General features: G+C 50.6%; 2 protein-coding genes across 6 annotated transcripts in view; one reads left to right on the forward strand and one right to left on the reverse strand.

Annotated features, from left to right (window-relative positions):
• Positions 1-6,197: 6,197 nt before the first annotated feature.
• On the forward strand, positions 6,198-45,509 carry SLC16A2 (solute carrier family 16 member 2). The gene is made up of 6 exons (XM_058814135.1): positions 6,198-6,564; positions 35,872-36,016; positions 39,903-40,365; positions 40,767-40,910; positions 41,730-41,958; positions 43,177-45,509. Exons 1-6 carry the CDS (start codon positions 6,198-6,200, stop codon positions 43,395-43,397), a joined length of 1,569 nt encoding a protein of 522 aa, XP_058670118.1. The 3' UTR covers positions 43,398-45,509.
• Positions 45,510-61,252: 15,743 nt separating this feature from the next.
• Positions 61,253-70,182, reverse strand: part of RLIM (ring finger protein, LIM domain interacting) — a 13,066-nt gene continuing 4,136 nt past the window's right edge. For 3 of the 5 annotated variants that reach the window (XM_058813920.1, XM_058813923.1, XM_058813921.1), the window contains exons 2-4: positions 64,840-65,028; positions 63,934-64,017; positions 61,253-63,103 (exon numbers count right to left, since the gene is read on the reverse strand). In XM_058813920.1, the coding sequence (XP_058669903.1) occupies positions 61,569-63,103; positions 63,934-64,017; positions 64,840-65,008 (1,788 nt within the window). In that variant the 5' untranslated portion in view covers positions 65,009-65,028 and the 3' untranslated portion in view covers positions 61,253-61,568. Of the gene's footprint in view, positions 63,104-63,933; positions 64,018-64,839; positions 65,029-67,912; positions 68,148-70,182 lie in introns of those variants that run through there. The other 2 variants (XM_058813922.1, XM_058813924.1) reach the window with 2 other exon arrangements.

Below are 70,182 nucleotides of genomic sequence, written 5' to 3' on the forward strand. Positions count from 1 at the left end.
GGAGCAGCTCCGGAGCTCTCGGTGCTGCCAGGAGAGCTCAGCCCATCACAAACCCCCAAGGTGCCAGGAGCAAACCCAAAGGGGGGCACAGCTGCCCCGGCCTCAGCCCCTGGAGCCCCCAGAGCAGCTCCTGCATTCGTGGTGCTCTCAGGCACACACACCCCAGCTTGGGGGGCACAGGCAGCGTGCCCAGGGTGCCCCATTAGCTTGGGAGGGTGAGGGGAGGGTGCAGACAGCAGCACACACAGAGCTGAGCACCTCCAGCACCCCCAGCCCAGGCCCAGCCTCAGCCCAGGCTCTTCCCAGCTCTGTGCACAGCACACGTGGGGTTTCACCTGAGTTTTTCCTGTGTGTCAGACCAGCAGTGTCCTCTGCTCCAGCTGCACCAAAGCTTCCCTGCTCCCTGAGCCGCTCCCCTGGAGGTGTCTGGGCTGGCTTTGTCCCTTTGTGTGGGACAGGAGCCTGCAGAGCTCCTGGCCATGCAGCTCCCAGAGATGTTCCAGGCTTGCCATGAGCCACCTTTGTGCCATGATCGGATCACCCTCTAAAGTGAAGACCCGATGGGGGATTCACCCTTTTCCAAGGGAATTCATTCCATTACTGGATAAATGATGCAAATATTAGTTAATAACAGTAAATTAATGAACCATAGGGAAAACTTACCCTGGGGGCACATCCACAACTTTTTTGCCAGTGATTCCCTGAACTCCTCAGAGTTTTGAGCAGCTTGGGGTCAATGATGGCTCCCACATCAGTGACAGGCACAGCAGGGCCAGGGGAGCTCCCGGCCCCAAAGCCCAGCACCCTCCATCCCCATCCCAGCCAGCTCAGCAAGCCAAGGCCGTGCAGCTGGAGTGGGATGCCAGGAGGCTGCTGTGAAAAATGCATGTATTTTATGATTGGCTTCTCACAAATATTAAAATGAATATTATATGTGTTGTGTTAGAAAGTGATGCTGTATTACTTCTCTTAAGTAGTGTGTTAAATATAGTTTTGGGTTATAAAAAATGTTAAAATAGAAACTATGCTATGTAAGTGTCGTGGGTTGACAGCCTTTATCCCAATATCGTGTGTTGTGTCTGGCAGCTGTGCCTTTTCTCTCTTCCCCCCCCCCCGGCCGTCTTGCTGCGGCGGGGCGGGGAAGAGAGGGGGGAGTGTTTGACCAGGCCTTTTTGCTTTTGGCTTTTGCTGCTTGGCTTGGCTAGCCGCTTTGCTTGCTTGCTTTCTGCTTTTTTTGTGCTGTTTTTTTTCCTTTTCTCTTGCTCCCTCTTTCTTACCCTCCCCTGAAGATACTGGACCGGCTCCGGACGTGACCTGAAGACGTCCAGGACACCCGAAGCTTGCAGAGAAGCGCCGCGCCCTCTCAACACACAGTCTGTTTTTTCTGTTTTCTTTTCTTTTCTTGTGTTGGGGAGTGTTCTTTTGTTACTTGTAAATAAATAGGTTTTGTTTTCCACTTTGCTCCTCCGAGAAATTCCTTCCCGAACCCGGTGTTGGGGGAGGGGTGGTTGGAGGTTTGTTTTGTTTTTGGGGGGCTCCCTTTTGGAGATTTCCCCTAATTTGTCCTAAACCAGGACAGTAAGATACTTTTTTAAAGAAAGGACTTGCAGTGAGATAGCAGCCACAGGACACCTGAATCTTTCAGAGAAAGAGAATTTATTGCTCCATTATCAGAAGAAATGAACTTCTTCCTGCCTTAAAGGCGCTGTTAGGATTCGGAGGAAGAAGCTGATGATGACCAGACAGAATCCTGTGTTTGAATGGAATTTATGCATCATGTATGAGGTGTATGAATATGCAACAGGTTATTGTTTTTAAGGGTTAATCCTTTGTTAATGTGGGTCCTTTATCGAGCTTGTGCTGCCCAGAAAGAGGAACCCGGACCATCCATAACTCTTTGTCTCTATTGCCTCATATTGTCTTAATTCAAATTGTCCAAATTATTATTACTATAACTGCATGACTATTTTTATAACCATTTTATTACTATTAAACTTTTAAATTTTTAAAAAACAAGCGATTGGCGTTTTTCACAGCTGCCAAAGCTCTTTGTTTGGGGTTGTGGCCCCCCAGCCGGCCCAGGAGGAGGTGCTGGGTGCCGAGGCACACGCTGCTGCCTCCCGCGAGGGCTGAGGTAATCCTGGGTAATTCCTGACTTCCATGGAAATGCCTCCGGGCCGAGATGATTATCGCTGTAATTAGCCTCTCTGATTTTTCTTGGTGTTCTATAAAATATTAATTTACAGCTGGATCCTTGCCGCCTTTGTGTGCCGGCTGGAGCTGTTGCCATCAGCAGAGCAGCTCTGGCACCTCGTGCCGAGGTCCCGTGGGGTTACGTGGGGCAGTGGTTGGGGCTGGTGGGGCTGGGCAGGAACTTCCACTTCCCCACAGGAACGTGCCCTTGGAGCTCCTGTTTCAAAGGGAATATGGAAAACCGGTGAGGCACGCTCAGAAAATGCCCTCCACACCTCTGCAGCTGGTGAGTAGGGAGCTGAGTGGCTCCAGAAGCCCTTTAGTACAACATAGACCCACCGTGGTCCTCTGTTTGGGTCAGAAACAGTGGGTTTGCTCAGCTGCATGAAAAATCAGGTAGGGCAGCAGAGTCTGGGCAGCACCACGTTCCCCACCCAGCCTGGAGCCACTGGAGTGGACATGGTTCTGTGATTTCCACTGACAAAATGAAGCCAAATGTGGGGTTTGGTGGCATGTGGTTCCCTGAAAACCCACTGCTCACACCAGCACTTCCAAGTTGCCTCATTTTTCAGCCAAACTAAGTAGAATCTACTTCAATCTCACCAAAAAGGTGGAAAATGCCACCTGTGATATTGTTGATCCCAAACTTTGGGAAGGTCAGGCAGAGGAAGGATGTTACAGTGTGCTGGTCCCTGCCTTCTCCCTGGGACAAGCCTTAGGCTCCAGACTCTGCATTTCAGCATCCCTGCCAGGGAAGGAGTTCTGCCACATCCCTAGGGCTGCCCTGAGCTCCTTTTGCCTCTGGCACAGTCTCTGCCAGGCCAGATGCAGCAGCTGTCTTAGCTACAGCCCCAATGTAAAGAAAGGAGCAGTGCTAATGACAGGAAGGGGCTGTGCCCAGCATGTGAATGTCTCTGCAGAGAGCTGCTCGCCACTAGAGATGTTTGCCCAGAGCTTTTGGCCCTGCAGCAGATGCTGCCAGTGAGGTTTTGTCCTCAGGACAGCCCTACATGTTCCTGATGCTTTGAGAGGCTGCCTAGAGCAGAGTTAAAGGAATAAAGTAGGGATTCATTAAAAGGCCTTCACAGGATACACCTTGGGCAATGCAAGAGCCTGACTATGGCTACACCCAAGCTGGATGAGGCTCACGAGTTCTCACACTTTTATCAGTTTTGGTCCATTTCCATATTGGGGTTAATTGTCCAATTCCAGCTCCAGGTGATGCAGTCCCATCCTCCCAGTTTGCTCTCCTCAGTTCTCCGCTGTTTGCACTTTCTGGGCCTGGAGCTGCAGTGGTGTCCTTGGTTTTGGGGCTGGAAAGGGATTGTTTTGTCTGACTGAGCTGTGAGGAGAACTTGCTGACACTTTATATGGAGTTCAGGGTTATGAACTAATGCAGTACAGAATCTGGGAAATATGAAAGCGGAAACTTCAGGCATCATCCCCATGTCACTAAAACCAAGCCAGGTTGCAAAGCCACTGGGGATTTGTGTTCTCCACAAAAGGCCACATCCTCTCACAGCACTTCCCAAGCTGTTTGCACAGATATTTCCATTCCTCCTCCCCTTCTGCACAAGCAGGCACACATTGAGCAGAGCAGCAGCCAATCCCTCTGGCAGGGCTCTGGCACCAGGGTTGGAGCCAGGCACACACTGCTCATCAGCTGTGCCATGAGGAGCTCCCTGCCAGCTCTCCAGGGATGCCAGATGTGCATCTGGAGAGCCTGGAGGTGCTGCTGCCATCCCCTGCATCCCTCACCAAGCTGGCAGCTCAGGGCTTTGAGGGAAACCATGTGGCACACTCAGAAGGGTGTTTTAGCATGGAGTTCAACCAGGGAAGAGCAGCTTTATCTGGTTTTCCTCAGTGTTTCTTTCATCTTGTGGTTATGAAGCTGCAGAGCCTCTGGGTGGGATGCTCTGTGTTCTTACACAGGCAGAGCTGCTCCTGCTTGGATTTCCCAGAGCTTCCCAGGCTGCATCTCCCTCCTTGATGAAACCTCCATCATCTCACCCAGCCCAGACTTTTAACCCCACTTTTTCAGCCCCTTCTGTGATTTTACTCCTCAGTCTCACTGCTCCAGTCCAGCCCAGTGATGCCTGGGCCAAAAAATTCTCTGTCCAGCCACCATGCTGCCAACATCCAGTGGAGATGCTGCTCCCTGGGTTTTGTGTCTGGCTCGAGGTCCAAGGAGTATTAACCTCCTGTTTCCGCCTCTGAGAGCCTTCTGCAGGTCCAGAGGGAAGAAATCTCCATAACATTGTGTTTTCTATGGCAAAGGGCTCTCCCACCTCTCTCACTGCTGTTTTTAATCCAGCCTTGCTTTGCTGCTGTGGAGAATTAACATTTTGGGGAGCAGCTTCCCTGTCCAGCACCCGGGCCCCCTAATTTCTCGGCTTACAGGGGCTTAACAAAATAAAACCAGCAGGCCAGGAACCTGAGCAGGCTTTCTGGTGATGTGGAAATTAAAATTTAGCTGCTCGTTGCGTCGGCAGAGGGCAGTGGAAGATGCTTCCAAACATGCCAAGCCTCCCCCGGCCGCGCTGCGGAGATGGGGATCCGGGGAGGAGACTCCACGGGAGAGGAAGGGAAATCAGAATGCAGTTCCTCCAGCAGTGGGGCTGCCCTGGGCTCGGGCAGCCCACCGGCCGCGGGGATTTGGGCTCCTCCATCGGAGGGAAGGCGAGGGAAAGGAGGAGAGCGCGCATCCCTCCCGCCCAGCTCTCGCCATCGCTGCTCCGAGCCGCTGCTCCTCATCCTCTGCCCGGGAGGAAGCGGATGGCGATGGAGCTGGCAGTGATTTGCCGGCGGGAGCAGGCGGGAAGGCCGAGCACAGGTTTTTTCTGGCTGTAGCCGTGTCCCAGAGGGGTTCTCCGAGCCCGGCGAGCCGCTCGCGTACACAAAACCCTTCCCAAGCCTCAGCCCCTGGCCGGGCGCTGCTCTCCGGCTTCGGGAGAGGCAGGAGATGGTGCGGCCCTGCCGCCGCCTCCCTGCCGGCTCCGCACCCTGCCCTGTAATTAATATCCCTGGAGGTAAAGAAAGAGCAGCGCGAGGCTGGGATGTATTATTTTACTCTGATAGGAATCTGACACTGACACAGCCATTAGGGGAAAGAAAGAATAATAACTCAGACTTGGCATATATGAAAGTGTAAATACCTTCAGCGTGTGAAAAGACAGGCTTTAATATATTGGTGGGTTTGTAATTATTTATTGAAACAAGGGGAAAGGCAGAGCTTGGTGCAAAACAAGGCAGAGGCAAGGGAACAGCTCCCGAAATCACTGGGGTTGGGTGGCTGCGGCTCTTCCTCCTGGAGAAAGCGGCGTGGGGTGACCCGGGGCCCTGGGGACAGCCTCGCAGCCGGGGGGATCTCGGCGGCTCCCCGGCAAGAACCCGGGTCGGTGTCACACAAACGCTCCCCGAACTTTTCGGGGTCGGGCACGCCAAAACCCCCCAGAGCCGCCCGGCGTGGAGGGAAAGGCGTCCCCTGGCCGGTGTTTGCCACCTGCTCGGGCGGCTCCGGGGGCTCCGCTGCGGGCCAGAGGGAGCGGCAGCATCCCCGCCGTGCCGGGAGAGCCCCGGGATGTCCCGCATGGGGGCACCGTGCGGGGCCGGGGGGCGCCGGCGGCTCCCCCACCGCTCCGCACCGCTCCGCACCGCTCCGCACCGCTGCCCGGCGCCCCCCAGCCTCCTCGGGCCCCGCGGGGGCGGCGCTGGCGGGGGCCCGCCCCGGGCCGGGCCCGCCGCAGGATGCGGCGCTGGCGGGGGCGGGCGGCGCTCGGCGGGCGATGCGGGGCCGCGGCCGGGCCCGGGGCCGCCTTTGAGCGCCGCGGGGGGACGGGAGGGGGGCGCGGGCGGGCGGGCGGCCCCCGCCGCAGGTAGGGACGCGGGGGCCGAGCGGCGCGATGGAGGAGGAGGAGGAGGATGGAGGCGGCGGAGGGGAGGCGGGGAGTGAGGCTGCGGCAGGAGGGGGCGGGCGGGGGGGCCGGCCGGGGGGGGCGGCGGGCATGTGGGACCGGCTGCGGGGCAGTCGGGCGGCGGGCGGCGGCCGGAGCGCGGCCGCGATGGCGCAACGCGACGAGAAGGTGCCGGCGGCGGCGGCGGGCGAGAGCGAGCCCGGGGCCGGGGCCGGGGCTGCTGGGGCCGGGGATGGGGCCGGAGCTGGGGCCGGGGCCGCGGCCGAGCGGGGACAGAGCGGGGCCGCCGCGCCCTTCCAGCCCCCCGAGGGCGGCTTCGGCTGGGTGGTGGTCTTCGCCGCCGCCTGGTGCAACGGCTCCATCTTCGGCATCCACAACTCCTTCGGGATCCTCTACATGATGCTGCAGAGCGACCTGGGCGAAGGGGAGAAGGATCCGGCGCTAGAGTTTAAAACAGGTATGGGCTCCGCGGCCCCTTCCCGGCCGGGCAGTGCGTGCGGGGGTGCCCGAGCGGAGCGGGGACGCCCCAGCCGAGCGGGGAAAGGTGCGGCGGCGCGGCCGGAGCTGGAAGCTCCTTCTCGGCTGTGTGGAACCTCGATTGCTCCCTGCCCCCTCTATCCTCGTAGCCGTGGCTATATTTATCTCCGACAGCATCATGTGTTTCTAAGCTCCGATGTACTCAATTAAAAGTAATTCGGCTGAAAACACGCCCTTAGCTTGTCCTGCCGGTGTGTCTTGGGGTAAAGCAGAGCAGCGCTGGTGAATCAGCTGCTGGGTGTGCGCCACCCCCTCTAGTTTTCTTTATTATTGTTCCATTTTTATGGGTTTTTCAAGCCTCCTTGTTGGCCGGGGTGGCTCCGGGAGAGCATCTGCCCGGCTGCCGCGCTCCCCCGAGCCGTGTCCATTCAGTGTCACGGCCGGCACCGGGCAGGGCTGGCAGCGCCACCTGCGCGGTCACTCCGAGGGCAGCGCGGGGGCTCCAGCGCTGCACATCCCTGAAAAGCAGGATCCATGGGCTGCGCCCAGCTGGGTGTTTTGGTAGGACCGACAGGCCCGGCCACGGTGCAGATTGGGTAGGGTTAATACGGGAAAAAGGGATGTTCCTTGCTGCCAAGACCCTGCTGTTGAAGTAGGCTTGGCAGAGGGACACCAGGCTGCCGGCGTGGTGGTCCCAGCTGGACACCCGTGTAGGGAGGCCCAGCCTTGTCCAGGTCCTGCTGTCCCCTTGGATGATCACATCCATCCTTGTGATGGACACGTGTGGCCCTCCTTGCTTATCTGCCAGGTGGAGACGGGCACTGGATGCTGAGGGGACCTGCCTGTGGTGCTGCCCTGGCCCTGGGTGGGACAGGAGCAGGAGCGTGCTGGGGAGCGCTGGGTGCCAGGGCTGTGTGAGCACCTCAGAGCCCGTTTGGGGACCAGCGCTGCCCGCGCTCCCTCCCTGGGCTGGCGCACGGCCGGCGAGCGCGGCAGGGAGCGCGCCAGGATGAAATTCATTACGGGATCCACCACGTGTAGAGTCCCAAATTAACTCCCTGGTACTCTTACCAGGGAAACGATGGGACCGTGTAATTACGGGCGCTAACGGAGTGCCACAGCGAGCTGCGGACGTGTGGCCAGCTGTAATTAGGGTGATTGATGGGCTGGGAGTGTGTGTGTGTTGTGTGTGTGTGCATGTGATGCCCAGGAAGCTCATAGTGTAGCTCTGTGTTTCCTGCTGCCTGTGATTGTATCTAGAAAGCCTAAGGCAGGGCTCTAGAGGTAGAAGCGGTAACAAAAGAAATTAAATACTGCAAGTTCTGGTGGTTTAAAGGCTCTGTGCCCAAGACATAGGTTGTAGGAGTCAGCATCTGCCTCTTGCTCCTGCCATCTATTTATTTAAGGCTATGACCGCACAGAGGCCTCGAAACAGAAAGGCGTGTGGGTGTGCGAGGTGAACCCAGGCTGGGTAATTAAATTGCCTGGCTGACGAATATCTGCATTTGGTCTGGGCGCTTAATGAAGAGGCCATTAATGACTGAGGTCGTGGTGGTGCCGTGGTGGATCCATGTGCGGCACCTCCGGGGCTGCAGCTGCTGGGGCTGGGGCTGAGGGCAGCGGGGTGCAGCCCAGAGCCCCCTCCAGCCCTTCCTCCCTCGCTCCCAGCCCTCCCCGCTCTGCATTGCATAATTTCCCCGCGGCGCTCGTTTGCGTGCAAACATAATCAGGAAAATATCGTAGCTCCTTTCCAAGCGCTAAGTGATGTGGCCTTCCTGAAAAGACCGGTGCTGTCTGTTTGTCCTGCAGCGTCGCTCTGGGCCCGCCAGCTGCAGGCAGCAGCCGGACCCCAGGGCTACCCTCATCCCCATCCAACAGGGAGCAGGTTGGGAGGATGAGGAGCCGCTCTCCGCTCCAGCAGCACATCCAGTATGGCTGTGGGCACGGCTCAGCCTTTTGTCTGCGCTCTCAAACCTCCTCCAGCTCTCAGGGAGGTGGGTTTCTATCAAACAGGGGGTTTGGAGGCAAAATGGGGAAAAATGCTGTCAGCTGGTCAGGCATCCCTTTAAAAATAGGGTTCTGTTTATGCTGAACGGGTGCTAGTCGGCACTAAACAATAGCCGCCCCGGCTATAATTATCAAGGTTTATTTCTTGTTTGCATTGGTCACGTTTTCTCGCGTTTGATCTTGAGAAACGCAGGATCCATGGAGTTCAGGTCTGGGGTCAGGCTTTGAAAACAAACCCCGTGGCAGCAATGCATCGAATGCATAGGCTGCTGTCTTTAAAGAAATATACTGTGCTGCCTATGTCAACAAGCACGGCGGGCTGGGGCGGGCGGTGCTGCGCCCACCGCGTGCCCCTGCCCGCGGGACGCCAGAGGGGCCTCGGCGAGGCGAGAGCTCTGTGCTCTGCCTTTGTTTTCTTGAGGGGGGAGCAGAGGAATGCTGGGACCGGAATAAAATAAATAATATACATGTGAGCACTCGGCCAGGGGAAAAAAAATGCAGCTTTGCTGGAGAGGTGTTGAGTGATGCTTGAGGGTGTTTGTGGAAGACGAGTGAGCGGTGACGTTTGCCTCCGGTTGTGCAGGGCTCGTTCTGGTGCTTTGGATCCATGGATCTGTGGCTGTCCCAGTGCTGGTCCCAAAGTGGGGGCTGACACTGAGCCAAGGGCCAGATGAGACAGCCCAGCACCCTCATCTTCCTCAGCTCCAGAGTGGCAGCACAGTCCTGGTGAGCATTGGCTGGGTGTGAACCTTCTCAGTATCTGCTCTGCCTCTGCTGGGATGTGCCACAGCCTTGGAAAGGGGACCACAAAGTGACCTTGTCCCTGAGCAGGGCTTGCCCCAGCCAAGGAGCCACCTGAGGGTCCTAGAGGGAGCTCCAGCTATCTGGGCAGAGCCAGGAGGGTGACATTTCTTGGTGCTTCTTGTTCCTCCAAGCACATCCTTGGTGCTTCTTAATCCTCCAAACACATTCTTGGTGCTTCTCATTCCTCCAAACACATCCTTGGTGCTTCTTGTTCCTCCAAGCACATCCTTGTGCCATACCCGAGGTCTGGAAAGCCCCAGTGGATCAGCCTGCAGAGGCACACAGATTTTGTTTTTTTTTTTTTTAAAGGTATATTTATCTTTTTCTTCTCCCCTCCTCTGCTTTGTGTCAATATCCCAGGTATAGATTAACTCTCTTTGCTTAATATTTAATGTTTTGGGGCCTGGAAATGGAACTGAAAGCTTTTGGAGAGATGGCCTGAGGAGCTGGTTGGGTTTGGCTGCAGCTCCTCTGAGTGAATCTCTGTGTCCATCAGCATCCTCTGATCTGTGTGCAAGAACTTAGGGAACAGCTTCCCCCCTTTATCCCTGTTCCAGACAGGGAGCAGGGGCTGCTGGAGCTCCCTGTGCTTAGGGAAGCTGGAATGGAGAATGGACCACAGCCCCTGAGTGACCAGATCCTGAGGCCAAGGCAGGGCTGATGTCACCTTTATTCCTGAATCCCCAGCTCTTTTGCTGGGGGATTTTTCTGTGCTGGTTTCTCATCCTTAGGACAGGTGAGCACAGGTGGAAAAGGCCGGTTTTACTCCATGAAGGTTTGGTAAGAAAGAACAAGGGGAGGTGTTTTTTTGAAAATAAAGCATTGCAGTGCTAACAGTCGTATGAAAGAGGGGGAGGAGAAGCCCTGCACTCCTCTCTGGGCTGAAGAAGATTCTGTGGGTGGGTGAGTGTGGCTGGAGCTTTAGGTGCTGGGAACAGAAATCCCAATTCTGTAAATTGCAGAGTGCTTTGGGTTGGAAGGGACCTTAAAAATCACAACATTCCAACCTCTTTCCATGGGCAGGGACACCTTCCACTGTCCCAGGCTGCTCCAAGCCCCAGTGTCCAGCCTGGCCTTGGGCACTGCCAGGGATCCAGGGGCAGCCACAGCTGCTCTGGGCACCCTGTGCCAGGGCCTGCCCACCCTGCCAGGGAACAATTCCTCATGCCCAATATCCCATCCATCCCTGCCCTCTGGCAATGGGAGCCATTCCCTGTGTCCTGTCTCTGTCCAGCTCCCTTGAAGCCCCTTTAGAGAAGGGGCAGAATCTCCTCCCTCAAGCTGCTGGCCACATTGCTTTGATTGCAAGAGGTAATCCTTGGCAATGATCCCATCTAAATCGGGATGATGCGGTCATTGTCCATTTGGCCTTTTGGAGGCTCCCATCTCCTGAAGGTGACACTGTGGTTGTCACCTTCTTACCCAAACCTGCAGGATTTGGAGCTGTTACCAATTACCAGGGTGCTGTTCTGGCCCCATTTCTCAGCTTTGTTGGCCAAGGGTGCTGTGGAGCTCAGCATTCCTGGGGCCTTTCCCGTGTCCATCCGGGCTCCCAACCCTCCTCTCACCCCACGGAGGGATGCACTGACATGAGCAATATTTATGTAGCCCAGATGGGGATGTAAATCCAGTAAAAGAGATAAAAAAGACATTTTTATTACCTTGCCCTGCAAGGTGGGGAGTACAAAGGGCAGCACAGATTTGCTGGGGGTTTCCCATGGTGGGATGCCAGCACCAGGCTGTGCCCCAGCCTCTGTTTTGGGAGCTGGAGTTTGTGACTGCAGGGAAGCAGGGGGGAGTTTCGGAGGAACTGGGGTTTTGCCTGAGCTGATTGCAAGGTGCTGTGTGAGATAAAGCAGCCTGAAAAGCAAACAAAGCCCAGTCATGTTGTTAAACCTGGTTCTTGGGGCTGTCGGGAGCGATTAAGGTTATTAGGAGGCCGGAGTGCTGTTTCTAAGGGAGGTTCTTGTTTTTCAAGACTGCAGGAGCCCTCTCAGCCAGCACATTTGCCATTTTAGTGGTTTTTAATTTACTTTTAAGTGTCCTCCACCAGCCAGCCAAGAAGATGTGAGGCTGTGTTTCCTGGTGGCCATTGTCCTCGGGTGGTGGCAGCTGCTGTGACCTGGCTGTGGCCCATGGAGAAGTGGGACATGGAGCTGTGCAGTTGGCTTGGAGTTTTTCGTCCTTTTAGTTGCAACTAAATGAGCAAAACCACCTCCACTTTGTGGGGTTTGGACCATAGGTTAAATTTTGAAGGTGCTGAGTTGCAAACCCATCACTGAGGCAGGGCTGGGAGCAGGAGGAGGATGAGGAGGAGGAGGAGGGATTGGAGGGTGAAGAGGTTCACAGGGCAGTTCACGGGGCTGGGATGGATGTGGTGGTACCAAGTGACAATGGGGTGTGATGCAGAGCGAGGCAAAGGAACCACTTAATTTCCTGTTTTGGGGAGAAATCCACAAGTTTGACAAGTCACCCTTTAATTTCCTTATAACCCCTCAGCAGCTGGAAGCTGCCCATCAGCCAGGATGATTCTCATCCATCTTAAACCAGACCTAACCAAACTCCAGAGCTGGGAGGTGCTGCTGACCTCTCTGGCAGTGCCCAGGGGCTGGCTGGGCATGGCTCAGGTGGGCATTGTCCTGGTGACAGCCCCTCTGGCTCTCTCCCTGCTTATCCAGAGTCTCCAGACACGTCTGTCCCAGGGATGAGGCAGCACTGTCAATCACCCCATCCCACCAGTATCAGTCTTCCAAAAGATCTGGTGGTGTGATGGGGACCACGAGGATCAGTGGATGTGGAGCTGAATTCCCTGTTTGGGGAAGGAGGAATCACCTGGGTTTGGGGAAGGAGCAATCACCTGGGTTTGGGGAAGGAGGAATCACCTGGGTTTCACCTCCCAGGGCTGATTTTTGTTCCCCATGGTGTGCACAGGGGAAATTTCCTGGGGGGCAGCAATCCAGCCCTGCTCCTCTGTGCTGACAGGGAGGTGACCCCAGTGGGACAGTGGCACTGCTGCTGTGCCTGGCAGGATTTGGCACCACCTGGATACGAGCCCAGAGCAGCCTCTTGCTGCTTTATCCCACTCACTCCTGGGGACCTCAGCCACTGTGGCACATGCCATGGCCAGATGAGGCGACACGTGGCTGTTGGGGACATCAGCAGTGTTTGAGTTGATGCCACGGGCACTTCCAAAGCTGTGCCCCCTCTCTGGAATCAAATGAGGCTCTACAATCAGGGAATAGTTTCGAAAAGGCTGCTAAGACCACTGAGTCCAACCCTACTGGTGTTCTGCCCACTGCTGGCTGCTGGCTGGGTGCCGTAGGGAATTTTCTGGCACGTCCCCAAACACCTCGTTCTCTCCCACTCACTTTTTTGGAATGATCACCCTTCAGGGGCTTCTTATGAGCGGGTCAGAGCATGGAGGAGGTGCCAGAATTTCCCAGCTGAGACAGAGGCCACACACCCACACCTTGCAGCCGGTGCTTTCCCTGAGGAATCACTTTTCCCCGGATCTCCACAACCTCGAGCCTGTGCATCCCATGGCATCACCATGGCAACGGGCAGCAGGAGGACTGGACACCAGTGCAGCACGTGTGCCAATGTGCTGTGCAGGGATTTGTTGGGTTTCCCTTCCTCTTCCTCGAAGGATAGATTATCCCCTATTGCCAGGGAAGGAGATGCTGCCCTTTGGCGTGCAGCCCTGCGGACAAAGGGCTGGTGGGGAGGCGTGTGCCAGGCCGGCCGTGCCCGGGAGCCGTGTCCGTCTGTCCCGCCGGGCGGTGCCGTGCCCGGAGCGCTCGCTTCTGCCTTGGGGCGCATCCAGCCCGAGACAGTTGGGGCGGTTGCAAAACCCACATGACGTGCGCTGGGAATTGCTGCAACACGCTCGCAGGCCGAGCCATCCCAGCCTCTCCCGGCACCTCGCACAACAGGTCCTGCCAGCTCGGGGCCGCGGCGCTGCCCGCACACCCTGCCCTGCACACCCTGCCGTGCCCTGCCCGCACACCCTGCCCGCACAGCCTGCCCTGCCCGCACAGCCTGCCCTGCACACCCTGCCCCGCACACCCTGCCCTGCACACCCTGCCGTGCCCTGCCCGCACACCCTGCCGTGCCCGCACACCCTGCCCTGCACACCCTGCCGTGCCCTGCCCGCACACCCTGCCGTGCCCGCACACCCTGCCCTGCACACCCTGCCGTGCCCTGCCCGCACACCCTGCCGTGCCCTGCCCGCGTGCCCTGCCCGCACAGCCTGCCCTGCCTGCACACCCTGCCCTGCACACCCTGCCGTGCCCTGCCCGCACACCCTGCCCGCACAGCCTGCCCGCACAGCCTGCCCTGCACACCCTGCCCCGCACACCCTGCCCTGCACACCCTGCCCTGCCCGCACACCCTGCCCTGCCCGCACACCCTGCCCCGCACACCCTGCCGTGCCCTGCCCGCACACCCTGCCCGCACACCCTGCCCAGCACACCCTGCCCGCACACCCTGCCCTGCAAACCCTGCCCTGCCGTGCCCGCACACCCTGCCCTGCACACCCTGCCCTGCCGTGCCCGCACACCCTGCCCTGCCCGCACAGCCTGCCCTGCACACCCTGCCCCGCACACCCTGCCCTGCACACCCTGCCGTGCCCGCACACCCTGCCCTGCACACCCTGCCCTGCACACCCTGCCCTGCCTGCCCTGTGGCCGCTGCCCCGGCTCCCTCTCCCTGCAGCTCATTGCAGCCCCAAGACACGGGAAAAGTCTCTTCTTCAGGCCGCACTGTTAGCGTTGAAATGCTTTATTTTGTAAAAAAAACCAGCCTTGTTCTTTCTTACCAAGCCTTCATTACAATGCTGGAGTAAAACTGGCCTTTTCCACCTGTGCTCACATGTCCTGAGGATGTGAAACCAGCACAGAGAAATTCCCCAGCAAAAGAGCTGGGGATTCAGGAATAAAGGTGACATCAGCCCTGCCTTGGCCTCAGGATCTGGTCACTCAGGGGCTGTGGTCCATTCTCCATTCCAGCCTCCCTAAGCACAGGGAGCTCCAGCAGCCTCTGCTCCCTGTCTGTTTCAGCTCGTGTGTTCGAAGAATGAGTCTGAGTTCTTCAGTTTTCGGTCTCAGAGTTGTTTATTGTATCTTATCTATAAAAATTTTGCTCTTGTCCAGCTGAGGTTGGCTCAGCAGGACAGACAGCAACACTCTGCCTGCCCCCGGGGGCGGTGTTACATCTTTATACTACAAACTATGTATACAATGTTTACAGTTACTTTCCAATACCTATCACCTATGTTAGACAGTGAGCTTCTACTCTAAACCAATCCTAAAGTGCCAAGATCACAGCAGAAGATGGAGGTAGAGAAGAAGGAGAAAGGCTGGACATGCCCAAGTCACTCAATCTTGTCCCCAAAACCCCTATTCTAAAAATCTCAAAATCTACTTTTTCACCTAGCGATAATTTTATTATTACACTACTTAAACTTCTGTGGCTTTCAGGTCTTCATACAAAGCTGCCAATTTGCTCCACGAGTTATAATCAAACCCACAGGTGTTCTGGGCTGTGTGCCAGGGTCTCTGAGCCCCTCTGGCCACCCAGAGGGATGTGCCGAGTTCTGACATCCCTGGGTACAGCCTGGGGCAGGGTGGCACTGCCCTGCATTCCACCCACACATTTACTGTGTTTTCCCCCGCCTTGACCCTTTTAGGTGTAGATCCCTGAGAAATTACCTGGTGCTCGAGCTTGCCCCGTGTCCCCAGCACATCCTTTGAGAGCTGGAGTGGGGTGAAACACGGGGAAAAACCTCGGGAAGAGCTGCCCGGTTGTCAGGACCCAGAACATCCCTCTGCTGTCCAGGATGGCCAGGACCCTGCCAGGGGGCTCAGAGACCCTGGCACAGAGCCCAGAACACCTGTGGGTTTGATTGTGATCCATGGAGCAAATTACCAACCCTGGATGAAGGTCAGCAAGCCACAACAGTTTAGGTAGAATAACAGTGAAGTTATCATGGGGTGGAAAAGTAGATTTTGGGGTTTTTGGTATGGGGGTTCAGGGGGCAAGATGGAGGGATCTGGGTGCATCCAGCCTTTCTCCTTCTTCTTGGCCTCCATCTTCTGCTGTGATGTTGGCACTTTTGGATTGGTCTAGAGCAGAAGCTCACTGTCTAACATAGGTGATAGGTATTGGGAAGTAATTGTAAATATTGTACATGTAATTTTTAGTATAAAGACATAACACTGCCCTGGGGGCAGGCAGAGTGCCTTGGACTGTCTTGCTGAGCTGACCTTGGCAGGGCAGGTGAAAATTTTTTACAGATAAGATACAATAAACAACCTTGAGAGTGAGAAATGAAGAGCCCTGACTCCTTCTTCAAGCACTGGGCTGGGAAAAGAGACTTTGGAACTCTTCTCAGGGTTTTTTGGCTCTGATTTGGCAGCTCCTGATGGGTTTTACTTGCTTTGGTGAGCTGGGTTGGACAGGGCTTTGAGGGAGCTGGTCCAGTGAAGGTGTCCCTGCCCGTGGCACTGGGGTGGCACCTGGATCCTTGCAGGGCCTTCAGCCCAAGCAGTTCGAGCATTCCCTGCAGAGCAGCTGCCTCTCGGGGCTGGCAGCCCCAGCTCTGCAGGGCCCAGGCTCTCCCTGCATGGGCTGACTTGTTGGGCTTTGCCCCGGGCAAACACCGGGGCCCTGCTCAAGGAGGAGAAACAAGCCTACCACAGAGCCTGCAGCCAGAACCTGCTCTGAGCACCCACCCAGCACCCCCTCCTGGGCACCACCTGAGCTGGGGACCCCCGGCCACCCTGCCCAGTGCCATCCCCAAGGCCCTTTGCTTGGTCATCTCACACCAGGCACCAAAACAAACCTGTTGATTCAAGATCTTGGCCTCAATTTGTCTGCCTGGAGATCCTGTGTGTAAAAGGGAGGTAAAATCCTTCCCCCTTGGGGGGATGTGGGTGTGCGCCAGGGAGCCAGAGGGGGTTTTTGGGCAAAACCTGTGCAAAGCAGGGAGAGCTCAGTGAGGTGGGAATAAACCTGGAGCCCAGTGAGGTGGGAATCACATCTGATGGCAGCTCCTTCAGCCAGGATTGTGCCTCCTGTGCTCCGTCTGATTCGAGTCCGATGGAAAAGTATCATCTGTGATTAAAGATTGACGGTAATTACATAATGGGTATGCACCAGATGATGCCCAGACAAGCTCCCTCCTGGGATTTCCCAACTTTTGGAGTGTTTGCAATCATCCTAAAGAGCTTCCTTCTACCAAGGAAGGTGGAGGGGGGGGTGGTAATTATTGATTTTACAGCAGCACCCAGCACAAGGCTCAGCAGTGGTCACCAGAGCCAGGCTGTGGCTGCCCTGCCTGCCCTGATAGCTCTGGGGCATGGTCAGGTACAATAAATACATCCCCTCAGCCTTGCAATGGCAATAAAAGCATAATAAAATAAGAGAGAACAAAAAAATCAGGGAGCAAAGCTGCTTTTTGCGCGTGCTGGCAAGAGCAGAGCGGCTGCAGCCGTGTGCTTGTGCCATGACCAGTGACGAAAAGGCAACGTCAGGATGTTCTTGATGGTGGGCCAGCTATTAATCCGTGTGTTCGAGCAAAACCCAGCTTGTTTCTTAAGATTTGTGGGAGTGGGGACAGCTGGGGGTGTGGGGAGCTTGTCTGGGATTAAACCTGCCTGAGAGCCAAGCACGCCAAGCTCGCCAGCCCGGGGAGAGCTTAATTAAAGTCAACGGAGAAACGTTTCCAAGAAAATAATCCAGGGTTTCTAAACGGGATATTTTCATTCTGGGCCCAGAACGTCTCCTTTTCCCTCTTCGGTGTCAGCTTTAATAAAACAAAATGAGATCTCCAAGAAAAACAAATTGGAGCTCTTAAAGGCGCTGGGGAGATAAAAATCAGTAACAGTGTTGCTGGTAACACCTTGGGTTATTAAAAGGGAAGGAATGCTAACGATGCAAATCGCCTCGGCCTTTCTTGTGGTTGCTGCCTGCCCACCCTGCCAGGGGGGCACGGGCACGGTGCCCCTGGTCCCTGCCCTGCCCTGGGCTGAGGGCACGGAGCTTTGCCCCTCGCTGGCCAGGGGATGGGGCGCGTGTGGGAAGTGCTCACACAGGGAGGATTCTGGAGTTTTCTTTCCCAAGGTTCTGGTGGCAGCTCCCAGGGTCAGGGGTGGTGTTGAGGGCAAGAAGTGAAAAGCTTGGAAGAATGGCAAGGAGCAGGTTTTAGGGGAGGACAGACTTTAAAACAGCTGAGATCAGGGCTGGTGATGTTGGGGCTCCTGCAACCTCTAGCAGATGGTGTAAAACTATTTATCAAAGAGCCTCAACATTATTCGACCATCAACATCCTCTCCAATCTTACTCATCACAACCCCAATACCAGCCTTACTCCTAATGATCTCAATCTGAACCCCACTGCCCCTTTCCATTTTCCTTATCAGACCTCAGCCTAGGCCTACTCTTCCTGTTAAATAAAACAAAATGAGCCCATCCGAGCTCCTGTAGAGGTGATGAACATGTGAATGGAAACGGCAACTTGGGCTTTTTACAGCCTGAGAGCAGCTGGGTGTGGCTTTGCCCCTCATGCCAAGGCTGGAAACCTGGGGTCACTCACTCTAAATGTCCCAGTCCCAGAGGTGCAGCTGGGCCCCACACTGAGGGATGGTCTCACAGTGCCCTGTCCCTGTCAGGCTCTCCCAGCTCCTGGCCTCCTGCTGCTCCCCAGGATGCTACAGCAGGGATGGGAAAGGCTGGGCGAGTCCCTGAGGACGTGGTTTGGTCCCTCCACCCTCTGCTTCTGCCTCCCCACAGCCAGAGAGGCTCAGAGCTGTGCTCCCATCCTGGCCAGGGCTGAGGATGCCAGTGGGGCAGGGCACAGGCACAGGGCTGATGCTGCTGGATGTCCTGTCTGTCCATCTGTCCAGGAGAATCCTTTCAGACAGGGTGGCTTTAAAAGACCCAGGGTGATGAATTCAAGTCCAGCTCCTGCTCTGCTGCTGTGCCCAGCAGCATCAGATAAGGCAATTACAGCTTTATCACTTAATTGCAGAGTGTAATAATAGGAGTGGTATCAGGACAGGCCGTTGCCAAGGAGGGAATATCGGTGGTGTTGGGTTTTATATTTGTTTTTTTCAATATAAACTCATTGGAGCCTCAGTACTGCTGAGGTCTTGTTTGAGGTGTTTGTGAGGCTCCTCTTGCCTGTTCCCCACCATTCCCCCAGCCAGGGGAAAATTCAGCATTAAATAAAAGCTGTGCTGACTGTCCTGATGGCAGGGCAGCTTCTCCAGAGTGGGTGAGAACCCAGCCTGGGAGGGGAAGGGGTGAGGACTGACAGGGATGTTGTCAGCAGCTTTGAGGACAGCTTTTCCCTTGCACCTTGGCAATGAGATTTCCACCCCTTGCAGGTTTTTCCTGTCCTGCTCAGCAGGTGTGGGGTGCACACTCAGGGCATGGGGCTGATTCTGGGGGTCTGGATGCCCTTGGGAGGGACAGCTGGGAATGAATCCTAGTGAATCCTAATAAATCCCTTTGCACCAGGCTTTTCCACTGTCAGTGTCACATGCAAAATGCTCCATCACCGCCCTGGAACCCAGATGGGAAAATGAAAATTTTATATTTGGCAACTCTTCCTCAGCCTGCTGGGGTGGTGTGGGAGAGGTGAGAGACGTTGGCTGCCATACCCAGAACTCTGCTTGTCTCTGACTCACGTGGTCCCATTTTCCACCCTCCCTGTAGAGCCATCGAGCAGGCTGAGCCCTCCCAGGGCAGGATTTGGGGCATTTCCCCACCCAAACTGGCCTGGCTGGTGCTTTTCTGCCTTGAAATTGGGGTTTTTCATGACCCGGGGTGGGTTTCTCACCAAGAACTGAAGTTTTGCCTTGTCCTGATGTCTGTAGGGTCAGGCGGTAAAAACTCAGGTGATCTCGGGGCAAGGGATGGTGTCAGAGGCTTTTAACTGGGACAGCTGAAACTCCCTTGGGATCTGCATTTTAGGAGAGGACCTTTATTAAGGTAGATTCATATAAAATCCAATGTGTTGCCCAAAGATAAGAAATCATGGCAAGTTTTTTTAAAGCTGTTAAACTCTGCCCTGCTTCAGTTCATCAAGCAAAGCATGAACCAAAGAGCCCCGAGAGGAGGCACTTCAGGTCCTGCTGTGACCCCTGTGCCTGGCTGTTAACTCCTGCTGCCCCATCCTAATCCCCATCTGCAGATAAGATTAGCCCCAGCCTGGCTTGCAGAGCTCCTGTGCTTCCCTTGGGACAGCATCCTCCCAAGCCCAGGGTTCCCAGCCCCACCATCTGCAGCCTCCCCCCCAGCACAGTTTGTGTTCCACTGACCTCATAAACAAAAATGACGCAGAACAAAACCCCACAAAAAACAATTTTTACAGCAGGCTGAGTTTTCCTACTCCACAAAGGCAGTTGTTTAGATTTTTACTGCCGGATGAAGAAGGAGGACAGAGATAAAAAACAACCCTAAAAGCTGCTGGGGAGATGATGCAAGGCAGAGCAGAGTGGAGAGCGATGTCTCTGAGGGCTTTCATGTTTCCTCTGCTTCCCAGTCAGGACTCAGCTATTGCAAAATGCCAGGCTGGCTGCAGCCCCTGCCACGTGCTGACACTTTCTGAGCAGATAACTCTGCTTTATCACCCTCCTGAGTGCTGGAGATGGGCAGGGTGATGGGGAAGCAGGCAGGGAAGCAGGATATGGGGCTGCTGTGAAAGCAGCAGGTTCCTGGCTGGGTTCCCCGTTAGTCAGGGTGAGGAGTCGATCTCCTTTGCCATTTTTTTATGAATGAATCAGTTTTGGCTGGGCCTGATGGTCAGACTGGTTCAACGAGGAGCAGCTGGTATCAGTCTCATCAGCAGAGACACAAACCAGCCTCTCCCTGGCCCTGCAGGCTCCTGTGATCCCGACAGGCCTGGGGCTGACAGGGCTCAGCTCCGTCACCCCCTTCCCTCCCTGCTCTGGGTCTCTCCTGGCTCCTGGGCACGCTGAAGCTTCAGGGACACTCCAGAACCAGGGTGGATGCACCCAGGGCCCTGCACCACGAGCCTGCTGCTCTCCAGGTGCATCACTGCTGCACCAGGGGGGTTTCAGGGGACACTTTCAGCTCCACGTTGCCCATGGTTGCTGTTCCAGTCCTTGGCCAGTGGAAAATTCTTGACATTCTGCCACAACTTTAGCTGGAGCAGCTGGGATTTGGGGTTTTGGGGCACAGGGGCAGTGCAGATGTGTGGCTGCCTCTGCTCAGCCCTGTTGTGAGGATCTGCCATGGTGTCACTGCTGTTCCCCTCATTGTTGGCACCCAGCAGCCCTGTCCATAATGCCACCCCACAGGTGTGTGCCAGCTCCCCTGGGCAGGGATTTCTGTGTGCCAGGGCCACTACAGAGGCTGAGGAACCTGATGGTGCCTCAGGAGCAGCATCCCTGTCCCTGGTGCTGTCACAGAGCAGGGTGGGCTGGTGTCCTCCAGCACATCCCCACGGATCCCTGTACACGGCTTGGACCCACCCACGCTTGGGGCTTTGCATTCCAGGCTGGAATGGCCCCTCACACCCCTCCATACCCCAAAATCCTGGCAGGCTCAGCTCCACACTGCTGAACCCTCTCAGTCCTGCTGTTCCCTGAGCACAGTTGGGTGCAGGGGGAGCTCAGGCAGCTGAGAACAGGACTGGGGGCTGTGGGGTGTGCTCCCTCCAGCAATCCCACCCTTGGCACCTGTAGGACAGGAGGAGTTTTGTAGGGACAGGGGTAATTTGTAGGTTTTGATTCCCACCCCCACCCCAAAAATCCATATTTCCATGGAGAGGAAGAGGAAGATCCCTGCCCACAGAGATGGGATTCAAGGCTTTTAACCCTGACTGGCAGGATCAAACCTCCCCCAGTAACTGACAGAAGCCTTCATTAACCTGCCCTGTTGTTTATTCCCATTTCAAAGCCCTTGATGCAGCAAAAAGCGAAGGCTTTTCCTCAGGAAAGCACATTAATGTTTCACCTGCCTCCAGAGCCCTTTGCCACCGGGGCACCTGGAGTGCTTGGGGCTGTCCCCAGTTCCCCTCTCTCTGTTAAACATTGTGTGGCTCCAAGGGAGCCCAGCCTGTGGCTGTCGTGTGGGCTCCAGCCTCGGGGGCCTGGTTTTTAATTTATATGCAGATGTGAGTGTGTGCGTGGATCCACAGAGGGATATTTATGTCTGTGGATCACAGATCCCTGTCCCAGGGAGCTGCAGGGCTCGGGGTGGGTTCCTGGGATGGGGATGGGAAGCAGGGGCTCATCCTGCTGTGCCCCCCTTGCCTTGGCTGTGCCCCTGCCCCTCCTGCCTGCAGCCCCAAGGGCAGGGCTGGCCCTGCCCCAAAGCCACCCGGTGTCTGAAAAACTTTCAAATGAGAGCAGGTCAGCCAAAAGTGACAGCCCGTTGGCAAAGGGGTGGGACCTGCTTCTTGCTGAGCTAAAAAGAAAAAATAAAAATAGTAATTAGATAAAATACACCTGGTTTTCACTTTCCTTTAGTGGTCAGATTTGCTTAATGACAGCTTGATCTATTTTTCTGAGATATCCAGTTGTTTTCAAATGTTGTCTTTAATGTAAGGAAGCTCCAAGAGATGAAAATCACATGGATATTTTCCCCTTCTCTTGCCCTCTAGGTGTCTGGTTCAGTGATGTGTTGTGATCTTTTTCCTGCTCCCTAGGCTCCAGGAGCACGATCCAAAGGTGCTGGGGCAGCATTCTGACAAGAAATGATTTCCTGATGGCCATCAGGGGAAGGGCCCAGATGTTCCAGCACGGAGCTGTTTTGTCCCACAGACTCTGTGCCTGCCCCAGGGCTCTGCTCAGCCTGCTTAAAAACAGCTTTTCTTCATTTATTTCGGTTGTTAAAGCTATTCTCTCAGTGGAGGAGGCTCTCCAGTGTCGCCAGCATCACCTGGTGTCCCCTGTGCCACGGGAGGGTTGGGGCTGAGCCCTGGGACAGTCTGGGGCAGAGCTGGGGTGGGAGAGGCCATGGAGGGAGGTGTTGCCTCCTCTGTGAGTGAACCCTGAGGGCAAAACAACTCAAAAATCCACCTGGCCCAGCCTGGGGAGGGGCCTCCCCTCAGAGAGGACCTGGAGCAGCCACCTCGATTTTCCCTTTCATATTTCCAGCCCCCTGCATTGCTGGGTGTTGCTGTTGAGGTGGTTACAACACAAAGCAGAGCTTACAAGCAGTTTCAGGTGGCAACTTTTTATTATTGAACGTGGCTGACTTTTTATACACTTTTTATACACTTTTTATTTGTTTTTGCTTTTTTTTACTCTATTGGTTACAATAAGTCAACATAACACTATTAGTGAAAAGTTACAGTGACTTCAACTACCTTTCTAAAAATACTTTGTCTAGCTGCAAAGTTTTCTTATCTTTCTTCATTTTTTCGTTTCTTTTGGTTTCTTTAGCTACAGCTTTGGAGAGAGCTCCTTATTAGCTTTTTCTTCTTCTTGCTCCTTTAGCTAATAGGCTTGCTGTTAGCCCCTTTTACAGTTGGGTATTGGGCAGGCTTTGTTTTTGGGGAAATTTGGGCTGTGTTGGGTGGAAGCAAACAAGTAACATAACTGGAATATTTTGGTAATATTGGGGTGGGTGGCTCTGCCCAGGTGCCACAGGGGAGGAATCCCAGCCCTCTCCATTTCAGGGTTTTTGCTCCAGTGGGGCTGAGGCTGAGGTTGCCACAGAATTTTTGCTCTGGAGCTTGGAGGGCTCTGGGGGGTGGCTCTGGAGATGATGCTGCAGGGCAAAACCAGCAGGGAAAAACACAGGGATGATTTCTTCCAGCCTTGCCAATCCTGGGGATGCCCCAGCCTTGGCTGATGGTGTTTGGGAGGTTTGGCTCTTCCCACACCATGCCCATGCCCATGCCCACCTCATAGGCAATAGAATAATGGAATATCCCAAGCTAGAAGGGATCCTCAAGGATGATCCGGTCCCACTCCTGGTGCTGCACAGACACCCCAACAATCCCACCCTGGGCATCCCTGGTGCCCTGGAATGGTGTCCAAACCCTCCTGGAGCTCTGGCAGCCTTGGGCATTCCATTCCTTGGGCAGTGCCAGCACCCTCTGAGGGAAGAACCTTTCCTGATGTCCGACCTAAACCTGCCCCGACACAATTTCATGTCATCCCCATCCCCATCTGCCACCCAATGGGAAAGGACTGGGCTGACTGGGAGATGTGGAGGAGAGGAGGGAGAATGTGCAGTGCTGAAACCTGGGCTGGGGCTGTTCCTGATAGGGCACAGAAGGTGCATCACTGCTTTCAGCTCCCTCAAAAGTTGCAAACCCAAGGTGATTAACCGTGGTAATTAACGTGGTAATTAACCATGTTCTCTGTCCAGTGAGGGGCATGGTGCAAAGGGATGCTTGGAAGTTTTGCAGTAGGGAAGGTGTAAGGTAGGAGAAATACTTGGAATTCAAGCAAAGCCTTGTCTAGGGGAAGGTACAGATATATATATATTAATATATATATATATATATATATATATATATAAAACTCTGTGTAAAGTGAGAAAAGACCTGTTGATGAGGCACTTGGGGACATGGTTCAGTGGTGGGCTGGGCAGTGCTGGGTTAGTAGTAGGACTCAATGGTTTCAGAGGGCTTTTCCAACCTAAACAACTCCATAATTCTATGGTTCCAAGACTGGACATGTCCACCACCAGAAGGATTGGAGGAAAGGCTGTGCAGAAATCTGCCAGGTCTGGGAGAAGGCCACAGATGTCCTGCAGTGGCAATTATTTGTCTAAAACCAGTGCCTGGGCGGGTGAGAAGCTGTGGCCAGCTCTCCTGGGTTTGGTGTCCAGCCTGCTGGGACTCTGCCCTTAATGCTCAGGGCTGGCAAAGGGCTGGAAGTATTTTTCTTTCTGAGTATCCCTTAATTAGCTGAAAGGGAAGGCTGTCAAGTACCCAGCTGGGAAGGAAAAAGATCTTCGTGAGCCTGTGACCAGCACAACATTTCGCCTCCATTTATTTTCCCTGACTTCTTTGTTTTCCCCTTTGAAAAAAAAGGGTGTTTTTCTCTTTCCTTTCATTTAACTGCTATTTATTTGCTGGTAAGTGGAAGGAATTCAGCTGGGATCAGCCTGGCTCCTGCCAGGGCCTGGAGTTGAAAAGTTTCCATGGGGGAGATGTAAGAGCAGAGCAGGGGGGTTGTTTTGCAGCCGTCCCTGGGGCACGGCCAGCCAGGTTTCATGGCTTTAATTCTCCTTTTGTCACTGGGATGTTGACAAGTGCCCATGGGAGTTGTGGTGGGAGGAGCGTGGAGCTGGACCGTAGGGTTTCTTCTTCTTCTCCTTGCTGTTAATGGGAAACAGAAGATGGCTTGGGAGAAATTTGGCAAAGAGGGAAACTTTTCTGTCTCTTCCAGCTTGGAAAAAAGTCTCCTTGCTCACCCCTGTCTCACCGCAGAGGGAGGAGGTTCCCAAACACAGCCCAGGAGGGGTTGGTGGGAGCGGGGCAAGGGAGGCAGAAAGTGCCCGGTGATTTCACAAGGATGGAGCAGCCTTGGGACACCAGGTTTGTTTGGGAGTGGAGCCCAACCTGCCTCCCACTGGTGGCCAGGAGCCATCCCATCTTCTCCCCAAGGCATCAAGGGCTTGGGATGCCCCAGGTGAAGCAGCACTGGGGATTTTGGGGATCCTGTGTGTCAGGTGTGATGTCATGGATATGGAGATGCAGTGGTGGATCAGTACATGGATTCTGTGCCTGGCTGGGACATGAACCCCTGACCTTGGTGTGAAGAGCTCTGCTGGCTTTGCCCCTCATCCTGGATTGTGAGCCAGAGCTGCTTCACCATCTGCTCCGAGCTGGGCTGGCTGGGAACCACAGCTCCACATCCCAGGGGATCACAGGGCTGGCCAGGCTGCTCCAGTGAGAGCCACAGCTCCACATCCCAGGGGATCACAGGGCTGGCCAGGCTGCTCCAGTGAGAGCCACAGCTCCACATCCCAGGGGATCACAGGGCTGGCCAGGCTGCTCCAGTGGGAGCCATGGCTCCATGTCCTGGTGGATCACAGGGCTGGCTGAGATGCTCTGGCTGGAAAAGCCATAGCAGCCACTCCCATGGGGCAGCTGACAGGGCAGGGACTGCTCCCAGAGTCACACTCCAGCCCTGCAGGACTTTCAGGTATGTCCCCAAAAGTAGCAGCACTCACCTGGATCACAGCCTGGGACACTTTGGCTGCCTTGGCTGAGACACATCCCAGCACTGCTGGCCCAGTCCTGGTGCTAGTGCTCGTGTCCTGGCAGATGCCTTCCCCCTTTCCTCCTTCCTTTCCCCTTCCATCCCTCCTGCCCTGTTTGTGAGCAGATGAAGCATTGGGATGAGGCTCCACCCTGGTCCCTCAGCTGCTCAGTCCTCCCAGTTGTGTGTGGCTACAGGAACTGGTTACCAGCACAAACCTGCCAGTAACATAAGGTGGTCGCAGGGGAGCTCAGAGGAGATGACACATTTTGGGGCTGGAGAAGCAGAAGGGGTCACACCTCACTGCTGGAGACAGGGGATGGCCGTGGTGGGGTGTGAGTGCTGAGCTGTTCCCAGGCTTTGTGACCTTGCACTGCTGACTGCAGGAGGTTAATCATAGTCAAAGCCCAGTGAAGTTTGGCCAGGTCATGGCTTTTCCAAAGAGAAAAGAGAGAGCTTTGGACGTGCAGCAGCCGCTGTCTGGGGTCAGAGCTGACCCACAGTGTCCCACCAGAGTTAATAATTGCCATCACCTGGGAACCTCCCTGGCTTCAGCAGTGGGAACTCTTTCCCCAAAAACTCAGGGTGAGGAGCCTGGAGGAAACCCCAACCCACCAGGATGCATCAGGATGGGGAGAGCAATGTCCCTTGACACAAAACTAAACTCTAACCCCAATCCAGACCCTAACCTTATGTAGACCCCAACCCAAAACCTAATCATAACCCTGATATTGTCTCTGTCCCTGATCCCAAACCTTTGCTGTCCCTTTGATTTGATAAGGTGGATATTGTGTTTATTGCCCTGTTGGAAATGGCAGAACCTGGAGCAGGCAGTGACAGCCACTCAGGATCCTCTGTTGGGCTCTCACTGCCATCTGCACCCAGAGCTGGACAGAGCGGAAGGATCTGATCTGCTTTGGTCACCCAGCTCCAGCTGGGACATCCTGGGGGCTGCTGTGTTAAGAGATTTGGGAGAGTGTAACTCCCAAATCACTCCATATTGAGCCAGGAATCATGAGATTGGGTTCTGGCTTCCACTGGTGAGGGCAGGTTCTCCAAAACGGATCTGGGTGCTTTTGATGGGCTCTCCACGATGCTTTTCCCACCCTCCCTCTTCAGGGCTCCCATCCTTCAGTTGTGCTGCAGGGGGAACATTGAGGGGCATCACAGCTGAGGAGGAAAATCTGTGTTAAAGAAAGAGGAAGATGGATAAAATCAGGAGGTCTGCTCCTGGCACTGTGTGTTTGGGAGGGCACCAGGACCCAGGGGCAGCCGGACCCTGGGCTGGTGCCGTGCTCGCCACTGGTGTCCTGATGCTGGAAGGAGGTTTTTATGTATATACATAAAAAATACTTTCTTCTCCCTGTGGGTGTGTTTTGAAAAGGGGCTTGGGAACAATGAGCATTAACAAGCAGATAGAGAATTAAATGCAGGGTTTGAGTCTTCAAATGTGTGCACATTTCAGAGGGCGTGTTTGTGCCAAGACAAACTCCGTCAGGAATAAACATCGTTTTACATGAAAGGCTAATTACAGATTGGTGCTCCGCGGGTGGGAGGAGGGAATTTTCACCAATTAAAATGGAACTTTTCTGTTCTTCGTAAAATTGCTGGATGAAAACGCAGCCAGGGCTGGCGAGGCGTGTGACAGCGCAGTCAAGGGGGGGAGATGCTCATCACCAGAATTTGTTTTTTCCCCCCCAGTGCTAAAGATCCTCTGCCAGTTCATTTGGGCAGGAGCTGAGGGAGGGCACTGGTTCTGCCCAACAGCAGCTGAATGCCAGGACAGCCCTGGGCTCTCACAGGGAGATGGGACATGGGCAAACAGAGTCCAACCCAACATCCCTTGGAGTCACAAACACCAGGAGAGCTTGGAGTAACAAAATCCTTGGCCTCCTTGGGTGTGTAGGTCATGGAAAGACGTCTGGATGGGACGTGGCCCACGTTGAGGAGCTGCAGCTCCTGTTTGTTGGGTAGCTTCAGTGTGTGGTAGGTGAATCATCCCTCAAAAATTGCAAGCCAGAGGCGACGCAGAGAAGAAAAACCTTCCTGGCCTGTGGAGTGGAGTGCTGGGAAGAAAACTCCCGCCTGGGCACATGGTGGGTTTCAGCTGCAGAGCACATGCTGCCTTGTTGCTTTTGGACGGATTTCACAAGGATTTGCATTTCTGGACCAGCTCTGGAGCCTCCGAGGCTGAGGCTGTGGATGGGGAGGATGTGATGCAGCCCAGAAACCAGCTCTAACGCCATTTTGCTCTAGCCAGGGCTGAGTTTTATGGGTTTGGAATGAAATGGATGCAAAATGTGGCTGGGACTGAGTTTCTCTGGGATGTTGAGCGCAGGAACCCCAGGCAAACACTCCGTGCCTGCTGCTTGCCAAGAGAAACCACAGATTTGTCTCCATCTCTACTTAGTGTGGCCACAGGGCAGCTCATTTTGGGGCTTTTCTCTCACATAAGCTGAGATCTGTCACTTAGTGGTTACAGGAGGTGGCCTGGACATCGTCTCTTAGAAGTCCCCTGCGTCCTTGAGGGAGAGGGGAGGCAGAGAGACACAACCAGGAGAGCTGTGGTGGGATTTGTAAAGCAAAGTACATTCCCAGCCTGCTCTGCCCCAGCGCTCTCTGCTCCTGGGCCAGTTCAAAACTGGTGTTTTAAAACTCCCCTGTGGCAAAGACTGGACTGGCACTTGGCTGGTCTGATCTCTGGGAAGCTGTTGCCTTATCCATGGCCATGGGATCATGGCACAATGACAGGAGCTTCCACTTCTACAACATTCACATATTTCCTTACCCTCTCCTAGTACCACCATGAACAGGGCACTGAAAGGGTCTTTAGCCAGACCTGGGCCTTGAATAATTCCTCTGAATAATTCCATTTATTCCAATTTTCAGGCTGTTGTGGAATTGTTTTCAAAAGAGGGGGGGTGGGGGAGAGAAGTCAGCCAAACCTGATAAAGGAGGACTTTGTTCTGAAGCTTTAGGGTATGGTACCAAGCAGGGCTTGCTATACAATTAATGAGTTTAGCTGGCTTTGAGCTGCACGTGATGCACAGTGGCTGCCACCACAATGCCCTGCCACCACCAGCTCCCATCCAGAGAAGTCTGGCTTCAGTTTGGTGCTCCTCAGCCTTGGTTTGGGGTTCTTCAGCATCAGTTTGGTATTCCCCAGCTTTGATTTGGGGCTCTTCAGCATCAGTTTCATGCTCCTCAGCCTTGGTTTGGGGCTCTTCAGCATCAGTTTGGGGGTCCTCAGTTTGGGCCTCCACAGCTTTGGTTTGGTGCTTCTCAGACTTGGTTTGGGACTTCAGGCTTCGATTTGGGACTTCTCAGTATCATTTTGAGGCTCCTCAGCATGACTTTGGTATGTCCTGGTGTTGGTTTGCTGCTCCTCAATCTCAGTTTGGTGCTCCTCAGTCTCAGTTTGGTGCTCCCCAGGTTCAGTTTGATGTTCCCCAGCTTTGGTTTGGGGTTTCACAACTTTGATTTGTGGATCTCAGTTTGGTGGTCTCCAGGTTCAGTTTGGTGTTCCTCAGGTTTTGTTTGGGATTCCCCAGCTTTGGTTTGAGGTTCCTCATCTTCAGTTTGGTGTTCCTCAGCCTTGGTTTGGGGTTCTTCAGCATCAGTTTGGTGTTCCCCAGCCATTGTTTGGGGTTCTTCAGCATCAGTTTGGGGGTCCTCAGTTTGGGGCTCCACAGCTTTTGTTTGGTGCTTCTCAGCATCATTTTGAGGCTCCTCAGCATGACTTTGGTATGTCCTGGTGTTGGTTTGCTGCTCCTCAATCTCAGTTTGGTGCTCCTCAGTCTCAGTTTGGTGCTCCCCAGGTTCAGTTTGATGTTCTCCAGCTTTGGTTTGGGGTTTCACAACTTTGATTTGTGGATCTCAGTTCGGTGCTCCCCAGGTTCAGTTTGATGTTCCCCGGCTTTGGTTTGGGGCTTCACAACTTTGGTTTGTGGATCTCAGTTTGGTGGTCTCCAGGTTGAGTTTGGTGCTCCTCAGGTTTTGTTTGGTTTGGGGTTCCTCATCTTCAGTTTGGGGCTCCACAACTTCATTCTGGGCCATTTTGGTGCTCCTCAACTTCAGTTTGGTGCTCTCTAGGTTCAGTTTCTGCTCCTCAGCTTCAATTTGGTGTTCCCCAGCTTCAATTTGTGGTTCCCCAGCTTCGGTTTCAAACTCCGCAGCTCTGTTTTACTGCTCTCCATCTCAGTTTCCCACCCTACCATGCATTGTGGTGGCTTCCTCAGCTCTGATTTCTGCATCTGCCTTTATTTAAGCCTTGACCATTCATCCCTGGGACCAGCTCAGCCCGCGGGGGGTGCTGAGCACATGGGGCTGAGCCGCTTGGAGCGGTTCAGGCTTCACTTTGAGACACAAGGGAATGACGCAAATGGCTCTCCAAGGCCACGAGATGAAACAGCTGCTTGGTTTTCACTCCAGATGTGCCGTGGGAGCCCTGTTGAGGGGGGCAAAGCTGCCTGCTCCCCCATAGCCCATGCCTGGAAGGGCCAGCAGGTTGCCTGGGCTCCCAAAATTAAGCCAGGTAGGGCTGGGCAGGGCTGTGAAGATGCGCGACGAGGTTTGTCACAGCAGCCTGCAACGAGTCAAAAAGTGATTTATCTCTTGTAGGAGAGGTGCAGGAGGCGAATTACCTTTGGCTGCCTCATCTCTTCCCTGAGAAAGGCCAGGTGCCTGGGGAAGGTGACCCTGTGTGCATCTTGTCCCCGGGCCCTGTCCCAGCTGCGCGGCGCGAGCGGGAGAAGCCGCGGGAAGCGAGGGAAGACACTTCCTCCAGTGGCGGATCTGAGCTCACCTCCTGGCCCTTGATCCCTCCAGCCCAGCTATGTGGGTCAGCGGGGAAGCACAGCTGAGAGCGACGTCCCTTCCTCCCCTCTCCCTGGAGGTTTGCTTTTAAAGGAACAAATAGGTTTGGCTTCAAGTGCCGTGGTCTGATTTTTTAATGATGTTTTTTTGGAAACAATAAGCTAAATACCAGCGGGATTTGGATCTGCATCTCAGAGTGGTGAGATTTTCTTCCTTTCTCACCTTCCTGCTCCTACCTTGCTCTGCTCTCAGAAACTTTTTTCTGCTTAGGAAAACGTCAGCAACGGGGGAAGTTTGTCATCCTGTCAGATGGTCCTGCTGGAATGAAAGTTGGTCTGGTATCCAAGTGGGACCAGCTGGACTGACCCTGGGGGTCATGAACACACAGACATGGTGCTGACAGCCCTCAGGGACCCCTCAGCATCACCAGCCCCACTGCAGGGGGACCTGAGCCCCCCAACCCCCTCCTCTGCCTCAGGGTCCCCAGGAGCTTTGTCACCCACTGGTAGGAGGAGGAGAAGGTGACCAAAGCATTCCTGGTGCCTCCTGCAGTATGGGCACAGCTTGGTGCTCTTGGGATGGTTGGCAAATGGGTTGGTGGGCAAATGGGTCACCTCACCACTTTTCCTTCTGTCCTGAAGCCAGGGTGGGTGGTGTTGTGAGGGATGGATCATCCTGGCCATGCTATTGCAACAGCTGGAAGTGTCCAAGGCCAGCTTAGATGGGACTTGGAGCACGCTGGGATCGTGGAAGGCATCCTTCTACCCATGGCAGGGGGTAGAACTCAATGATCTTTAAGGTCCCTTCCAACCCCAACCCCTCTGATTTTATGACTCTGTGATCTCTTAGACCATTGAATCACTGTTCCCCTTGCAGAACTTCAACCACTGCATTCCCTGTCCATGTGGAAGGCCACATTGCTTTGGATCAGCCATGGGCCACCAGCTTGGCTGCCTTTGTTATGTCAAGGCGGGAAGGAAGATATTTGTGGAGCTTTAGCTGGAGCTTTCTCCTTTGTGTGACAGCTGCTGGTGGAATGTTCTCCTTGGTCAATGGAGAACATTCCACAGAATGGTCAACAACTCTTCTCCAGCAAAGCAGCACCAGCCCCACACTGAGCTCTTTCCCTGGCCCAGAGCACCCCTAGGACCACCAGGAACGTTCCATTAGCTCTGTAGGTGGCTTGGGCTGGGGTGGCAGCTGGGGCTGGTGCTGTGCCCCAGCCCCCTGGAGCAGGGTGTGTGCCCTGGGAGGTTCCTGGCTCCTCAGCTCCCTCAATCCCTTCAGGAGGGGCTGTGGTGGGAGCAGGGTGGGATGGGCAGGTCTGGGTTTGATGTAACTCTCAGTGCCAAACAGGGTCAGCAGAGAGGTGGCTGTAAGAGAGGGACAACACATGTCGAGTCACCTCTTCTATCATTAACCCCCAAATCAGAAGTCATGTGCACTTCCCCTCACCAAAAGCAGAGTGTTTTCATGCCTTTTTGGTTTTGTTGTTTTTTTTTTTTGTTTTTTTTTTTTTTTTTTTTTTTTTTTTTGTTTTTTTTTTTTTTTTTTTTTTTTTTAATCTAGAAATATGGTTTCTGAAGCATTTTGTGTTTCTGTCAAGACATCTCTTGCATGTCACCTGTCAAGTTGTTTCTGTCAGGACACCCCTGTCACCAGCCAGGTCCCCCCTTGGCATTCAGCTCCAAACCCAACCCCTTCAGCTGAGGCTGGTTGGACTCACAGCACCCTAAAACACAATCAAGTCTTAACCCGATCCCTGTCAAAGTTCTGGCAGCTCCTGAGCTCCTTCCAGCCCCATCCTCAGCTGGATTCTCTCCATAGCTTCTTATAGGATGTGCTTGATAAGCCTCTGTGCCTCATGTGGGGGCTTGTCTGTGTGTTTCCATATCTCACCCAGCTTATCAGCCACAGAGGGTGGGAGGTGTGGCCAGGCTGGGAATTAACCACCCCATGCAAACCTTCTGGAAATCAGGAGCAGAAATTCCCCCCCTTTTTTCCACTGTGGCTTTATACCAAGAGGTAACTTCTGCAGCGCTGGAGAAGCTGTAGGAGGGAAGGTGCTGAGCCCTGCCTGTTTCCACTGGAGGAACGGCTGCCTCTGCCCTTCACATCCAGCAAAGCCCAGGAGAAACTTCAACACCACAGACTGCCCAACATAAACCCTTCTTTCCCTGGAGTTGATCCAAGGACTGTGCCCAAAGGGGTGGGTTTGGGGCCGGGCTTCACCTGAGCTCCATTTCTTTCCCAATCTGTGCTTTTCTGCCATCACCTCCCTCCATCCTTGCCCCACCCCAGGTGAAAGGAGATCACTGGGGATAAAACAGGGGGAAATCTGTTTTAGGTGGTCTGAAAGGGTGGTCCATCACCACCCTTTAGATAATCAATTCTCAGTTCATCAAGAGGAGAGGAGTCATTCTTGTGCCATAGGCTTCCCCAGGAAACACCATCAAAATCCCATGTGTTTCCATGTCACTCGTGGCACTGCCCGGACAGCATCTGTCATCGTGACCTTTTCCTTCCATGTCCAGTGCCCTCACCACTGCACATGGACCAGAGCTGCTTCTAGGGTTTTCCTTTTAAGGATGCTTTGTCCCGTTCCACAAAGAGCACAGTCTCACCTTCAGGACACCTGTCCCCCCAAATTTCACCGCCTGGGGCCGAGGGGTCTCAACACTGAACCCTCTTGGCTCTGAGCCATTGCCTCCCCCTGGATGCAGTCCCTGTGTCACAGGAAACATGGTTCTGTCCATGGCTATACAAGAAAAGTCCAGCTAAGGCTACTCCATCATCTCTTCCCACCTAAGACTCTTCTCCACCCTTCCGACATCTTTCACTTGCACGAACTTTCATCACACTTGCCCATTTCCTCCTCCATTTCATCTCTATCTCTCTTCTAGGAAGGTTAATGTTCTGCAAAGTTTTCATTGTCCAAACATTTTTCATTGTGCCCCCGCTCTGTTTTGGTGTGAATCCGGCACCGAGGCGGTTTTGTGCTGCCCCCGGGTTTTGCCGAGGTTTCCTCCCAGCGCTGGAGCCGGCCCAGCCCTCCCGGCTTCCCGGGGCTGCGCTGGGAAGCGCTGGGAAGACAAAACCCCGCTCTGGAAGTGAAGCTATTGTTCTTACTAATTTTAACTGGATGTTCTTCCCCAAGCCTATTTTTATTCATTGCTTGTGGTAAGCCCTTTCTCTAAGGTAGAGCAAGAGCAATTTGCCACGGGACTCTTTTTTTTTTTTTTTTTCTTTTTCTTTTTTTTTTTTTTTTTTTGTGTGTTTACCAATTTTAATTGAGAAATATCTCCATTTTACAAACCCAGAGCTGGAGGAGCTTTTTAAGCGCCCGTTTGCTGAGCCTCCTGCCCTGGGTTTGCTTTGATCTCTGCAGGTGAGTGTGCATTTTTGGGGCCAGAGATTGATCCTGCCTATTTGCATGTAAATCCCCAGGTTATTAAGATCCGAATCTGGCCCTTTAAATTTAATACTCCGCTTTATGCTTTTATTTCCGCGTTTCTTAAAGTAATTTCCAAAAATAACAAACTTCAAACATGACGGGGCCATCTAATGTTTTACTGCCTTGGCTGCAGTAGAAGGAACATTTCTGGAAGTATATTATCCAATTTAGCGAACCTTTCCCATCCTGGCGTGCCTCCCACCCCTCACCCCCTCTCGGAGCTGCTTTGGACGGCTCTTTGGATCGGTGCCACCTAATCCTATTAGAGGGACTTTGGTTACACTGTGCCTTGTGTTTGTAACCAAGAAAATCAGCTGCACAGGGGGGTCCTCTCCCTTACCCTCTCCCTTCCCCTCTCCCATCGTTTTGCCTGCAGTTGGGATGAGAGCTCAGCCAGCCCCAGGAGGTTCCTGCTCAGCCTTTGCTTTTCATTTTATTGCTCCACTCTGCATTTATTAAGGAAGATTTTGAAGTAAATTGGGTACTTGTGAACTTATAATTAATTTCGAAGGGTCAGCTCTTCCCCAGCCTGGGGAGGGCTTCTTTGTGTGGTCCTTTTGTGAAAGGCAGAGGTTGGAGAGGCTGTTCTATAGCTGGGATTTGCTTTTAATAGGGACCTGGCTATTTTTTGAAGATCTCACAGCTCTGGAAGGATCATGAGAGTGTTTTTATGCAGGGATGTGATGAAAAGGTTTGCATAGCCCTTGGCTTGGGTGCAAAAAAAAGCCCAACACAAACCTAAAAAAGGGATAAAAAAAGGCAAAAGGAGCACATGTCCTGGGGCTGTGCTTGGCAAACCAGAGCCAGCACCTGGAGCTTGGAGATGCTCCAGGAGGTCCCCCGACTTTGGTGCCAGGTAGGGCTGGGAGCCCCTTGTCCCTCTGTCCATCCCCCTCTGCCCCACACACCACCCTGGGGACCTCTTGCTTCTCCTCAGAGCTGTTAGAACTGAAATTCTTTTCCTTACCACATTGCTTTTCTTGAAATCCAGCATTTCCTCCCCAAAATATAAACCATTAAAAGGAGAAGGTGGAGGGCAGGGAGAAGACGGTAGACAAGAGGAAATGGCCTCAATAACCTCAGGAGAGGTTAAGGTTTGATATTAGGAAAAATTTCTTCACTAAATGGCTGGTCAAGCACTGGCACAGACTGCTCAGGGCAGAGATGGAATCATTGCCCCTAAGGGAATTAAAAACCTTGTGGATGTGGCACTTGGGAACATGGGTTAGTGCTGGGCTTGGCAGTGCTGGGGGAATGGTTGGACTTGAGGATCTTAAAAGGCTTTTCTAACCTTAACAATTTTGTGATGGGCTGAAACAAAGAAATAAATCTGTGAATAATTAACATTTCTGGGAAAAAAAAGACAGACAGACAGTGGTTTTCTCCAGAGTGGGCTGGAAGGAGACAGGGCATGATGGTCCCACTTGGGCATTGCCTGGCAAGGTCAGGGGTGGAATTTAACCTGGGATAAACATGTGTCTCCATCAGCTCAGCTGCAATGAGGAATCTTCACTGATCATGGGGAGAGGGGAAGGTGAGGGGTGCTGACTCTGGGGAGTGAGGGAGGGGTGGGTGGTGTGCTCCTGGGAATGCAGGGCTGTAGCTCAGGGCAGGAACCTCTCCCCAGCCAAAGCTGAGGAGCAAAAGGGCTTGGAGGAGCTCAGAGGGCTTTTGGCTGTGGAGATTCCTGATGGAAGTGCTGTCAGTGGGGCATCTTCCCATGTGCAGCCAAGGTTGTTTGGAAAGAGCATTGAAACTTGGTGCCTTCCCTGGGACACAACCCAGCAGAGAGGAATGCAAGGAAAACCTGTCCATACTCCATCATCGTGCCCCATCTGTGGTGCCACCAGGTCTCTGTGTCATTTATGAGTTGCACTGTTAATTAACAGCACTAATTAACTGTGTGATGGGGCTGCCAAGACACCTCCAAAGCTGTGCTTGGTCCCTGGTTGATTCCCCCTGCCCCTTTTGGGTGTCCCACCCTGACCATCACCTTTCTGCTCTCTCTCCCCAGCATGGGTCGGCTCCCTGGCCATGGGGATGATTTTTTTCTGCTCTCCCATCGTCAGCATCTTCACCGACCGCATCGGCTGCAGGACCACGGCGGCCATGGGCGCCACCATCGCCTTCATCGGGCTCCTCTCCAGCTCCTTCACCAAGTAAGGCTGTGGGGGGCGCACCCAGCTCCTTGGAGAGCTCCTCTTCCTCCCTGTTCCCTGCAATCCCCCTGCCAACACATTGCTGCTGCCTCTGGGGCAAAGCAGGTAGGGCCCATCTGCATCAGAGATGTCCTGGCATCCCTACAACCCACACCTGTTCTCCTCCAAACTGAACCTTTTGTCCTTAGGTAAAAACAGAATAAATTTTACCCAAGCAAGGGACTGTATTTTTGGGGATTTCAGCACTCAGGTCCCTCATTTGATCTTTAAAACAGCAGCAGAGGTTGGTGTGCCTCTCACGGGCAGCTCCAGAGAGGCACTCACAGAGAAAACTGTTCAACCTTTGCAACCATTTTCACATTTGGTGCTGAAAGTAAATTAATGCTTAAAATAATATTTGGTGGATTATGCCTAAGAGGGAGTTTCTGTGCAGGGCAGACAGGGAGGGGAAGGCAGACAGGGTTTGGAGCAGTTTGTGGTGTTCCTGCGCTGGCTCGTGTGCCTGTGGCAGCACAGGCCACTGCTGCTTCTTGTTTTCCATGCCTGATCCCAAGCCATGAATTCTGCTGGCAGGCACTGGCCAATGGCAGGTGTACCCTGTGTGTCTTTCCAGCCCAGAAATGGGGGTTGGCATCGTTGTGGGAGCAAAAAGAGGTCACCTCTGGGGTAATTTATGTGACACTTAGTAAACACAGTCTCAGAGGCTCCATGGAGACACCTCCAAAGCAACATTTGCCCCACTTTTTCTGAATAAAAACATTGCTTTGGGTCGGATTTCAGTTAAAATCAATATTGTTTTAATTAAAATGCTTCAAAGAGTGGGTTTTTAAAGCAAATACACACCAGTTTTCCAGAGGGCTACTTGCCCATGCTGTGCTCCTCCTGCTCAGTGAGACCCTTGTGCTTGTCCCAGCCCTGTTTCCCTGGATCCCCAAGTCCTCATCTGTGGGATCCCCCCATCATGCTGGAAATAGGGATCAATTCTGATCCCCAGGCAAACCCCCCAGGACTGTGGCCAATTGCAGATAGGATTTTTGGGTTTCTAAAACCATCTTGGACAGCGGCGTCTGCAGCTTCCTCCTCAGTGCCACCCTTTGTGTTTTCAGAGATGATGGCAAAAGGTGCAGTGGGTCCTGGGGGAAGCTGTGCCCTGGCATGCAGATCACAGGAGCTTCCCATGCAGTCCTGCTTTCCTTCCATTCAGCAAAGCTTGGACTTTTTTGTAAAATGTTTGGACTCTATTGTAAAATGTTTCTGCAAAGAAGAAAGGCTCATGGGACCGCACCGCTGCCAGGGGCTTGTTGTGTTGGGCTTCAAAAAAACCTAAAAAACTAAAATCAAACAGTACATACAGGCAGAGAGGAAAATCTTTTCCAGGAGAGCTCCAGGACTGAAATCCCCATTTCCTGCCTCTCACTCTCGGAGCACATTCCTCTGGCTGCCTTTAAGGGAGAAAGGAGCCCCTTTGCAGCTGGAGCAGAGCGAGGGGAGCAGCGAGGGCAGAGCAGAGCGCGGGGCCGGGGCAGAGCAGGGAGCCTGTGGGATTTGGCACTGCTCCACCCGGGTGGTGAAGGCTGCTCCTGAAACTCAGGGCTTGTGGCTCCAGCTCTCCCTGAACAATGGAGAAGCTTTTTCTTGGTCCCTCCTGCCAAGTCACTCCACCCCAGCTGGAGATCATTCCCCTGTGGTACAAGCACTGGTGCAGAGGGACACAGCCTGGCTTTGGTGGGCTCAGGCAGAGCTGGATCAAAGCTCAGCCCCCCTTCATCTCCTAGTTTCTCTAAAATGGGTTTATTTTGTCCAAATGGAGAAGCAATACTTCCCAGCACTGCACTGAGCTGCTCCAAAAACACCCTGAGCCACCAAGACTGTGTGGCAAGACCCCAGCACCCGGCTCAGTGCCTCTTGTCTCAAAATATTGGGAATTTTGTAAGGAAACCACTCTTGTCTCAAAATATTGGGAATTTTGTAAGGAAACCACTAAAGAAACCAAATATGCTGAAAAGCAAAGCTCTGGGGAAGGCTGGATGGGGTCCATGTGAGGTTTTTCCTCTCTGCTGCCTTGCTCCGAGGTGTCTCCTGCACTCAGAACCAGCTCAAGCCACCAGAGACCTTGTGTGCTCTCAAAAAAATAGAAATCCCAGTTAAGGCTTTAGCTTCCCTCCAGTTTAAGGGGGTTGGTTTAGCATGAGGAATGGGAGATGATGGCCAGCTCAGCAGGGCTGTCTTCACATGTCCCCAGTGCCCTCCCAGCCCTCCTCCTCTGCATGAAGTGTTCTGTAGGGAGGGTTGGATCGCTTTCCATCTGCTTCCCCTTCCCCTCCACAATTTCTGCCCAGTTGCTCCTGCACAGAGGAGCCACCTAAACTTCTGCTAGCAAAGATGAACCAGGGCTGTCCCCACTGAGATCTGGAAGCAAAAGGAAGCTGATGGAGGGAAACCTCCTTGTCCCAGGAGAAACAATTATCCATTGTCAACCTCACAATCCGAGGGGACAATGCCGCCCTTCCCACAGGACAGCTGCTGGCTGATTCCCAGTAAGCAGGCTGGGAAATCCTGGCTCTTCAAGAAGTATGGTTGAAAGGAGCCCCTGCTCTTGCAGGGCTCTCTGAGCATCAGTGGGAGCAGATGGGAGCTGTGGCATTTGTCTCCACTCACCCAACACGTCAGCTGAGCTGCGGCACCAGTGCTGCCGTGACCAGGCCAGGGCTGGTGCATGGGAGGTTGGGCATGGCCCACCAGGCCCAGCTGCTTGCCTGGCTCCCACAGAGGAGGCTTCTGATGTGGTTTTGCTCTGGAGTGGATGGAAATTGCCTTTCATGACAGTCATTTGTCTCGGCACTGTCAGGCACGCCAACCGTGTTCTGCTTTCTGCTTGGCAGGCTGGAGGGGTGAGCGTGTAATGGAAGGCATGATGTGCTTGTAAAGGTTTTCCCAACTCCCAGCTGCTCTGGGAGATGTGGGCTGCTGTCTCCTCACTTGCTTTGGGAGCAGTACTCAGTCTTGCTCTGAGGGTTGGAGCACAGACCCTACTTGTACAACACCCTGAGCTGCCCAAAGGTTTTCCTCACACTTTCCCCCCAGGCAATATCCCATGGCAGATCTTTGCAGCTGGATGGATTGCATGGGAATGAAGAAAAAAAATTCCTTAATCTGGAGAGAAACACAACAGGTTGTTTGTACTGCCTAAATCCAGGATCCTTTGTCAGCTGCCTCTGTTGGGAAAATTGGGCTGGAAATTGGGAGGCAGCTCCTTCCAAGAGCTTTCAGCACTCTCCATCTGCTCTGTAGAGCAGCCACTTCACTCCCTCTTTAGTGCAGCCACCAATGTAAGGTACAAATGAGATCTATTAAATGTCTAATTAAAGCTCCCAGAGGAGCTTAAAGAAGAAGAACTTAATTAACCAGCCTGGAGCCTGGGCAGAAACACCACATTTCCTTCCTGAGTGCCTAATAACCAGCAGGCTTGGTGCCTTCTGCTTCCAAACACTGGGTGGAGAATGTTTTCAGTTAGTCCTTTCAGTGGAAAAATTAAAAGGAATCCTAGCTAAAAATATCCCACCATCCTTACCTTAGAAAATCTTGTTTGCTGTAATTGAATAACCATTGAAGTAAGGTCAGCTTCCCAAGGAGGCCAGGTTGGCTGCTGCCTTCTCCTGGTGGCAGAAAGCACTTCCCAGCCCCACTTCATTTTGCTGCAGATTTCATGTGCCAGCTGTTAGGTGAGGATTATCCTGGTTTTGGTCGGGGATAAGCTCCTTGAGGCCAGCCTGTCTGTGCAGTACCTGCGGCGTGTGACACCAGGGCCTGTGCAGCACCATGGGGGAGGAGGAGGAGGCTCCCTCATCTCTGCCTCACATCTCCACTCCCGTGTGTGTTCTTCCAGGTCCCTGGAGGTCCGTTATTTCACATATGGGATCCTCTTTGGCTGTGGCAGCTCCTTCGCCTTCCAGCCCTCGCTGGTCATCCTCGGCCACTACTTCAAGCGCCGCCTGGGCCTGGCCAACGGCATCGTGGCTGGGGGCAGCTGCCTCATCTCCGTGCCGCTCCCCTTCTTCCTCAAGATGGTCGGGGGTGCCATCGGGCTGGCACACACTTTCCAAGTACTCAGTGCCTTAATGCTCATCCAGATCTTCTTGTCCATGACCTACCGGCCCATCCTGACGCCTTCTTGTGACTCTCAGCACGACAGGCACGACAAGCTGGGCAGCCGGAGCATGAGGCAGCAGTGCTGGGCCCAGACCCGCAAGTATTTCAACCTGAGGGTTTTCCGGAGAAAGACCTATAGGATTTGGGCCTTTGGGATCGCTACTGCTGTCCTGGGATACCTCGTACCTTACATGAACCTGGTGAGAGCCCTGGCTGGGGCTGGAAGGGGAGGGAGGTGCCGTTCCCTAGAGTGAGGAGGAGGTGGGAAGGTGGGCAGTAGGGGCAGAGGCACCAAAGCCTCAAAGCCAAACTGGTGCACATGCTGTAAACAGAAAGAGTGACGAATATGGTTTTGTGTGCCCTCTCTGTGCCAGGGTAGGCCAGGGTCACTTCCCAGCTCTCCTAAGGACCAGCGCAGGAGCAGGAGAGGAAAGGCCTGTGGGGTTTGGGGTGGGTGGAGTGTGCAGGTCAATGTGGACATGAGGGTCACACAACCAGCCCAAATTCATGAGCCCTCTGCAGGAAATCCCATCCATTGGGGGAAATGAGAGGAATCAATGTACCACAGCTGCATGTCCTTGTGTCCTTCCCTCCATCCTAGGTCAAATATGTGGAGAAACGATTTCAGGAAACCAAAAAGGACTGGATCCTCCTGGTTTGCCTCGGGGCCATGTCAGGGCTGGGGCGCTTGGTTTCGGGCCGCATTGGTGACTGCATTCCCGGGCTGAAGAAGATTTACCTGCAGGTATGGTGTGATTTACCTGCAGGTACAGTGTGATTTACTTGCAGGTACAGTGTGATTTACCTGCAGATATGGTGTAATTTACCTACAGGTACAGGGTGATTTACCTGCAGGTACAGTGTGATTTACCTGCAGGTACAGTGTGATTTACCTACAGGTACAGTGTGATTTATCTGAAGGTATGGTGTGATTTACCTGCAGGTATGGTGCAATTCACCTGCATGTATGGTGTGATTTACCTGCAGGTACAGTGTGATTTACATGCAGATACAATGTGATTTACCTGCAGGTGCAGTGTGATTTACCTGCAGGTACAGTTTGATTTGCCTGCAGGTAAGGTGTGTCCAGCCCTCCGTGGAGGTGCTGGCCAGCCACAGTGGCACAGGGATGGTATCTCTACGTTGGAGTCCATGCTCTGCTTAATAACTGTCAATCACAAAGCCTTTAATCACAACCATTGTCTGCTGTGAGGGAAGAAAATTGACTACAGAAATGTGTAAGAGTCACACTTGACCCCAGGGATCGGTGTCTGTTCAGCAATCAAACTCCATGGTAGCCACTCTTCCCAAACTACTGACACCCTTTGACCTCCTTGTGGTTTTTGAAGAACAAACTGCTGAAATCTAGCAGCTAATCCAGCAGTTAATCCTTCTTAACCCTTCTTAAAAGGTTATTCTTAAGGGCCTCTCTGAGACAGGAACAGTGGCTGGATGGCGTTGCTGGGCCCAGGGGAGGGAGCAGTGACATTGACCTGTTCAGTGCCATCTCCATGACTCTTCCTGCTGCCCATCCCCTCTCTCATGCCCACTTCTGTTCCCCCAGGTTGCGTCCTTCATGCTGTTGGGCCTCCTGTGCATGATGATCCCCCAGTGCCGAGGCTTCGAGGGTGTCATTGTCATCTGCCTCTTCCTTGGCCTCTGTGATGGCTTCTTCACCACCATCATGGCCCCCATTGCCTTCGAGCTGGTGGGGCCCATGCAGGCGTCCCAGGCCATAGGGTACCTCATGGGGCTGATGGCCGTGCCCATGACTGCAGGCACGCCCATTGCAGGTGGGTGACACCACGGGGCTGCACCAGGACCCAGCGGGTGGGAGGGACGTGGTGGTGACAGCCTTCACCCATGGTAGTGTTTTGGTGTGAGGACAGAGGCACTGGTTTGAATTTTCTGGTTTATCAGATCATGTGGAGGTTGAGGAATGGGGGTGGCATCACTCCATGCTACATCCTGTGGCATCTCAGGGCTTCTCTCAAGGCTGATTAAAGATGGTCATTATGGGAACAGTGAGCCAAGGTCACATTAAGTGATTTCTGCTCGCAGCTGAGCTAAAAACTGGCAGATAATAATTTTCTAGGAGTCCTTTTAGATGGAATTGAAGTTAGAGATGGAGACACCTGAGCCTCCACAAGGCCTGGGTCAGTGTTCCAGCACAGCAATAACCCCAACGTCCTTAACAGCCAGGGCTTTGCCAGAGCTGCCCCTGGGCAGCAGGACCTCTGCATCAGCAGCACTAAGCCAAAGCTGGATAAGCACCTCCGATCTCTCTGCTTTCCTTCCGGCAGCAAAGTTCATTCACTCTGACGCCCTCGGGATGGAACATGGGGCTCACAGACCTTCACTGGGAGGACTCCCTGAGTGGGGCTTGCTGGGTGAAGGGGCCCTTTGCATCAGCCTAATCCCCAGGGAGGCATCCACACAGGAGGGATTTTCCAGCTCTGATCAATGGCCATGTGTTATTCTCCAAGGATGCCTGGCTGTGTTGGAACTTGCCAGAAAAATGTAGAAGCTGGTTGGGTTTTAAAGGCTTGGCTATTGTTTGTAACTGGCAGTGATTATTTCACAGATGGAGATAAAACATCCATCAGGGCAGGGCTTCCAAACGGAGACAATCAGCAGAAGAACAGCCCCTGCCCACTTTCCCATTGCCTCCTGGCTGGCAAGCCTCTGGGAAGAGGTGTTGGGTTTAACACGTCTCGGCTTGCATTTGGGATTGTCTGGGATGTGGACGGTTGTGTCCTGTTCTGGAGAAACAGGAAGGACGGCTGAGGCTTTCCTTCTCCACTCCCTTGGTACACAGTGTTGGCTGCACACATCCCTTAATCCAGGGCGTAAAAACTCCAAGAAATGCAAACGGAAAAAAAAGATTATTTTAAAAACCCAAATCTCCCCAGATCTGGTGGGTGACGCAAGCTGCACTCGAAGGAGGGAACAAGCAGGTCGTTAGACTAATGAGCTCATTAGGCTCTAACGTCACCTCTCTTCTCTTTCAGGATACCTCAACGATTATTTTGGGAATTACGACGCGGCCTTTTACTTTGCGGGGGTGCCACCCATCATCGGCGGCCTGGTGCTCTCCGTGGTGCCGCTGGTCCACCAGAGGATGCTGAAGAAGCAGCGCCTGGATTCTGGCAAAGACAAGATGCTGGTGTCGGAGGCCGTGGTGAATGGGGAGCTGCTGCCAGGCTGCCCAGCCTCCGAGGCACACATGTGACACCACTCCTGGCTCTCCAGGACACCAGCAGCCTCTCCATAGCCCCAGCACAGGCCCTTTCCCAGACGGACCGAAATTCCCAGTGATCGCAGATGCACTATGTTTGTAAAGGAGAAAACACAAACATTTCTTCTAGTTAAAGGCTTTTAACTAGCAGAAATGTTCTTCTTTTTTTTTTGGGGGGGGACAGTTTTGATTTCAAAGCCACCTTTTTTTTTTTCCCCTAACCATTTTTGTAAGGAGAACTCTGACCAGGATTCAAACTTGATTGAGCTCCTACTCCTCTCCCGGTTTTCTATTCATCACGACAGAGGTTTACAGCTAATAAATGCCTTTTCCAAGCAGGCCACGGATGGAACTTGTTGAACCTTGCAGCTGTCCATCCTCCTCCTCCTCCAGTGTCACTCGGGTGTCACATCCAAGTGAGACAGCCCCCATCCCGTCCAGCACCTGGGGCTGTTTTGGAGCCAGAGATCCGAAGGAGGAAGCGCTGCTTTAGTCTGATGCACAAAAACCAAATAAATGTCAGCGAGTCCCGCTTTCATCTTCCTCTTTCCTCCTTTCCCGCTGCTCTCCCACACCCCCAGGGAGCTGCAGCTGGGATGACAGGGAGCTCAGCTGGCTCCAGCCCTCGGAGTCACACGGGAGCACACCCTTCCTGCAAAATATGCCTTAAAAACGCGTGGATGAGACCAGCAGGTCCCTTGGCCACTTTCCACCTCCATTTTCCCACCCAACAATTAATGATTGGGCTTTCGAGCTGCAAAAGAGAGGGGCAGCTCCTTGCACAGCCCTCAGTGCCCGGCTCTGTGGGGCCAAATCCATGGGATCACCACCAAAAAGGGCACTTTGGTGGCTTTGGGGCACACAGGGTTGGGACAGAGCCCCCGTGTCATGGAGCAGCTCCGTGCTGGGAGGTGGATTCCCTGCTGGGCTCAGGGCATGGGGTGCCTGTGCTGTTTTTGGGGGCCAGTTGTGTATATGCAGCAATAAGCACGAGTCAGTATTGGTGGGAAATCCCAGTTTTCCAAAGGGTTTGACAGCCCCAGTAGCGTTTAACTCGTAGCCCGTGTGTTGTCACTGAGCTGGTGCAGGGTCAGTGCTGATCTGGGGGGAGAGGGAGAGAGTGCAAGGAAATCACACAGCCAGCGGGTGCCCACCACACTGAGTGGCAGCAGAGCTCATCCCCAGCTCGGGCAGGAATCCATCATTGCCCACAGAAAATGGTGGAAATTCAAATTGCCCAGAGAAGCTGTGACTGCCCCATGCCTGGAAATGTTCCAGGCCAGGTTGGGCAGGGCTGGGAGAAACCTGGGATAGTGGAAGGTGTCCCTGCCCATGGCAAGGGGCTGGAATGAGATGAGCTTGAAGGTCCATTCTGACCCAAACCATTCCATGATTCTATGATCATCTCCAGGATTGCTAATGAGCTTGGCTAATGAGTGAGAAGGGAAGTTCTCCTGCCCTGCTGGGTCCCTGTGTGAACAAGGAGCCAGCTGGGACCGGGGTACCTTTTCCTGGGAGAGAGCAAGAAACAAAACTCACATTCATCCTGACTGCAAACCCATCCTTCATCAGATTTTCATTTTGTTCACCTGACAGTAAAATCTCAGATGTCTGAAGAGGGACGTGTGTCATGGGAATCATCCCTTGGTCTCCGGGCGAGCGTGGGGGTTTGTAGCACCAGGGCAAGTCTTTGCTGTGGAAATTCGGGCTCAGTGGAGGCCCCTCCCACAGGCAGCAGTGGGATTTTTGTACATAATAGGCTCAGGACCCTGCATGTCCCTCTGGCCCTGTTTTTAATCCCTGTTGGCTGATGCTTTGTAAGGTCTTGTGGTCTCGTGGCCCTTCTGTCCCCGTACGAGCTGGAAAATTACCTGGTGTGTTGTGATGTGTCTGTTTATGCTATAAAATGAGATGTCTACTTGTCTCTTTTTTGGATACACTTTTCCATGACTGTTCTCACCCTTCATGGCCTGTGTTGCATCCTCTGCTGTGGCTCTGCTGAGCCATCACTGAGTTTTGGGAGCCATGGGAGGCAGATGAAACTGCAGGAGGAGGCAAGGCTTGAACCACCTAACCCTGGCTCCAGCTGGGATCTGCCAGACTTAGCCTAGGGCAGGGCATTAATCTGGGGCTTTTTGGGTGGGAGCCTTGGAAGTGGGGCAGCTTCAAAGCCCTCTGACAGCTGAAGGAAATAAAAAGCTCCTCATTGTAACTCCTTCTGTGAGTTTTGGGGCATTAATTCGCATTGGAATTTGCTGAAGCTCATTAAATCATACTTTGGACCTTAATGCCCCCCAAAGGAGAGATTATGAGAGGTTTAAATTCCAGAAGTAGCTTCTTCAGAGCAAGCAGAGCATGAGCAGAGCTGTCTCCAAACCCCATCTGGGCTGAGGGAGAGGCTGCACCTAGACTTTGTGTGGCAAAGCCTCCCTGGCTCCTAAGGTGATTTATGGTTTAAATCCCAAATTTCTACAGAATTCCACTTGCCTTAACAGCCCCATATGCCTGCAAAGGCCCCGGGAGGAGCCTGCACTCAGTGCAAGGGGTGCTAAGCCCTGCAGTGGCATCAGAGCAGCTCTGTCAGACCTGGAGGGGTGCTGGTACCCACATCTGCCCTCCCTACATTTGATCTTTCCCCATGGCTTTTATTATTGACCCTCTAGGAGATCTGGAGTGATGAGGGGCTTTCTTGGCCACCCCTCTGGGTCAAAGGAAGCCACCCCTCATCCTATCCCAGACCCCTGTCTGCTACCAGCCTCCCAAAACCGCACTCTGTGTCCTTGTCTGGTCATAATCCTGCCCTTGGTGGACACAAGGACAAATTCTGCAGGTTTGGACAACAGCCATGAAAGGTCTCCTCATCAGCAAACACAGATGGGAATGGGAAGGGCAAAGGTTGGAGCAGTGTCAACATGCAGGGAGTATTTGGGGCTTGTTTGTCAGATTGCTGCTGCTGCTGCTGAGGGTTTCGTTTGGCCCTTTTGAACACCAGGCAGTTTGCAGGAATTTCTGCATGTGAGAGGTGGGATTGTGAGGCAGGGAGGGGCTGCCCTGCTCTCAAAACATCTGCTCAGCCTCTGGTGGTTCTGGTTGTGATGCCAATGGGTCTCCACCTGCTGAAATCTTCATCCCAAAGCTCCCCCTGCTCCATCAGGGTTATCCTGTCCTAGCCCAGCACATCCCCATCCCTTTGGGGCTGCCTTGTACTCAGTTTTCTGACTAAAACCCCAACCTTCTCCCTTCCCTGGAGTGCCAGGCTGTGATTCCTGCCCCTCTCCCTGCTCTGACAAGGGAAGGGAAGGGAAGGGAAGGGGGAGCCCAGCACTCGGGCTCAGCCAGCTTGGGAGCTGGGAAGGGGAGTGGACTGAGCCCCTTGGGTGCTTGGGTGGGAAAGGGGAGAAGGGAGGGCAGGGCCCCTCTGCAGCCCTGGCTGGGCTGTTTGCAGGGTGCAGAGCCTTATGTAAGTGTGCAGGGAGCACAGGACATGTCCCAGCAGCGCCTGCTCGGGGCTGGGCTGGGGCTGCCTCTTAAATCTTTACCTTAAGGGTGTTCAAAACCAGCTTTTCTTTTCTTCTTCTTCTTTTTTTTTTTTTTTTTTTTTTTTTTTCCCTTTTTTCTTTTATTATTGTACTACCGCAGAGTGAGGCATCGGGTTTAACTCCTCTGGCTCTGGCTGGGGGATGGAAGGGGACAGCTGGGCTGGAAGGGCTCCCAGGGTGGCTGTGTTTGTGATGGGAAGGGTAGGAGGGCTTTGGGAGCTGTCTGGGAAGTGCCATGATTCATGGCTTAGTGCTTTTTTCAGTTTTGGAACAATATGCAGGAGCTGCTTCACTGCAGCTTGCCCTGCCCTGAGGTCCTGCAGCCAGGCAAACACAAGTTTTGAAGTCACAGAGCTTAAATTTATCAAATTCTGGCCTCTCTCCAGCTGGGGTTGAGGTTTCCTAACATTTCTGTGCTGTGGGAGCTATGGGAAGGCCACATCCTAATTACCAGCCAAGCAGAGGGCTTTGGCAGGTCTGCTGTGGTACCATGGGGTTTGGAGACCTCCAGTTTCAGGAGGTTTTGGCTCTGCCTCCCACCATGGTGGTGCCTTGGGGCTGCCACTCAAGGAGCTTCATCACCCCTGGGCTGAGCTGCCTGGAGGAGCCAGCAGGGGGGTGGCCAGCAGCTGGGCAAGGGCATTGCTGCCCTCCCTTCCCTGGCAGTGCCCTGGGAGTGCTCTGCATGGCAGCAGAGGCTCTCTTTGGTACGTGGGTGCCAGGAGCAGTTTGCTCTGGGCAGCCAGATTTGGTGCTGAGGATCTCACCTGCTCTGGGTTGAACCCTGGCTGACACTTGCATCTAAAAGTGGCCACGTAATCCTCACCTGGGTAAAGGGGAACTCGGATCAAATCCCCTGAATGCAGGGGGACAGATCCAGCTGAAACTTTTGCTGTCTCTCCATTCTTCACTGCAAATCATTCCTGGCTTTTGTGTGCTCCTGCACCCCACAGTTTTGTTTGGGGTCACTTTGATTATTTAGCTTCAATTTTAGCTTCAATTATTTCCAAGCTGGCAGAGTCTGCTTCTCCTTTTCCAGCTGGAAGCAGAAAATTGGAATGACTTTGAAAGCCAAGGCAAGCAGAGCAGCTCCCTCCCTCTACCTTTGTGCCACCAAACATGGACTTGAGCTCTTTTGGGTGCTTACAAGCACCTTTGTAACCTTTGGGGACAATGATGTGGCTGACAAGTGCTCCTTAAATCTGAGTAATGCCAGGCAAGGAACTGGCTCAGAGAGGGGCTCCATGGGCAAGTAACAAACCAAAATAAAGCTGTTTCCTTTCTTTTTGAGAGCCCTTGGCAGGAAAGCAGATACAGAGGTGGATGGAGCTCTGAAAGGGCTTTGGTCTCTAGGGGTGAGCCCGTGCCATTGCTCCAGGTCCTTTATCTGCTGGCACAGCCTCTCTGTGGATTTAAGCCCTGGTGGCAGGCAGGTTATCACTGGCCTTTGGTGGCACCACTGGCACAGCCCCTCTCAGGAGGGCTTTGTACTTTTATTTTTGCAAATATTTTGCCGTGCCCTCAGTGCTCCCCTCAGGGCCAGACCCTGCGAGTGTCCCCACGTCCCCTCTTCCCCTCGGTGATGAAACCCTACAGGTGCAGGGCTGGGATCCCCCTTCCCAGCCAAGAGCAAGGACACAAAATCCCTCCTGTTTCCTGCAAAATGTGGCTCTGGAGGAGGCTTTGTAGCTCCAAAGTTTCTCCTTTTTATGTACCTTACTCCCCAAGGCTCTCCCTGCATCCACCCCAGCCCAGCCCACCCCGCAAGTGCAGCCCCTCCTGTAGCTTTAGAGACAAGACTTGGGCGCTGTTCCACCAAGGAATTCAGCTCTTTTTCTGTCCTTTCTGTAGGTTTTTATCGTGGTGTGTGAAATGAGTTGTTTACTGGAGCAGTTTCTGCCCTGAGGTGATGCTGCCCCTCAGGTGGGCCCTGGCCAAGCTGCCTGAGCCCGGCTGGATCTGGCTGCCAAGCGTGTCCAACCCAATTCTTTGGGAAAGAACTCAGCTTCCCCAGGCCTGAACTTTCCCAGCAGATACTGTTTCAGCCACCTAAACCCGTTAGAGCCAGAGGCAGGATTGTTCTGGGGAGACTGAGGGCAATTAGGAAATTACCCTGCTCCCCCTCCCCTGCCCTGGGATCCAGCAGCATGAAGCCAAATATTTGCTTTCGGATGGGTGGATTTTGGAGCTGGCTCCACATGAGAGCACAGGGGTGGAGGCTTGAATTTTGGCCCTTTTGGGTAATTGTTTTTGAAGCAGGACCTCCACACTTGCTGCCATCACCCTGCTCAGCAGATTCCAAAGCCAGGCCCTGTCACAGCTGGCATTTTTGCTCCGTTGTTGATGGAAAACAGTCTGCCCATGGGTTTCTGGGGTGGGAAGCACCCTCTCTGTGTCTGTACACATTAGAAAGACTGAATAAAAAGCTGCAGCACCGTTGGTAGCTTTGCAATCCTATTTTTTTCTGCTGTGCTCCAGGCCCTGGAGCAGCAGGAGCTGTGTGTGGCTCTGAAATTGGTGCTGGGAGGTGCCCAGGCCTGCTGGGCACCCTGGGCAGAGCAGCAGAGCCAGTGGTCCAAAAGCAGCTGCCCAATTCAATGCTGAAATCAGATCCTAACGTTTAAAATTATTACTTTGTTCTTTTCTTTTTGGTTTTTTTTTTTTTTTTGACATCTGCTCCTTGTAAGTGATTTATATAATCCCTCAAAATTTTGCATCTGGAAGTAAAGTGAATGTGTCTCTTAAAAGTATGCCTATCCTTTCAAAATGTGAATTTCTGATTGTTGGAATAAAAAAAAAATAAAAAGAAAGAAACCTACCCCATATTAGCACATGTTTGTAATTAATGTTTTATGAATGTTGTTTAAAAGATTTGTGTAGAATAAACCAGTTTAAAAAGAAAAGGGATTTGTTCCTGTGTTCTGCCAGGTCTCTCCTCATGGCTGGTCATGGTTGCAGATGCTGCCAACTTTCCAGAGGGGCTGAAGAGGCAAGGGTTTATCCTGGGAATTATTTTTGTTAAGTGTTTGATGCTCCTTGAGGAAAGGCAGAGCTGAGGTGCTGGAACCCAAAGGGGGAAATGTTCCCATGAGCTGGTCAAGGGTGACTTATGGAAGTGGATGGTCCTTGTCCATTGGGGCATTTAGAAATAAAAAATGATTTTAAATTCCACTCTGAGAACCTCTGTGTGCCCAGAGGGTGCCCAGGATGAGCCTGGAGCCTCCTGGATGTTTCCCATTCTCCTGGGGGCAGATTTGGGCCTGGATTTTACCCCCCAGCATCTCCAGGGGCTGCAGCCTCTTCACTCCCTGGGGCTCTCACACAGCCACACCACCAGAGCTGGGTTTAATGTCATTAATTTTATTTCTTCCACTTGGCAGTGGGTGAGGGCCACGATGAGGCCTTCCAGGTTCCTCCTGGTCACAAGAGAATTAATAACTTTTGTCAATAAGAGAAGATACGGGAAGGTTGGGAAAGATCAGGGGTGATAATTCCTGAGTGAGGTTACAGAGGCTGTGAGACACTGAAAACACAGCTTTCATCCAGGCTTTTCTATTAATGAGTTGTTTATATGAGGTGCTTTAATTGCCATTAGATGAAAGCTGACACGTGCATTAATTTTATATAACTCAGGCTTTTTTTTTTTTTTTAATGTGCACCTCAACTCTTTTTCAAGTTGGGGATATTTACTGCAAATAGTGCTTAAAAAAAACCCATCAGGAGATTAGAGATGGTAAACAGAGATTCAAAGGGAATGAAAAGGGAACGAGAGTTCAGCAGTGAGCTCCTCCGAGGACTCTGTGCTGTGCATGCAGGGACAGAGCAAGGAGAGGGAATGCTGCATCCCATTCCTGAGAGAGGGGAGCACAGCCCTTCCCTTACAGGCACCAGGAAAAGTGGCAATTTTGGCTTGATATCAAAATTATCTTCTTGGGATGGCTGGAAAGCTGGGGGGGAACTGGAACTGGGAGGGTGCTGGGGTAAAAGTGGGCAGTGCATCCATGGGGACACTCAGGGAGGTGATTGATGGAGGGGACACCCCGTCCTGCTGCTCCAGCACCCCCAGAAACAGCAGCTCATCACAGCCCATCCCCACAAACTCCATAGAAATAAATATATATACATACACATGTGTGTATATATATTTTTATATATATATGTGCATCTCCAAAGGTGTGTTTGTGCATGGGGCCCTGGAAATCCCCTCTCAGGGCAGGCAGCACCAGCCACCTCCTCCTGCTCTGCCAGCCTGCTGCATCTCTCCTTATTTACAGAAAAAAATGGGGAAGAAAGCATTTTGCATCAGACAAACCCTGAGTTTTTCCACAAAAGGGCTGTGAATGAGAAAAAGCCAAACCAGACCACAACAAAATACAAGGGTGTTTTTATTACTATGACTCAGTGGTTCAGTATTTAGATATCTATTTGTACATTAACATAGAAATATCATGGATTAAACCAAGTTAATTAGATGTAATGGCTGCTATTTGTACTACAGAACACATGTGTGTTTTACATATTAAATATACATAATGACAAGTATGTTTTCTAGATCAAATATGAGCCACATGTCAATGTTTTGTAGTAATTTATTAGTTTTAAATTAAATATGATTTAGACCAATATGCGCAAACAGCATCTATCTATCTATTGATTTTTTTAAGTTTGCACATAGGTTCAGGCACAAATATATCTATTTATGGATGTGCAGCGTGTACACAAGCTGGGCACTCTGTGCCTGGCCACTGCTCCTCTCCCTGAGGGGTCTGGGCTGGGTTTGCTTTCTTCCATTCTCTTCTTTTCCATCTTTTTTCTTTTTGCAGGACTGAAATATTATAATCCTTCAGGGAAAAAAATAAAAAAAAAAGAAAAAGAAAAAGGCAAAACCCCCATTTGCAAGAGCCTTTGAAGGACTCGAAGGATGCACTGAGGAGTGGCAGATCTTTTTTAAATCATCCTCGCGTTGAAATGCAAATCTTTCCTAGAGCTGTTGCTTGGCTGTCATTATTCAAAGGAGCAGAAATTTGGGAAATGTCCCTTCCCGAGGCTGCTCAGCCGCAGGCTGGGCTGGGCTGGGCTGGGCTGGGATGGGATGGGATGGGATGGGATGGCCCTGGCCCAGACCCGGTACTGGCCCCAAAGCATCAGCAGCCAACGCTAGCATTACTGAATTCACAGAATTCACAGAATCCCCAGGTTGGAAGGGACCTCCAAGATCACTGAGTCCATCCCAGCCCCAACCCCTCACCCAACCCCCGGCACCCAGTGCCACATCCAGGCTTTGTTAAACACACCCAGGGATGGGGACTGCACCACCTCCCTGGGCAGCCATTCCACAACTTTATCACCTTTCTGTAAAAACCTTTTCCTGCTATCCAGCCTGCATTTCCCTTGGCACAGCTCGGGGCTGTGTGCTCTGGCTGTGTCAGTTCCTGCAGACAGAGCCCAGCCCCAGCTGAGCACAGGCACCTTTCAGGAGCTGTGCAGAGCGATGGGGGCACCCCTGAGTCTCCTTTTCTGCAGGCTGAGCACCCCCAGCTCCCTCAGGGGCTCCTCTCAGGGTTTGTGTTCCCAGCCCCTCTCTCTGGATGTGCTCAGTGTCCCAAGGTCCTTCCCAAGCTGAGGGGCCAGAGCTGGGCACAGCACTCGGGGTGTGCCCTCACAGTGCCAGGGACAGGGGCACAGTGACCTCCCTGCTCCTGCTGCCCACACCAGTCCTGACCCAGGCCAGGAGCCCTTGTCTCTCTGGGTCACCAGGGCACTCTGCTGGCTCATGGTCAGTCACTGCTGACCAGCACCCCCAGGCCCCTTTCAAATCACAGAGCGTTGCAACCAACTCTCATATGTTTTACCATCTCTTTATACAAAACACGTATCTCTTCAAAATCCTACTTTTAATTTCCTAACTACTTATGCATTTCTTTTATCCAAACTACTAATCTTATAACTTTCTTCAATTATAATTACAAAAATACTCCAAGAAAAAAATTCTAATAGAACATGAACTTCTTTCTTTAAATTTCATACTAAGTAATCAATCTCTCATTCAGCTACACTTCCTCCACCTTCACACTTTCAGCGTCCAAATCCAAACTCATATCTATCTATATCTATATCTATATCTATATCTATATCTATATCTATATCTATATCTATATCTATATCTATATCTATATCTACATCTACATCTACATCTACATCTACATCTATCTATATCTATATCTATATCTATATCTATCTATCTATATCTATCTATCTATATCTATATCCACTTTCAAATCTTTAAAAAAAAAGTTTACTATATTAAAAAAAATCTATCCTAAAAAAACCCTTCAAAAATATTAAATTACAAAATAGTTTAATAAGTTTTTAACCCAAAGTTTTTACTTATAACTACTATTCTTAAAAATCTTATTTTAAAATGAGATTTAATATTTTAAAATAATATTTAATATTTTAAAATAAGATGTATATTTGAAAATAATATTTTCAATATTATTGAAATATTGTGCCCCCACCCATGAGAAGGGTCTGGGATTTTGGGTAGGGTGGTGCAGAAATCCTCTCCCAGCCCCGTGTCCCCCCTGCTGTCCTGGCAGGCTCCAGCTGCTGTTCTGGCACACTCCTGTCCCACCCAGCATTGTGACTTAGTGTTTATATTTTATAGTTTACTTATATATTTTTATCCATCCATCCATCCATCCATCCATCCATCCATCCATCCATCCATCCATCTATATCTATATCTATATCTATATCTATATCTATATCTATATCTATATCTATATCTATAAATATATTTATATCCATTATAATAAAGTTAATTATATTTATTATAATAAAGTAATAATAATTATAAACAATTATTACATAAGTAAAATAATTTATATTCTATATATTGTTTATATTTAATATATTTTTGCTTATATTGTTCACATTATATTTATTTTCTATAATATCTATTGTTTATATTTTAAATATAATGCGTAAATATTTAATGTTTATATATAATGTATTATATAAGAACATATAAATATACGTGTATATATTATATATACACATATATTTATATATTTTATATATATAATACATTAATAATAATAAATTAATAATGAATATAGTTAATGGTAAATAATTATAAAATAATTATTTTAAATTATTTAAATAATTATAAAATAATTATTAAAATATTTTCTATTTACTTATATAATATATATTTTAATATTTTGTATATAAATATATTAATATTTATAAAACAATGATAAATATAAATTATAATAATTATAAATAATACCATGAAATGTTTTCTATTTTATTTATATGTTTACATTATATAATTTTATGTTTTATTTATATTTATTAACAGATTTTCATAACCTGTTCAGTGCTCACCTGGCTGACCCCACACAGCGCCAGCAGCTCCTGCTGCCCTCCTGCTCAGCCCCACAGACCCCGGCTGTGCCCAGAATGTGCTCCTGGGCCTGCTCTGCATCCCCACAGCCACCAGCATCTCTCCATGCCTTGGCTCCCACCCATTCTCTCTTCCACCTGTGTTGATGTTTAATCCCACTCAGACCAGCACAGTTCAAAAGGCTTTTTTGTTCACCCTTTAGTTTTCCTTGAGTTTAATTCCCTTCCCATCCTCTGTCCTTCATCCCTTTCCGTCTTTTCCACCCTCACCTTTCCCTCCTGGCCATGTCACAGTTTTAGGGAAGATGGGCAACCAGCACTGGCAGCAAGTGGCTCTCAGGGCATTTTCCCCTCTCTTCCATCCCATAAATATTTCCATTTATTTAGGTGCATCTTTACAAATTAACACACAACCATCCCAAAGGTGCCAGCAGCAAAGGCTGAGTCATTTCCAAGTTTATTTAGAATTTATTCAGTTTAGTTTAGCAGTACCCAGAGAGATTAACATGTTTCTTCCACTGCATCTTTTCCAGCCCTTCACCTGCATGGTGAGCAGTGAATGATGCTCAGGGCAGGCACACACTGGTCCCATCTTCATTCCACAAATCCCTGCTCTGGAGAGGAATATTATGGGCTCCTGAAATGAAGTTATTTTGAGTTTTTACCCCTATAAACGCTCTGGTACCCTCAAACCCACAGGCCAGCCAAAGTCTGGCTCTGAAGACACAGGGCAAACCCACCCTGGGGTTTGGGTCTGGAGAGGTGCCAGAGCTGTTTCAAGGCTGTGAAAGGAAAGAGTAAAGAAGGTATTAAAGCCAAGAAACCAAACCAGGCACTTTGCCCTTCATGGCATTTTCTACAGGAAACAAGAAAAGCTGAAATCCACTGGCCTCAAACTTTCAGCCTGGAGAGATCCCATTCTGAAAATGCATCCTGAGAAATTAAATGCATGTTGAGAAATGAAAGCAGTGTGAAGCCATCCCTGCAGGACACCAGGAGCCTGGCTGGCTCCTCTCCTGCCGTGCAGGGTCACAGGGAATGTGCTGCAGCCCAGCATCCCCAGCACCAGCACAAGGACACCTCCTTGCAGCCCTTTTCTCTGGAATCCCAGAACCTGCTGGTGCAGGGAGGCAGAGCTCAAGGAACCCTTCACAAACGTGGGATGAAGTAATCACTGTTGAGGGGACCTGACGCCTGGGTTTTCACATGCTCGGCTGAGCAGGGGATTTACTCAGGGGCACAGCTGGAGCATGTGGCAGCAGCATCTCATTAGTGTCACAGACAATGCCCAGCCAGTCTAAGACTGAAAACTAGGGTTAATTTTCTCTATATAGATTTATTGTAAGAGTTTAGGGAGCCACAACACAGCTGAGTTTAGATTTATTGTGGTAAAAGTCCCAGAACAGGTTCAATCACATTTGAAATAGCTGGGAAGGGCAAGGAGGAGCAGCTAGCCTGTGCTACTCTTCCCCCTTCTCTTTTCAAACATTCCATCCCACAGAAAAAGGAGAAGTCCCAAAAGGATGGCTATTCCTGCTCTGGGATGCACAAGGTCACCAAACACAACCTTTCTCCTCCCAGCCAGCAGCAGGACCAGCAAAGCAGCCAAACACATTCCCCTGAGAGGTCTGGATGTGCCGTGGAAATATATCCTGAAGGGAGGAGTAAGAAAACGTAAAAGGTTACAGAGTTTAAGCACCAAGAGGGAGGAACAAGGTTATATAAAGTTTTACAGGTCAGGACAAAGACCTCAAATATATTAAAGAAAATAAACAGAGGGATGAAGTCAGCCACACACGAGCGCCAAGGCTGGCTTGGGCTCTTCAAGCAGTTCTGGGGTTGATTGAGAGTTTTTGAGGAACAAATCCAGGGTTACCCAAACTGAAGGAGATCCTACAGGGAGATGAGGGGCTGGAGACAGCTACCAGGCAAAGAGCTCCTGACACACGAGTGTGGGAGTCACTCATGAATAGTCACTGAAATCAAAGCTACACCTGTGTTAAACACCCAGTTTCAGACTGAACTGAATTCTCTAAGAGCAGGAAGCATGTGGGAATGAGAAAAATCCCCTTTATCCAAGAGCTGTCCCTCTGGAGAGTGGAGCTGGAGCAGAATCCCAACTCCCTGCATCCCTGGAGCAGCCCACACCTTCTCCTTGCTGGAGAAGAGCATTGCTGGCAGTGCTGAGGAGCATCAGCCCAGCTGTGGCACCGAGCCCCTGCCCTGGCACCCAAAACTGTGGGTGCCAATCCCTTTTTCAGGGACACAGCACCTTCCTGTCCCCTTCTGCACCGATGCCATTGCACTGCTCTCAGTGAGCAGCTCCCACTTCCTACCCGAGGAATGGGATTGAGGTGGGGGAAGCACAGATAACAAATACAGCTTCCCACACCCTAAAAAACTTCCTTCCCACTCCACTAAGTGTTTGCACATACCTCAGCTGCTAATTTTAGGACAGAGCTTTAAGCCAGATGTGAGACTCTCCCTGAATCCTGGCTGCATTTGCAGAGACTCAGCCCTGCCAGCCCTGCACGGGGCCCAGCTTCTCCTTGGGAGACAACCTGGAGAGATGCTGCTTTTGTATCCTGCATTATCCACTGCCAGATTGACAAAGTCTGGGACACAGAGGTATTTATTTCTTTGGTTTTATGTCCTAATGCAATAAATTCTTCTGAGGAGTTAATTCTGTACCATTCCAGCTCCTTCCTACCTCAAGGGGAAAGATGTATGGAGGAAACAAATTCCTGCCACATCCACCACTGTGTGCTCCAGTGCATTCCCACCATAAGAATAAACCCAAGGAGTGATGATCCAGCACAAAATGAACACTTCATGCATTTTATTGAGTCTATTTAAATTTGCATTATAACACCTTACATAGGGAACAAACTCCTCCTAAGTGTTAGCTGGCAAACCTGGTCAAACTGAGTCCAACAACCTCTGAATACCAGTTTGTATTAAACAAGTCTAGTATAAACAAATGTAAAGCACTGTTAAAAGAAAAAAAAAAAAAAAAAGTAAAAAATAATAAAGAAAAGTGTTACATTCACAGTGGAATTCAGGGCTTCCCAACCAACAGCCTTCCCAGCAGAATGAAATTCAGAAAGGGGCTCAAATATTCTAGCTAAAGGGAATAAAACCAGATATAAATCAAATAAATTCAATGTTATGTTTCCTCATAAGACAAAAGAGATACAGTCTATCTGAGAGGTTGGGAAGCCCTGGTATAACAAATGCAAACCTCTTTTTTTTAACACACCACCACTCATTTGTACTTTGGGTATGTTACCATTAATTGTGTCTCTTCAGCCTCCTGCTTGCCCCCCTAATCGAGGATAAACAAAAAGCCTACTGTACATAAGGGCTGGAAATATTTCTGAAGTTGTTATAAATTCCCTCCGTGTGGCTCCAAGCCAAGCTTCATGCAAAGCTCCTCCTCCTGGGAGAAGGCAGACATTTCCATAGCCAGGCAGCTGCTGGGCTCCCCAGAGCCCTTCCCAGAGCAGGACAGAGCCTCCCTGGACACAGCGATCCCAAATGAGGGGTGACAATGAGGGATGGAGGCTCCTGCTGTGGTGTGGAGATTCAGAACCCCCTCAGCCCTACGTGCACCTCTCCTCACCCTGCATCATCCATCCCCTCGTTGTGGTGAGACCACTGGGTTGTGGGGACAACTCTTTATCCACCGTGGATCCGTCGGGAAAGGGGCCCTTGGAGTCGCACATTTGCATAACCCAGACAAGTGACAGGAAACTGGGATGACACTCATTATGGGCCATTGTGCCAGCTCTGGTGGGAAACCCTTCGTCTGCAAGGCGACACAATGGACAATTAGGGTGGGTGTCGTGTCCTGCAGCTGCTTCCTACAAAAGGCCCTTCAAATTCCCTGATTTCTATGCACGAAGTACCTACACAATCAAACTGTTTTTAAAACAACTCAACTGCCCCCAAGTTCTCTGCAAAATACCCAACTTGTCCGAAGGAAAAATGTGCACGTGAAAAGGAAATCCAATCAGCACCAGGAATTCAGACTTTTCACAGATAAAGCTCCCCCCGTCCCAAAAAAATTAAGGTGAGCACCCACAAGTGTGTGTTTGTTCACAACGTGAATTAAAATATGAACTAACAGCAACTCGTAACGAATGTAATTATTAAAACTGTTTGCCACAAGGCTTTGGCCGGGTGACCGCTGTCATTGCTGCGGGTAGGGGTCTGTCCTGTCAGAAAGGAACGAAGCTCACGCACCAGGGATTCCCAGGAGGAGTGTGGCCATTTGGGAAAACACCCCATGTCGAAATGACAAGGAGAATCCTTCAGAACCAAGATAAAAGCTGCAGATCCTGCAAGGAATGCCGCTGGTGCTGAAGGCAGGTCCCACACGGTGGCACTGTGACCCAGCCCACGGCGCACACGGCTCTGCCTCTCCAAAGCCACCAATCCTACAAATCAGCCCGAATACGTGCCAAAACTCGCCCTTTTAACCCTTCACACCCCTCCAGGCACGAGTGAAGATGCTGAGTCCCTCCAGAAATATAAAAAAATACTAAGGGAAGAGCTAAATACACATGCTCGCTATCAAAATAATTCATGAAATGTAAATTAGTCTAATTATGAAATGTTTCACATTTTGTAAGCAACCGAAATGTTAATATTGGCTTTTCCTAACTCCAATCTAAATTTAGATAAATAGAAATTTAATTACCCTAATTAACGGAGCTACAGAAAGAAGTTTTTGCTGCAGACAATGAGCCCCCAGCCCCTTTAGCACACTCAGTGCTGTGAAAGGCAGACAAACCATGGAGAACCATCAACATATCTTAAACTGAGATTAAATTATTTGCTCTTGGTACCGTTTGGGAAACCTCCAATATTTTATTAGTTGCTCTTGTTACAGAAAGATAAAATGTTAAGACATGCCATAAGCTGTAACAAAACTGTTGTTTTGGGGCAGTTTTACCAGGGTGGAAATTCATGAAGAATGTGGGGTGACAGGTACCACAGCCATGCTTTGGGTGGGTTTGGGAAAATGGGCTCCCTTCCTGGTGGTCACCAGCTCTGCTCTGAGATGAACATCTCCGACTTCCAACATCTAACATGGTACTCATGTAGAGAGGGTTTTTTTTTTTCCCCTTCTAATTCTATGCTCTGTAAATCTGGAAACTGCAACTGAGAGCGAGTATTTGCTCTGTGAAATTCAGAAGTGTTATTTTGCTGTGAAAATTTGGCACAGAGGAACCAGCACCCAGAATCATCAGCCAACTCCAATTTTACAGTGATGTGCATCCAAGGAAAAAGCCAAACCCGTGAGCTGACAGATTGTTCTGTTCCCAAGGAACCCTGGTGCCCCTCTGCCATGATGGTGTGTCCCACCAGGAGGAAAGAGCTCAACAGCCACTCAGGGCTTCCCACTGAAACAGCACAAAATGTACATGGAGGAAAAAAAACCCCAGAATTTTGGGATGCTGTGGAATCCTGAACTAGCTGATGAGATGTTAAAATGGCTTAGAGCAGCAATTATAGTTTATGCACCCACCACTATAAAACACCAAAAATGTGTTTTAGTTAGGAAAAAAGAGATAGGCCAGCTTTGGTTTTGTCATCTGAGGAACAAACATTTCCCATCCAGCCAGGAAGAGCAGCTCATATCCCTTCAGAACTACTGCCCTGGAGTGGAAATTAATAAAAACCACTTTCCCACTGCACATGTAAGCCAGGAAAAACCCAAACCTTGGAGAATAAAACAAAGAAGGGGTCAGTGAGGGTGAAGGATGTTTCCCCACACACACACTGACGAGAGTTGAGGTACATTCTCCAATTCTCAACTGCAACGTGTCACATACATAATTTTATAAGTAAATTCATTTTCATTCTGTCCAATAGGAATATAAAGAGCTTGTTTTTACTGCTAGTGTCAAGAATCTCCTACACATTTAAGTGCACTCATTTTCAAATGTAACCCAATACTAATGATGTGCTTTCCAGTTATTCCCTGAGGCACCTGCACCACAGGCTACCAACACCAGACCACTCAACAGATCCAGAGGTTACCAGTACAGCTGAAGCTTGTGAAGAACTAAAAACCAACCTGTCCATACTTGTTTGATGAAGTTACAACACTGCCTCAAAGATTGAGAGGAAAAGCTGATAGAAAAATTGGGCACAAACCTCAGTGAACAAGGCAGTACACACAGGTTTGTATTATTCCATATTTGCAACCATACCAAGAAATAACCAGCCATTAGAACAGTTTCTAATTTTTATCTTTTTTTTTTTTTTTTGGTGGCATTACTGAGCCAAAACACTGCAACTATAACATTTAATTTCCGGTTTTTAAAATGCAATTAAATGTCTAATCCAACTGTTTTTATGTTACAGTAGCTGTTCACATAAATAGTACAGATATGCACTGCTCTTGACAGGTACACAGTCACAAAAGCAGCTCTCTCGTGTTCAGTTTGCTCTCTGTGTAGTGGGGGTTGTATGAAAAGCATTCTTGATTTCTAAGCATGGTACAATTTTAATTCTTAATGCGTTAGTACAACAGTGCATTGGAAAAGTACTGAGCTTCTACAAAAAAGCTTTACAATTTTAAAACAGATTTTTTTTCCTTTATTTAAACAAGCATAGGCAATTCTTATATTTCCACAACAAGATAAATATCCCAATTACGCTAACAGCTCATCCTACAGCGTGCCATAGTGATGGGGAAAGGGCTAACATTAGTGTTATTTACACAGACATGTCCAATATTAACCCAGGAGGAAAATTAAAAGTATGTTCAAATGTGCAATTAAATTAATATTATTTTTTCAGAGAGTTGGATTTCTTGCAAAAATTCCTCTATGACTCATGGACACTGAGCTGGGATAACTTCTCAAATAACTCCTCAGAAGCACAATCTTGAGGAAAAACTGTTTATTGGGCTGGGAAGGAGAAAGAACTTAATATCTTCACAAAGAAAAAAATATTTTGAAGTGGGGAGATGTCTTTGGACAAGTGAAGTTGAACACCCAAACCGACTAGAACTCGAAAAACCTAATTAAAGAAATTTTCCAATTCCCAAATCTTGAATCCAGAGAAAACGCTTTCAATGAGGGAAGATTCACTCCGAGTCATTACTATACATTGAGGTACCACTCAAAAAGTGGCCATAAAGGAAGTGACTTCTTTGCCCATCACTATCACACCGGCTGCCTGGCCATCACTCAGCTCTGCCTCAGACCACGCTCTCCCTGTTCCCAGAGGCCAGCACTGCCCTGCGGCAGATGGGGCAGGTGGAGTTCTCGGACAGCCAGCGGTCGATGCAGTGCACGTGGTACTCGTGCGAGCACGGCAGCTTGCGGAGCTTGTTGCCCTCCGTGTACTCGGTGATGCACACGCTGCAGGTTTTCAGAGCGTCGCTCTCACCAAAATTCCTCATGGCTAGGTTGTCAATTTGTTCTTTGGTGAGTCCTCTGGGTTGGTCATCGTCATCTTCGTTGAGTAAGAAAAACTGTGCAAGGCTAAGGAATGGTAGAGAACCGCTTTCTTCAAAAGTGACCGATCCCCTCATATTGCGGCCTTCCCGCCTGGCACCAGATGTGGAGCTGGCCTCGTGCCCACCCTCGTACACCTCCCCTGAGCTGACATCTGCATTCTCATTGCCCGAGGCGCCCCCGCCTCCGCTCTGCGGCTCGGCAGTCTCCACGTTGTGAAAGGGAGTCGACCCACTGGAATCTGCATCGTTATCGCTGTACATGAAGTAGCTGAGCTCCCCGAAGCCCGTCATGATCTGCCTCAGCATGGTCTGGATGGCGACCGACGTGGTCTCGCTCAGGCCCGTGTTCAGGATCCTGCGGATGGGGATCCTGATGGTGCTGACGTAAGTTCTCACGCCGGCGCGCTCCGAGCGGGAGAAGGTGCGCCGGAAGCCGCCGCGCTCGCTCTCGTAGGTGACCGTGTTGTTGGGGGTCTGGGAGCGCGAGCGGGTCCTGTTGGCGATGCTGTCCCTCTGACGGTACTCGCCCGGGCGAACTCTTCTCACCTGCAGGTCCAGCACTATGGTGGGAGGCCTCTGCCCAGGAGCCGTGGACTCGCTGGCGCCGGTGCTTTCTGAAGAACCCGCTGCTTGAGGAGCAGGCCTTGTCTCAGGGGGGGCAAACAGAACTGCATTTTCACTTGGCACCTCAGTCCCCACTGTGTGCTGCCTTAACGTCACGTGCTGCCTGGTTCTAGAGCTGCCCTCAGCCTCGCCCGCTGAGGAGTGGTCAAGTGTTTGAGATGATGTGTTGTGATGAGACCTGCGAGGGGCCTCGCTCACTGCATTAATAGGTGACCTACTTCTATCAGTCCTAGCCCGCGTCCGCCGCTGCTCCGGACTCCTACTCCTGGCTCTCCTCTGCCCTCTAGGAGGGGAAGCCACCTCAGCTGTCAGCTCCTCCGCACTGCTCCTTTCTGATCCAGGCTGCCTTACAGATGGTGATTCAGACCTTGGAATTTCAGAGTCACTTTGGCTGTTTTCCAAATCCTCCCCATTGGAAGGCTCTACAGATGGCTCATTCTCAGTTTCTGGATTCGTGTTCCCATTATTACGGTTGACATTTATTTCCAAACTGAATCTGAAGTCGCCGCTATTTGGGTTAGTCCGGCTCACTGCTCTCCAGGACTGGTTTCCTCGCTGCCCGCTCCGTGTCGTATTTCCAGTCTGTCGGACTGAATTAAGCCAGTCTATTATAGAATCTCCATTTGAAACATCTTCTGCGGACTCTGCACCTGTGAAAAAGACAGGGAACTACCAAAATTAGAGTACTGAGCTAATTTTGGAGCCATCTTTTCCAAGAACATAATTGCTTAGCTTAACAAGTGACAATTTAGAAGTGCTGAATCCTACTGAGTGCTACTGTGGTTTCACAGGCAGTGCGACAATTCTGTAACTACCAGAGCTCTTCTAAGGGAGCAGGAGTGGACATTGCTCTAATATGCACAGATAGGCTGCAGCCATCACAGAGCAAACAAGTCATCAAAAGAACATGTATTTTCTATCATAAATAAATGGAAAGTCACATGTCAGGTGGCATAACACATCAATACTCTGTGTTTTCCTTTCCAAACAATTAAGTGATCAATTGACCATGAAACAGAGAATTAAGGTTGTCCTGAACCTTCACCTGCAGAGCTTTATAGCAAATCTGTCTCACTGAAGAATGAACCCCAGTGGTCAGGTCTGAGCATCCCCCACCAACCACTACAGAAGGGTGAAAACAAAAGCAATGCAGCATCTTTGGAAGGGAAGAATTAAAAAAGAGGAATTGCCAAAAAGCATCCCAGAAGGGAGCAGACAGAAAGGCAATCTTAAAAAAAATGAAATAAAAAGAAAGAAATAAACCTAAGCAAAACTTTATTTTGATAGAAGTAAGAGATGTGTTATGAATGAAATCTGTCCCAAACTGACCTCTGCAGCAGATATCAGACATAAGTTTCACCGAGTTTTGAACCAAAGCTCACCTTGCACCTGCCTAGGCTTAACTTGTTCCACTCCTGCACTCAAGTTAAGGTCCGTATGGGGTGCTAAAGTTAAGAGTTTTCACAAATACTGTATATACCTCTATTCTCATCACTGTTTTGCTGTGGCGGACCTTCTTTAACTTGGTGTAGCCTTCTCAGCAACTCTTCTTCAGTAATTTCACCTTAGAAAATAAGCAAAATTTTCCAAAAATATTTCCAAATCATATATGTATGGCAAGCATTATCAAAAGCTTCTAAAGAAGGTACAAGCCACTGCTTGTGTTCTGTCTAATTAATTCCTGCCACAATGGCACTGCCAAGCACAGTGCTAAGGGGAAGTTCAGACACTTTAGCACTGTTGTCCCAAGTAAGTTTTCCTGAAGCTGAAATACCCAACAGTTCCATCCTATTCAAGAGAGATGTGCTCTCTGGTTCTGTAACCTTGACAGCTGAGCAGCAATTTTTGTCATCCTACACCCAATAGGGTGTCCAGCATGAAATATTTGAGGTTAACACTTCCACAACCAGGAACAGAAGGTTTAAATACCTAATTCAAATCATGACTCAAGTTATCAACCTATGAAGAGGAAGTTTAACACGTTGATTGAGAGCTGACATCAAAATGTCCATGCAGAATCTCATACCAGACTACTTACCCTGGTTACAAACTCCAAACCTCACCTGCACAAAGTCTGCACACAGAGGCTTAAAGGAGATTTGTTGTCCATCTAAGGGTTCATAATTAGAACTGGGTCAAATCTGGGTGCTCCTGCCAAGTTGTGCAAACACCAGACTTTTGTATCTGATGAATCCACACCATCCTATGTTTCCACAAGTCAAGGGACCACTTGATTTTCAATGTGCACAAATTAGCCAGAAGCTACTTCCTACCACGGAACACAGCTGCACACACAGACGGGTGAAAGGGCTTCAGGGGAACAGAAAATGACACAAATTTCCTACAAACAACTCTAGCAGGATGGACACAGGCAAGCATTACCTACCTGGTGTTCCCAGCAAATTGTTATCTCTCATAAGCCTGTACTCCTCTTCACTCAGGTTGTTCACAAACTGATAGAAAGCTTCCTCTCGGTCTAATCGATCCAGCTGGCTCTGACGTTGGGCTTCTGACTGATCAATACTTCCTTTATCACCAGAATCTGAGCCTTCCATCTTGATGAGTAGAAGAGTACCTAAAAAAGGAGAGAACAAAGCCTTCATGAGAGCAGTGAAATACAGCATGGAATTTATGCATGTGAGTCCAGTACAAGAGTGAAGTACAGGTTAAAGCAGTTTGTTAATGAAGCTTTGGTTAGGATCAGGTTCATCCCCACAGGGACCAAAAACAAAGCATGAACCTCCTCAAGAAGTACAAACAAAACTGATGCCCAAATACTCATCAAAGCAGCAAGACGGACACAGAATATCATCTGCCACAAGCCTTAGAGCCCATCTTTGAATTCACATAGTAAGTGACCGTGATTATCTGCTTTTTGCATAAAATATTCCTGATATCACAACTGCCTCTCCAAGCAGCCTTACAGAAGTGTAGTACAAGGCATAAGCCATCCTTGATTGTGCTCTCTGAGCACAGGATTAGGTGTTCCTTGCCTTTTCCTGCCTGCTACAGAAACATCCTCTTCACCATACTAGTGAATTTTAACAGACTGAAGTGGTTATGAAGAACGCAAATAAAGAAGATGCTGTCGAACCCTGTGCACAAAAAAAAGGGACAGGTTCTCATTCCCTCAAAAAACAAAAAGAGTTTGTAAAATCAGCTTTATAGTTTTACATCAAGGGAGGAATTTGCTTTCAAGTTTCAGCTTTTACTGAACTACTGATGTTGATGAGCAAATTTCCAAGACAAAACTCCAGCATATACCAGCTACACTACTGCTTTAAAGAGCTGTCTTCCAGGCTGCATATTTTAAAATATAACCTTCTCATATTGTTTTTCATTTGGATGAAATACTTGACAACGTCTCTCTTTCAAGGAAAATAATCGATTAATGCTGTGTCTGTATCTGATAAATATTGTAAAGAACAATGCAAATGCAGGAGACATTCTGGCACTGGCTGTGCCATGTAAATGCATCAAATGAAGATAAAATAACCACTTTCCTTGATCACTCTGCCTCACTACTCACAGCACCAGGAATTTTCCTGTACAACTGGTAGAATCTAGTTACTCAGAGGTGATTAAGAAGCTAATCCTCTGCATGCTAAAAAGCTCTGCAATAACATTCCCCATCAGAAAACATTCCTTTCATTTAAACCATACTTCAAGTGACATGGAAATACTGGAAGAATAAAGCTTTTCTGCTTCTCACTGGAAAATTTCCAACACTTAGACATCTGTCTAGTGCAAAAAGCATCTTTTTTTGGTTTGTCAGCACAGCTGTCAAGTCAACACTGCCCACAGTTTACATTAGTGCTTCTCCAGAAGAGCAGCACTGCAGGATCTCCACGGGCACTTTATTTCAGCTGCTATGGTGAAAATTAAAGTGCACCAATCACCTCGGTGCGCAGCACCAGAAAAATTCCACAGGATAGGACATCCCATTATTGCAGACTTGAAAATTATGAAACTGCTGTTCTGACCCTCTTTGTCTTCAGTTCTAAAGCAGCAGAACTTGAATTTAAGTTAGTGATATTAACTTATTGCCACTCGGGGCTACCGGTGCTGTTTGGGTCTGTGAATTTCTGTCACTTTACCAAAGCTGTTACACCCTTTTTCAGGAATCAGGAAGCAGCAGCAATTCCCAGAGTCACTCCTGAGTCAGATGGGAGCCTATCAGCTTTCTCTGCATTTCTAAATCCCTGGAGCAATCTGAAGACTGCAGACTGGCATGTGACATGCGAGTGTGGTGTGCTGTGCCGTGCTGTTAAACACCGATAAATGACCCCGTTCACAGGACAGTTGAGCAATACTTTCTGCAGGTGTGTTCAGCTCTGACCCGGCTCGCTTAGGAAATCCCTGTGCCCTTCACATGCCAGGCACGTATTTCTAGTGAGAACACAGCTTCAGTCAACTTTTTTTACAAGCTTTCTGCAGCAGAATTATTATTTCAAGTACCATTATTTAAAGACACGCTGGAGAAGATACTTTTAAAGGCAGCTCTCACCGGTTCTGGTAATATCTGAATAAAAGTCTCAAGCAGAATGAGAGACTTGCATTCAAAATAAAACCTTGAAATGCATCAGTTCTTTGGGAATACACATCAAACTTGGAAACACGTGGAATGTCTTCAGAAAGATGGTAATATTAACACCTTTATAAGCATTAGAGCAATTCTTCAACAGCTCTTAGAACAGAAAGATGCACTACATGTACAAAACATAACATTTGTTTACTACTTATTTACTACTTTCCTTTTAAGTGAAAATGCTTGCAGGCACCTTGGTTATCTAATGCCTACGTGATGCAAAGGTATTTGCCTATTCTATCTCAGAAAATAAAGGTGCACCATTCTCGGTCAGGGAAAAAGGGAGAGTCAAAACAAGTCAAATGAGGGGGGAATTTAAAATCTCTTCTTCACCAACAGGCTGATGTACAGTTCAGTGGGTGATTCTTTAGGAAATGCTTGGGATAAGGCAGTACTATTGCCAGGTTTGCTCCTCTTTTCTCCTCCTTCATCTCTTATCTTCCCTCTTAAACCATAAAATCAGCTAATGGCCACAGCTGAATAGAGTTTACTGCTCAGAGGTGGGATGAATGAAGAATTTAATTTACACGAGGACTTTTCTGCCAGTGACAAACTGCTGTATTTTCCTACTGCAAGCTACTCACAGGTTACACCAGTCCCCTGTATCCGGATTTCAGGATCCCAGAAATGCTGGGTATCTCTCTGGGATGTTTACACTGATGGAAATACAGATGGCTCAGAAACACACGAGCAATAACACATTCTCCCTGCGTGACTGCAGACAGCAAATGGGATGACACACTTCAAACCAGAGCTCTGATATTGAAACCAGCAAATGAAACCCAGGATTTCTATCCCAAGGCTTCTGCTGCTTTCTATCTCCTCCCTGTGCCCTCAGCTCATTGTGCACATTGTCCAACATAAGCCTCACCTCCCGGGCTGCTGCAGAGCTCTCCATGGCCACACTGAACCTACTGGAATGTTTAGACTGCTCCTGCCTCAGCACAGCTCCACAGAGCCCATGTGGCTGGACAGCAGGATTTCCAGGGTGGGAGTTACCATGGCCCTGCACACAGAGGCAGAAAGAACTTGAAATTCTGCCCCTCAGGATGCTGCTCTCAGCTCACACCCTGCAGGCAATTAAGACTGGCTGAAGGAAGCCAGTGACACAGGGAAGCCTGATGAGGGAAAACCAACAGGTGTACAACAAAATAACCAACATTTGGCTATCTAATAAGCAAGTACAGTTCAACTCTGCTTTTCTTTCTTCCAGTGTAAGGCTTTGTTCTTATCCAAGCTGAAAGATTCAGAATTTCCTCCTTCAGTGTCCTTCCTTGTCAGCACTGAGTTGACACAGGGTGGGGAAGGTCACAACCACGAGCAGGAAGTTCAGACCTGCTGGTTATTGCCAACTTCAGCTGAGATAGCCAGGTATGAAAGTCTCCTTACAGGGAAGTGAGGGGGTGACTGACCACCTGAGGACTGCACAGAGCAGGAGAATCAGAGACAGGATAAACAATTTTCTTCTTGAAAAAAAACCCCAAAAATTCTTCAGCAGCTTGAATATCCAGACAAGAGTAACTACAGTGAATTCTTAATTGGTGTTCCCATCCTGCCACAAATCAGAAAAGTATCTTCCCTGCAGTTATGCTTCGACAGCCTCAGAGATTTCCAAGCACAATTGACTGCCTGTCTCCCCACTGCTGCTCCAGACTGCAGTAAGCCCACAAAAGCTATTGTTTGTTACATTCTTCTAGTTCAAGAGGAAGCAATACTGTGGGTTGTTTGATAGGGACAATTTAAGAGTACTGGATATTCCCTGAATAATACAAAGTTATCATTCTTACAGCGTAAGAAATACTTTGGTTTTTTTCATGCCAGGTTGTTTGTAAACTAAATCCAGTCAGGAATGTGCTACTGCCTCAAATCTAGTGGGACAGCAAGCAGGGATAACATCTGTGTGTCACCCATTTACCTTCAGCAGCAACACAGCCTATCTCCATATTGCACTGCACTTGTGGGCTACAGGATTCTTCCCAGATAAAGCATTAATGGACCATAACACACAGTAATAAATCTCTAGTTCTTCCTCCTTCAATAATGTCTAATACCTCCTGACATTAGCTACCTGAATTGAACACCAAGACATGACCTTAGCCTGCATTCTTGGGTTTTTTTACATTTAAAAGAAATCCCATAAAACATTACAGCTCTCATTAAACCAACTAGGCGGAACTCAGAAAATCTGACAAACCCTGAAATCACTAATTGGCAGGGTTAAATGAAAAAGCAACACATTAAAATTCAAATTTTCATTAGATTTATGGGGCAATCCTCAAATTTTTACAGGACAAGGCATGGAATTTAATTAAACTGAAGAAACAACCCAGCTGCTCATGAGTCAGGTGTGCAAGAAGAAGTTCCTCCAGAACTCCCCCATGTCAGTGATACTGGTATTTCAACCTCACCTGAGAATCTCTCGTGCCCTGTGTGGCAGGAATGTTTCCTGAGTTACCTCACGTCCCAGCAACACAGTTAATACCTCTGGATAAACAAAAAAGAGGATGGCAGTGTGGGTGTTCCAGAGATGTCCTCAGCAGAAGGCAAACTTCTCATTTATGATTCATACCCTCATCTTAATTAGCCACTCCAACCGGTAGAGCACCTTGCTTGCAGTCTACAGAGCTGATCAAACCTTGCACTGAAGGGGTGACTCAGGATGGAAGCCAGAAGCTCTGACTTGTTTGCTTTGTGTCCTTAGAGGCTGTTTCCCTGCCCAGGCTGCAGGAACATGCCTCACAGACACTTCAGCTGCAGAGAAGCAGAGCACAGCTGTGTGTCCAAGCTTTCCACAAACTGTGACTTCAGCAGCGCTGCCGTGCCCAGCCAGGCTCGCTCCAATTCCATGTCTCAAATGACACAGGAACAGCAGCTAGAACAGGCAGTGCTCTGAGCCCAGCTCCTTCGAGCACAAACTGAACCCACTTCACACACAGCACTCATCCAACCCACTCCACCTCATTTTCCTAGAAGAATTCAAAGTTGAAAAACAGTTTCCATGCCAGTCAGTATCCAATTTCTCCATGCTCAAAACTAGCTGGAAGTAAGACATAACAGAAACTACATTTTCATCTTAAATATTTCATCACTCAAGTCTGCAAGCTCAAAAGCAGAAGCAAAAACTGTCAGTGAATCCCATCA

This window comes from Ammospiza caudacuta, chromosome 14 (genome assembly GCF_027887145.1).
Source record: "Ammospiza caudacuta isolate bAmmCau1 chromosome 14, bAmmCau1.pri, whole genome shotgun sequence".
In the NCBI taxonomy this organism is placed as follows: domain Eukaryota; kingdom Metazoa; phylum Chordata; class Aves; order Passeriformes; family Passerellidae; genus Ammospiza; species Ammospiza caudacuta.

Bases quoted from the DNA above. Each gene is read 5' to 3' on its own strand.
- SLC16A2 (XM_058814135.1), top strand. From the start codon at position 6,198: ATGTGGGACCGGCTGCGGGGCAGTCGGGCGGCGGGCGGCGGCCGGAGC. The intron at 6,565-35,871 runs GTATGGGCTCCG...CTCTCTCCCCAG, and splicing joins GGCGCTAGAGTTTAAAACAG to CATGGGTCGGCTCCCTGGCC. The intron at 40,911-41,729 runs GTATGGTGTGAT...CTGTTCCCCCAG, and splicing joins TGAAGAAGATTTACCTGCAG to GTTGCGTCCTTCATGCTGTT.